The sequence below is a fragment of the Enoplosus armatus genome, chromosome 16 (assembly GCF_043641665.1).
Source record: "Enoplosus armatus isolate fEnoArm2 chromosome 16, fEnoArm2.hap1, whole genome shotgun sequence".
NCBI classification, from domain to species: Eukaryota; Metazoa; Chordata; class Actinopteri; order Centrarchiformes; family Enoplosidae; genus Enoplosus; species Enoplosus armatus.
The window spans coordinates 4,961,148-5,032,254 of record NC_092195.1 but is presented as its reverse complement, the minus strand read 5'-3'; the positions used below and the strand labels follow the sequence as shown (position 1 = coordinate 5,032,254).

Below are 71,107 nucleotides of genomic sequence, written 5' to 3'. Positions count from 1 at the left end.
CGTCAGGAGATAACGACATCATTAGCACACATTAACATGTCTTTGTTATCATTCCCTCGGTGTCCCAGAGTCCCCATGCGTGTGCATACTGTACGTGTGTGTGTACGTGTGTGTGAAGAGAAAAGAGCTGTGAATGGGGATGACGCCTGAATATGGGTTTTTCAACTATTTGAGTCTATCGCAGTCTGTCACAGAGGCGCCCGTGTGTGTGTGAGCCAACACATCCATTTACACATCAGCCAAGATATTCCACAACAAAAAGTACCTGCTAATTACGCTCATTATTATCTGGATGTTTGACACAAGCTTTTTGTTGTTGGATGACAACGTCGGAGCTACACTAATGCTGCAGGTGACGTTTGAGAGATCTAAAAAATAAATCTGAACCATAGTGGAAACATTTATTTTGCTGCATTTTTGTATTAGGGATTTTTCACTCACATTACCCAACAACAAACCAGGACCTAGACACAAAAGTCACACAGATTTGTAAGTACTTTGTAGGACCAAAACACTATAATGTGAAATTCAAAATATCTTCAGTTAAAAAAAAAGTTCATCTTAAAAAAAGTGCATTTACCACCCAGGATGCACGCGCAGCAGGGGGTCAGAAAACATGTAGTATGTCAGCATTTAGAAGAAACTTGCTGGAAACCGGTCAAAATACTGTTTCAAGGTACATTTGCATGCAGAACTCATCCTAGCGCTTCCAAAAGTGTTACAATATGACTGCATGTCAAAAGTATATGACTGTCAGCTCCAGCAAGCCAGCTATCGAACACGACACGTCCTCACTGAGTATAGCAGCAGTAACACTACAGTTAGTTAGAAATTAACTGTATGTGTCCAACAAAAACAAAAATGCATATATTAAATACTTGAAACACTTACACATTAAGGTCACAATTGTTACCTCTCTCTCTGGATATTAGCATGCATGAACATCCGGCTGTTTAAAGTCAAAACACACCAGACATTAGATGTATGCCAAATGCAGGCAAGATTTTTTTTCCCTCTGAAACATTTCAAGCATAACCACGTGATGCATTTTCCATTCGAAGCCATCAGTCTACACCTCTATGAGCCACACTGAAAATACACGCATGACAAACTGATCTGCAAACTTGCACTCTGAGCTTACACAAAGGTTTCCTTATTGGGGCATTGAACAATAAAACACTGAAACTACTGTCAGCATGATGGATTTATTATTGTAAATGTATTCCTCAAACTTGTGGTTGTGTGTGTTGTTTCTGTGTCTCTGAGAATGTTATAAATTAAAGTGAAACATTAGAAGCGCCTTCAGTTAACCTTGACCTTTTACTCTGTATCCAACGTGCCTCTGAGATCCCACTCTGCGGCGGCATGTTAACATTTCCAAAAATGGGTTGGACCCTCAGTGTTTTGCTCAAGGTCACCTGGGAAGATACACTGTCCATCCTGTCATCCAGTAGAAGGGCAATGCTCTCTCCCTGGACCATCCTGGCTCCAAAAAAATGATGAGGGTTAAATTCGGAATTATCCTCTTGCTGGAAACTATTTTCCCAGTCAGATCATATACTTTTACCTAGGGGTCCGGACATTCCCAGTGTCAGTATCTCTGTCCTCTCCTGGATGTGTAGGAACGACCATATATCAGATCCATCTGGGAGCTCTGAGGATGGGAATTGGATGCTGGTGATGTGAAGAATTCCCAGTGGACTGAAAGCCACCTATGTCAACAGCTGGTGTTCTGCACCTCATACTCATGCATTTGCATTTCACCTGAAGAGGGAAGAGTCAATAAACACAGATGGAACAGTTAAAATGTCATGGCTGTGGTTCAAATACATTGCAAATGAAAAACAGATGACCGTGTCCTAGAATTGACTAATTTTTTTTTTTTTTACCTAAGCTTAGTTTGTGAAATTCTCAGTTAAGATAAGAAAATGTATTAATAATTCAGTCAAAATGTACTTGATATTTCTTCACATTCACATGTTTTTATACACACACAGGGACACACATAAATCAGCCACTATCAATTTAATGTTGTCAATTAACTGCCTGTAAATTACGTTTTCTTTGGCCTGTTTAAGGAAACTCATGCAGACACTGGGAGAACATGCAAGCACCACACTAAGGCTCCAGCCAGCAGGTTCTGGATTCAAACCCACAACCCTTGCACATATTCAATGTGTGCACCAACACTTGGCTGAGGTGAAAAGGTTTCCATGTTGAAAATGAGAATGTGTGATAAAAGCAGATCCTGCTTCTGCACCTTCAACGGTAGACCTACAGAAAGTCTTAAACTTGTTAGGTGTAGATAACCGCAACACCCCCATTTAGACTTTCTTCATGTTTTAGAATTGCTGATATCAGTTATGTCATCTTGTCACGTATCTTTGAAGACGTTCGCGTAAAGTATGTTGATTGAAACTTGCACTGATCCACATTTTATTGTCAGAAATGTCACATTTTAATGGAAACACAGCGTACACACAATGTACGCAGCGAGCCTGCAGAAAGAAGGACTTCTATGACGGCTACATTTGTTCATCCCCTCTATCTCCTAATTCCTGTCCCTCTCCATGACCCATGAACGTTCCTCAAAAACCTCTGGCTGGGCCTTTTGGTGCCCATCCCAGGCCCAAAGGGGTGTGTGTGTCCAAGCTAAAGCCGCCTCTCCCTGCTTGACCTCGCTCTGCCTGCCTGCCTGCCTTCCCGGGCCTTAATCCTGATCAAGCATGTCTAGACCTCTCATTACCAGCACATAATCGTGGGGGGGGGAGCAGGGGAAGGACGGGGCGATGGGGCCGGAGGTAGCATAGGATGGATGGTGGGAGGAGAGGAAAGGATGCAGAGAAAGTGACCCTGACAGTGACCCTCACATTCATTCTACTGTTTACTTTCTGGGTAAACAGACAGACTATACAGGGAGTCAATCCACAGGACGGAAGAAGGATGGAGGGGGAGACATGAGGCAGGGGAGAGACAGACCAGACGTAAACAGGGGATTAGACAGAGAAAGGGAATCCTCAATGATATGTATCTTGAAAGTCTCAAAATTTAAAAAAAAACGCTACTAGGAATGGATCTTTCATGATTTCCTCGATATCAAAGTTTTGGGGAAATTATTTGGTTTCTTGCCAAGAGTTAGATGAGAAGATTGATACCGCTCTCATATTTGTCCTCTCCAAATGAAGCTAGAGCCTGGAGACGGTTAGTTTAGCTTAGCATAAAGACTGGAACCAGGGGGAAACAGCTAGCCTGGCTCTGTAACAAAAATTGCCGGCCCCTCTAAAGCTCACCAACATTGCACTTTATATCTCGTTTGTTTAATCCATAAAAAAGTGTAAAACACGACAAGCTGTGGTTTTATAGGGAATTTCGCGCCAAACTATTTCTTGGCAGGGAGCGGATTTAAACAAGCAAGTTATGACGTGTTAATTAGTGCGCTTTAGAGGCGCTGGTAACCTTAGTTCTAAAACTTCAAAAAAAAAATTAATTGATAGGAGTACTGCACTGATCAGCACTTTTTAAATGTTTTTTTTTTTTTTTTAAATGTATAATTGAAACACTGGAAAGTTATCGAGCCTCCACTGATTATATCACTTGGAAAAATGGACCAAATGAGGTTTTCGCCAGTGACAGTATAATCAAACAGACAGGGCCACATTGATAGAAAATTAAAATGAGGAAATGCCATTGATGTGACTGGATTTACCATCATGAGCTCAATCCCATTACCACAGATATACTCCGTCTCCGCTAAGCCACGGCTCCAGTCAAGCTGCTGAGTGTGACATGCTGAGATTACTGAACATGAGTACGGTATATGTGATGAGTTGCTAAACGCGTGAAACTAATGACATGACAGGCGTCACTGGCCAACCGCGGACAGAAACGACCTCACAGAAACCATAGAATAATACACCGCCTGTTCAAAAAAGCAAATATGTGCTGGGGCATGTGCCGTGCGCTTCAATAAATGAAGCGTGCTGAAACCCGAGGGAGGGAAGAAGATAGATAGATGTGTGTGTGTGTGTGTGTGTGTGTGTGTGTGTGTGTGTGTGTGTGTGTGTGTGTGTGCGCGCACATCTTGAAGGTGTTAGAGGTGTCGCACACACCGTGCTGTGCCATGGCACGTCTTTCAAGTTATCGAGTGTGGTAGGCTAATCCCATACAAAATTCACCACATGGCAGGATTTTCATCAAGTCTCTGTAAATGAATTTATCCTCCACACACACACACACACACACACACACACACACACACACACACACACACACACACAATCTTCTCTATATGATCAAAAGGAATGCCTAGAGTCTGCACCTGCATACAGTCCCACACTCAAACACACCCTGCATGCCCTATAAATACACATCGAGCAGCGTTAGTATGGGGGGGGGGACTGGAAGGCCTGCTTTGCTACATCTCTGAAACATTCATGTGGGCCTGCATTTGGTCTCATCCCAGTCTCTCTCTCGCTTCCTCTTCTTCTTCTGCTCTGTTTCCACCCCCTCACCCTCGTGTCCTTCGCCTTGCTTCTTCTTTCTTAATCTCCCACCCCTCCCGTTATCACTCTGCTTTCTTCCCACTTTCACAATTTGGATTCCTCTCTTTTAAACACACATTCTGCTCCTCACCTAGTTCCGCTCTCTGCAGCTTCCTAATTACATCTGCATTCATTTTACAATTCTGCTGCCGATACTTTCGCCATCTCCGGCAGCACTTGAGTGCTTTTCTGCAAATTCCTGGCCTGATTTACATACAGGGGGGGCTTAACAGTGGTGCTCTAATTGGCTGTCTGGTCTGTATTCAGTGTGCTAATTGCTTGTCTGTGAAAGTGTCCACACAAGGGTTGACCGACACCCCATGGGAGGGGTTTATTGCCTTGGCTGTCAATCACTGCAGCCCACCCAGAACGCCTCTGTAGTGATTGCAAAACCATTGTCAATAAAAACCCCAAATGAATGAATTGATATGATCTGTTGACATCGTATTTCAAGCATGGGTGTCACCTGGATAAAGAAGGAGCGGACCATGACCTTGTCTGAGTTCATATGTGAGTCTCATCATGACAGAAAGGCAAGATTTAACATATGACACCATCACTCGCATCAGGACTAGTACAGGGTGATATAAACTATAGAAACACTGATTGCATATACTGTTGATACGTTACATTGCTTGACGACGTCTTAAAAACGCAGTTCCAACGCAGAAACAAAGCTATTTCTAACCAATCATGTGGCAGTCTTTTAGGAACGGACAGCTTTACAAGCCAAAACAGGCTTGGTTGAGTTAGCTAATCATATCATTTTGGTATCAGAATTCGGATACATGTTTTTTGTGTAGGCACAGAGTGCGACAACTCACCAGTCACCACAACCTTATATATTAGGAACTGTTGTGGATGAACGAGGTAATAAGAAGTCAGTGGTGTGGCGACACTTTAAACCTAAGCTGACGTTAATTAAAGTGCACAGAAGAGAATGGTGGTGTATACTGTCAGCTACAGTAAGTCATCATCATCTCATAATGCATAGAAAAGCAAATACTTACTCTCTCACCAGCAATTAGACCCGTCCCCTAGGAATGAGTAGCGAGGCTCTCAGAGAAAACATTAATGTGTGGTTTATCCCAGTTAATTTATGACACATGCTGCTGCTTTTTAATGGCAAAAAGACATGTTGTTGATAAGTACTATTGAAAATGAGGGATTTTAATGTAGCGAACCCAAGATATGAGCTCCCTAGTTGTAAACATTTCACACATCCTGCAAATACATAAGGATTTAGACTGGCAGAACTGAAGATTATTGTTCATTTTTGCATAAATGATGAGGATTTCCTTTTCAGTCTCACACAATTCTTGGTGTTTTTTCAGGTTTGGAATCTTCCACTGTCTCCGAATCTCCTAATCTCAACAGAAATAGTGACTTGATTTATATCGCCATAAATATTGATATCAACTGATAAATTGTGGTAGCATTTTTTGCCATATCGCCAAGCCCTAAGCCAGATGTTCCCTCTAAGATAAAAGTAGGTGACCTACGCCTAATCATTTATCACATTGACCAAATAATGTCTTGCCCATTAGAAGTCATGATTCAACTTTGTACCCAGAAGATGAGCCTATTTCAGGTTTTGCAGTCATTTTGGCAAATGAGGTCAGAGTCAGGGACTGGACTGACTGCAACAAGGTTGATATCTCTCATGTTAGAATCAAAAGGCTCAATTAATCAGCCACCTTTCATGGGGGAAGTAAGATGAAAATTAGGTTTTACCTGTGCCTCCCTCCCTTGTGTTAATTTAGAACAACCCCTCCTGCTGGCATCATCCGAGTGTTAACCGTGTTCTGCAAACACTGCCTGTGACTCCAGGACTGTTTATCACTGAATCCTATAACAGCTGCATTGTGCGCCATGTGATAATGTGGCAGAATGAATGCTAAGAGGCATTCAGGCTGGTCTACTGTTTATCTTGCAGTCAAAAAAGCAAGTCATTAACATTCTCCTCATTGTTGTGTGCCGCTTCTCAGATGCCGGGCTGCATCTCAATCGGCTTTTCATTGAGACAGTCAGGGAGTCAATTAGCTTATCTAGCTATTGACAATATCTGCTTTGACGTTGTTGTTGTCATGCCCATGCAGGGCCGGCAAAGGGACTGTCCACATGAACTCACAGCAGTTCCTTTACACAGAGGCCCTATTTAGACCTGGCATTAACATACGCCTTGGTCCAGGTGTGAATGCACCCAAGATACATTGAGGACCCATTGAGATCCGACCGTTCAGACCACTTTCAGAGGTGATCTGGGCCGCGTATGGCCACATTCTTTTGGCCACATTGAAGGACCACCTACTCAACTGACGTCCTCTGCGTAAGCAGAAGTATGTACTCATTCACGTGCCAACAGCATCATATTAAAGTGCAAGAAGAAGTCACAACAATAAAATAATTAAATGAAGAATGTCATTTCCGGCAGGCTAGGCAGTACCTCCCACCGGTTAAAAACAACAACGCCTTTGGTCTTTGCAAACCAAAATGATTCAAGACACTCGAGAAGAATGTGTAGCACATTCTAATGCCAGGTGTGAACGGATGTACTTAGAGCGGTCCACTTGTGATCGGATCACCCAAGACACATGTTAATGCCAGGCGTAAACAGGGCCAGAGTCACATAGAGGCACGCCGGCCGCTGATAACACCAGGGCCATCTAAAAAGAGACACACACACACACACACACATGTGCACTGTGGTACATGAACACACGCGCTCCCCTCCTTAGAAGTTCCCCTGGGCTGTAATTGAGAGCAGGGAGGCCCCCAACTGATAAACAAGACCTATTGATTCAGTGTAATTTGACTCAGTGGGTGGTATAATGACATTATAGGACAGGGCCAGTGTGTGTGTATGTGTGTGTGTGCACAGGCACTTGCTATAGTGAATGATGACACATTATTCAGCTGTGCCAGGGGAATTTAGCTGATTGGAAAGTGATATAGAAGAGGGCGAGCAAGATAGACAGAAAGAGAGAGAGGGAGCAAGTGCCAGCATAGAGAGAGAGTGTGTGTGTGTGTGTGTGTGTGTGTGTGTGTGTGTGTGTGTTATAGATGAGGAGGTATCAGTGTGAAAGGAGAAGTAAATTGCGCTGCTCTTGTGTGTTTTTCCACGGGCACACAGCCATAAATACTGTCTATCTGTGTGAAGCTCACAGGCGATCAATGAGCCATCAGAATAATGTTTTACTTGATAATCAAAAGGAGGAAAGGCAAGAGAAAGAGCCTGTTCAATGGTGTGTGAGCAGATAAAGTCTCCAGCTGAATTCCAATCATTCCCCATTTCAATCCAGAGTTTGACTACGGATTTGGAAATGCTAATCAGCCATCTGTTGATTTCCGACAGCAGCTCACGGCCGTTCCTTCACTTCTGGTGGATGCAGTTCAAAAATTCTCTCTCGTTTGGAAAGTAAAAGCATTTGTTTGGTTTCACGTTGGCACTTTTTAGCCATTTGTATGAAGGACGCAGAGACGTTCTGGCGCAGATCTTAGCAGGCTCACACATACAACACAAAACGCTGTGGTGTTACGCTGATGATGATTTTCATGACCAATGCTGAAACTGCCAATAGCAGATGTTTATTGCTGATATTCAGTATCATTTATTGTGACAACTTTAATGCAACACAATTACAGTTCATCAGATTTTATTCTTGGCAGGATGGAAAAGCTTCTGCGGTAGTGTAAAGATAATGGCGCTCTAAAGTCCAGTTTAACAATAGTAATAAAACATAATTATGGTTACTTGTTTGGAATCCAATTTAGATATTGCACTGTGCTCAGTTCAGATTAAAAGCTTTCCATAAGCAATCCGTGACCAATGTTATGTCATATGAATTATCTTTATCGAATTAGATTCGTTCAGAGAGCAGATATTTAACAACACTCTGGATAAATGCTAACAGTGCTAAATGCTAGCGTCAGCATGCTGACATGCCCACAACAACAATGTTAAATGTTTAGCAGTTGTCATGTTCACCAAGTTCACTATCTTAGTTTAGTGAGTTAGCGTGCTGCCCTGCCTCTGTTGTCCACGTTTAACCCGAGGATGGTCCGGGGCTTATGGGAAATGCTGTTCATTGAAGTCTGCTAAAAACAGAAATATTGAATAAACAAAGATCAAAGATGCTTTTGTTAAAACAATGATTATAAACATATGGAGCGAGCCACACAAGATACTGTTGAGTAACGCCATGTTCCCAGGCTGGATCTTCAGTTATTTGGAACTGAACCTCGGCTCTCTATTGGACAAATTGGACCTGATGATGGCACCAGATTCACTTCATCCTCAGGGGATCATGGATTTCAGCGTCAAATCGTATGGCAATCCATTCAATAGTTTTCAAAACATTCGATTTAAAACCACAAATTTCAACTTCATGGTGGCGCTAGAGGAAAAGTCAGGGCCTCGCCAACGTCATTAGGATTCATCTTCTGGAGACCTGACCGACCAACATTGCCATCCCTGTACAGCCACGCTGCGAATGTAGCTAAAAAGTCAGTAATGCTCTGATGTACTGTGTTGGTTCACTGTTACACACACACACACACATCAGATGTGCATCCTTGCCACCGTGAGAGCCTTTAACCCCACAGTGGAGGGTAAGGAGATACCCTGCTGTCATTTTGACTTCCTCTGGCTTTTCTCTCCTCCAGTTGACAGACTGAGACCGCGGTAATTGGTGCCACGTATGATTCTGTCAACTTGGAGGACAGAGCGAGAAAGACAAAAGACAGACAGATATTTATTTCAGGGGGTTCCGATGGTGGTTCCAGTGAAACATTCCATTTTTGTGTGTGTGTGTGTGGGTGTGTTTTCCTTTACACTGAAAAAAAAATCCTGTTTCTTCCTGCTAATGTAAAAGTGTCTTCCACCACAGTGCAGAAAACCTTAAACATTGTCACTGTCATATTTATGCAAAGTATCCATTCCGACAGAATTGAGCAAAATCCTTGCTACCATTTGGTCTAGATTTCTCAAAAAGCCATTGTATTCCTAAAATTCAAAAAACCCCAAACCCAAAATGCTCAATTTGTTCAACTAAATACATGAATTAGTTTCCAGTTTCTCCCCTTACTCCTCTTTGCAGCACTGTCTCTCCTCCCCCAAAACCCAGACACACACATTTTTAATCAGTATGCCAAATAGAATATATACCATATCATATTTAAACACATGCGTTGATACATGTGCACAACCTAAACACACACACTCAAGCTTGGCTCAACCCCAGTCTTAGGCATTACAATATATCTAGCATCAATTCTGTCTATCACATGAGCAGCCATTTGCACAGAATTAGGTCAACACTTTTCCGCACAACACCCCTCCTTCTCTCTTTCCCTGTCTTTGCTGATTACCAACTCATTTGCCTTCCTGGTTATCAATTCTCTCTACTATAATTTATGTAATCATTAGCCTGTAGTGCAACACCCCCGCACCCGCCAAAAAATTGTCTGCTGTGCGGATATTGTGCCGAAGGTGAAGATCAAATTCTCGATGTCTTTTAGGCGCCATTTCAAAGGTGCACAATCTGCATTGAGACTTGAAAGCATTTCCAGTGAAAATGATCCACCAGGAATCATTTCGGGATTTGCCCAACATGTGATGTGTGTTTCTTTGATAAGGAATTTTCTGAAGCACGGTCTGCGATTGCTGATGCAGGATGGAGCTGCAGATGTTCTGATCTCGGCAGATGAATTATTCCACGCGGTGCGTCTAGTTTAACCGTCTGGCTCGTACTCAGTCTTTAATTCAACGGGAATGCGAGAGGCAGGCTGAGCCGCGCAGCCATCTTGCCGTCCCCCGGATCGCTCTCTCTTTTCAGTCTCATCCTTGGGCATGCAGCCTCCCTCCCCCCACCACTCCATGTGCCAGCCTAGAGGGTGTGCTGGGAGGGCAAAGTCGATGTGTGTGTGTGTGTGTGTGTGTGTTGATGCCAAGGGCAGCCTTGCTACTCTAGCTTTTCAGGCTGCCAGTATGCCACTGCCCTTTTCTTACAGGTCGACATTTTCCCTCCAATGCTGCCTCCCTCCATCACCCGTGCTTGACCTCATTACCTCACCGTCACGCAGACCACATGCTAAACAAATTCACCTCATTCTGAGAATGATACAGATTCTCCACATTCTTTGGGAAGGATGTGACCAGCCGGCGGTCTCTGCAGCCCCGGGCTGGGTTAGACTGGGGATGGTGTGGTTTGATGTCTCGGGTTTACATAGTGGACCATTATTCCCCCTAACCAGCTGACTGCCTTATCTTATGTAAGCAGCACCGTCGGCTAAAGCCCCATATGGCCGGCAGAGAACCTGTCTCACCTCCCTCTTCTGTTTATTCACACCAAATGAGATGATGAAATGTTTCATGGCACTAACAACTACCAATACAAACAAAGACCCTGTATTCACTGAGTCCTCAACACACTGTCTGGCCCATTTATTTATTTATTCTTTCAGAAAGGAGATGGCGTCCCACTGGTGTGTGTTTTCATTGTGGAAGGTCTCTAATGGTGATATTAAAGGGGCAGTGTCAAGCCACCCTGAAAGAGTGCACATCCAGCCAGCCTTCTCGCACCGACCTGTCACTAGCTCTCAGTCACACCACATCCTAATACTGAGCACTCTGTGTGTGTGTGTGTGTGTGTGTGTGTGTGTGTGTGTGTGTGTGTGTGATTCCTCTCCCTGGGGATATGTGTCATCTGGGTTTTTTTTGATGCATGTTTGTGTATAAAACATCATTTCAGAGACGCATCCATCACTGGCAGCGCTGATGTCCTTGGAAGGTTGTTGAGCTTTTAATTAGATCTGTATCTCCTTAACGTACAGTCTCTCAGATTGACTTAATTAGCCTACTATACTATGCAGAGCCTTGCTTAACGGTAAGGACAATCTCACTAGCGTGAACGATGGGCTGTTTGGTTCCTTTATAGTAATAATAACAATAAATGTGTCCCAATATGGCGTCACTGTTGTTTTAGAGGCTTTTCAACCATAATAAGGAAATAAATTACACAGAAAACATTGAATCCTGGGAGTTTGGGGCATTTGGATTGCAAAGACCAATGCCAAAAAACATTTGTATTGACATTAAAAGCATGAACTGATACATAGTTTTAATTTGCTTTCTTCCACACAGAGAGCAGTGGTCAGGGTATGCTGCAAATGTTACAGGAGAATCTGTCCTTTCCTTTTTAGTTGAGTTTAGCTCAGCATGGAGGAGAGGTAGTGGGAGACTCCGAAAGTAAATCAAAGGATGAAAACAAGGACACTCGTGCTGTTGTGCTTGGACACAAAAAGGGAACTGTCTTAAGGGAACCGGAGAGGAAACACGGCATCAGTGAGTCTGAGAGGAAGAGGATGGTGAAGAAGAAAGAGAGATGACAGAATGAAATACCGGCCTCTCCAGCAGGCCTACAGTTCAACCATTGAACTGCCAACTTTAATTTCAAGTGAAACTCAAACAGTAGAATTTAGATTTCACATTTCTTTCTGCAGCAGGCAGACAGACACTTCACTTTCGGAAACACCGACGTGACGACATTACTGTAGCTTTTTAGAAAAACAGCTTCACACTTTATGCATGTCTAAACCTTAGCTCCAGGGCCGGCCTACGCTACATGTCACTTTTAGGCTCTTCCAAATGACTTGAAATCATCACCTGATGATCATCCTCGGATGGCCTGACGCTCTCCCTCACAGTGTCGAGACAAAAGGGTGTACTCTGAAAACCCATTAGGCGCTCTGTCCCACAAAAAAAACGCATTTGACAGATTTAGAAACCCAGTGGGGGCAAAAGTTGTGAAAGCGGGTGTGTGTGTGTGTGTGTTTCCTGTGCGGGCACTGCACTGCTTCCTCCATTCCATGACCTTTACCAGCAGACAGTCAGAGATATTAGCAGAAGTGTGTGGTCTCTGTGCTTAATTCAGCAGCACATATTGAAAAGTTTAACAGTGGAAATGCACATGCAACCAAATCTTTGTTCAAAGAAAAGTCCTTGGCGAGATGTAAAGGAGCAGTCCGGGGCTTATTAATTGATTTGCATGTGGACGTGCATTCATCACTCTGTGTGTGTGTGTGTGTTTGCCAGGCCAGGCAGAGCCACTGGCAATGCAGCTGCAACATTAGTGGGTCAGTGTGCCATCAAGCCATTCATCAGCACTTCTCCCTCTCCTCTCTCTCTGCCTCCAATCTCCCCTCTGACTCACCACCCCGTCCATCCCCCTCTACCTACCTCTCACTCCCTCTGTTTTGGAGTTCTGAATGAATTCCCTGTGATTGACGATGCCAAATGAGGTGCGTAAATGGAGTCAGCTAACAAGGTGCATGCATTACAATCAGTGCAAATGTCAGCGGATTCCCAGCAAGGACTTGACACATGGAAATGTGGAGGTGGCGGCAAAAGCTCAGCATCACGCGGAATGATCGTACAATTCGAGATTCTTGAGACTCAAAACAGTGAAAACGTTGATTTACCTATGATTTAATATTAAGATATTAGGGGTGTGCAAGTAGCAGCTCAACAGGATAATGGACGTCATCTCAACCTTCATTTTGATGCTACAGCATTCTCTACACTGTTTCAACATGCAGCGTTCAACAATATTCCAATATTTGCTGGGATCTGGAGCACTTTGACTTTCATTAAAAATGAATAAGGTCAATTGTTCTGAGTGGGTGAACATGTGCAGGAAACCTATTATGTAATTCAACCAAACAAAGTGAAAGTGGGTAGTAGATAGGAATGTAGTGGGTGAAATGTTTTTGTGGTGTTGATAACCAATACACTTTCTGTTAAAGGGGAACTCCACCACACATCATAGTGCGTTTACAGGTCTTAGGGAGTATTACTGCATGTGAAAAAAGTTGCATAAGATCCAGAGGGAGCTGCTTGAACTCTGATAAACTGCCTCAAGTGATGTCATGTGAGTCAGCTTCCGTTGCGTCTGAAGAATACAAGTTTGAAAATGTACTACTACTAGCACAACACACCTGAACCTTCATCCGGACTGTTGACAGTCCCGTTGCATTGTGGGTAACGTGGGCACCAGGTTTTGACGATGAATACGTGAGAATGAAAAGGACGATATCGCTGGTTGTGCTGCATCGCTAGTTACATGAGAAACCAAATCAAACACATATTGTTTCAGCGTAGTGTGCGTGAGATGGTCACGTGTCTTGTTAAGGGGGTACTCCAGCAAATGAGTCTTTTTAACTTTAATAAAGTTGGGGGACTCACAAGAGACAGACTGAAACAAGAATGGTCGTTTTACTGGCCGATGGACCAAGATATCCTCAATTTTAATCTATTGTACGGGTCAAGTTCCCATGAATTTCCCATAATGCAACTAGTGCGCATCTTTCAATATGATGATGACATCATAATGGTTATTTTGTCAAACTCTGGAAAGCTCCGTCCAGAACCTCAACTTTATACAATATACGACTTTATACAATATACAATATGTACGCTGACTGAGTAGTACTCTTTGTGAGGCAAACTGAATTACTTGAGTAAAATGGATGGAGTGTGCCTTTAATGTGACTTCAGCTGAGCCTCCGTATTGAATACCCAGCTCGTGTCGTACAGTCCCTAAAAAAATTCACATTTGCACGGTCCCAGACAAACCAAGCCTAAGACTCTCATATTTCTGTTCAAAATAGCATGCAAAACCCTGATCTTCTCTCTTTCCTGGTCCTCCCATTCCCCTACTTTCCTCTGACATCCTCTTCATCTCTCCTTCTCAGGATGGATGAAGGAACGCGAAGGAGAGAGGAGGAGGGAGGAGAGGAAAAGGGAGGGGGTGGATGTGTTGTTCAGTTCTGCTGAATGTGCTCACATGTATGAAAGAAGAAGCATTTATTTTAGGACTCTCGCGTGGGTGTACACAGAAACACACACACACACACACACACACACACACACACTCACACACACACACTGGGGAAGTGAGAGCTCATAAGCCCAGAGATAGGCCTGACCTACCTTTATATCAATCTTGTTTTGAAAGCTGCTGGAAGGATTCTTTCCTCTCTAGCTCAAAGACTTTTCCATGTACCTGAATTCTCCAAATGCATTACACATTACCCAACACACACACACACACACACACACACACACACACACACACACACACACACACACACACAGAGAAACAGGAAAATGGGGCAAACAAAGAAAAAAGATATGAACAACAAGAGGTGAGAGGAAGAGAGAAAAAGAAAGAGACGGAAAATAAAAAGCACGGCGTTCACCTCTCAGCGGCACATCGCACAATAAGCGTTCACGTTGTTGTGTCATATTGTGTCAGCATTGCCACAACGTTATTATCATGTAGAAACTGTTGTCATGGTAATAAGGTCACTGGCATGCTCACATGTCAAAAGGGATTTATACTGGGCTGACACCGTTTCCAGTGCTGCATGTGCCAGGCGTGTGTGTGTGTGTGTGTGTGTGTGTACAGTATGTTAGACAAAGACAGACTGTGAGGCTGAGTCTGATCATTTCATTGCGAGGCTGAAATTCCACACAACTGTGCTTTATTTCCTGGAAATGTGGGCCTATTCAAAATCAAGGCTTATAGTAATACTCTGTAAAAAAATAAAAAAATAAAAATACTGGACATTTTCACATTGCTTAGAAAATACCTAAGCCAGGCAGCACATCTTCTTTCTTCTACAGTATTTACACTGTGACACATGCACACTTTCTCTAGGGGAATACCCACAGGGATTCCCCTACTCTGACCATAAATCAATGAGCGATGGAGAAAGGAGAAGTGGACAGAAAGTGAAACGAAAATGTTATGTGTGCTTGGGAGTTTTATCCATTGGTCTAAATGGGCCAGCAGTAGTATTTAGGTTGTACATGGAAAGTCCCAAACACTTCTTATTGACTTTTTGGTCTTATTGAATCCCAACCCCAGAAGAATTAGGAAAACAAAGTCTTGTAGCACCAAGTCAAACTGCTTGTTAATGTGACCTACTTAGCTGGTATTAAGACTGGTGTACCACAACACTCCACCTCCATATTTCCTTTCGTCATTGTTGTTTGCCCCCCAACTCTGACCCCTGTTGACCCCCGGTGGCTGAAAGCTCAAAGTTATGATTTTTATTTTCCTGCTCTGTGTTTGTCCGGCGCGGACATCTGTCAGCTCAAACGCTGCGCCATATGCCATCTATTGTCCCTCCACAAGGTCTGGGAATCAGTACTTACACGAGTGAGCGAGCATTTAAGAGATATTGACCACGGCTAGGCTGGCTTTAATTAAAATGGCTGATTATAATCCAGGGCAGGGACTGTATGCTTTCCAGAAATTTTGACTTAATCATCCAAACATGAAACCGCTTTTTGTTTATGGTGGCGTCGTCCAGAAATAGTAAAAGGAAGAAGCCGCTCATGAACTTTCAGCACACTCTCTTCAGCGATCAGCTCAGTTTCCACTGTTTCAATACCCATAATCCTTTGTCCCCTCAGTGTCTTTCCTTCTCTGTCTTTACCCACCAAGTGCTGCCTCTTCTCTGCCCCTCCAGCTGGACTTGTGATGCTCATCCATAGAGTGATGAAGCGCAGAACAATGGAGCCTTTGGGAGACGGAGCTCACCCACAGCCCAACATCCAGGAATACATACACAAAGCTTCATTGACTGCAGCCAGACACAACGAGAGTGAGGGGGTGGGGTTACATACATAGCTTAAAAGAAGTAGGTATGTGGTGGGCTGACATGAAAATAAATTACAAATGCCACGGGATAAAAGACACGGGGCAAGTGAGAGTGACCCAGAGATGATGCATTCCTACACCGTTCAGGGTAAAAGCTGTATGACGAGCCTCAGGCGACGACCTCCAGTCATGCGATCAAAGGGTGGTAGTAGGCCAAGGGTCAAAGGGGCAGGGACAACTTGGAGTATCCCCCGAGGCGGAGCAGTTTAGCATGATATGACTAGGTGACAGCAAGCAATGGAGAAAGTTCAAGGCTATGATTGGCTCAGTTAGACTTCCAGTGAGTTCCAGACAATCCTAGAAACTAATGATATCTGCTCTTTGAAGCTTCAGTGGGGTTTTGGAAACCGTGAACCCTCAACTGAATTGATTTGCAGAATACAATGTGTCCATCATTTAAGTCTGGACCATCAATGCTAAATCACTCTATGTTATGTCAAATTGATAAAAATGAAAGCTGTGGTCTTTTAAAGTCCTGTCATGGAAACTAAACAGCCTTTGTGAACATGACATCATACTTTCAGTTTCCCCACCTTGGTGTTTTCCATGACACTGCTGCCTGATTGGAAAGCACCTGCACATCCTGACACCCGGCCCCGAGAGAGTTAGGTGACTTCCTCAGAGGAAGGTAAAATGTCATTGACTGTTTACCTACCTCAAAAAACTCTAAATACATTAATTGTGTTGTCAAGTCAGCTTCATGTCAGTTCAGCCTGTTCTTTTATCCTGCTACTGATTTTTAACTGCAATCGCATCCTCAGCCCTGATTCTTCCTTGCCGCCCCGATTGGTCAGTCAGTGATCATCTAACAATGTTTTTTTTAGAAGCCACCAACAGGAATTGACCATACAATATGATCAGATTCCACACAGGCAGACATGAGTATTATGAGAATCCATGATCATTATTCTTGATCGTTTGGAGTCAAGAGTAAAAGAGGCAATGGGATAGTGTTGTCACATCTGACATGACAAAAAGTGCTGTTCAATTACCTTTTTTTTTAGGGAACTTAAATCATATTTCAAGGAAGAACACAAATACCAAAAACTATAAAATGTTATGTCAATGATGTTAGATCGAATAATCCGTTTGTGTCAGTTACATTAGTATCATCAGGTATTTCCCACTCATTCTAAACTACATGAATACTATTAACTCTTAAAGACACATATCTTTCCATGTATGCATATATAAATGACGCTTGGCCCCTAGAACTGTTGTGTTACAGTAACTTCCTGTTCATACAGTTGAATGCTTTTGATAGGACAGCACTACAGATGTGTCCTAGAAACCGATTCACACATTAGACTGACATTCCTTAAGTTTTAATGGTGCAACCTGATTTGCTAAATGACTGGTTTGAAACTAGCTAGTCTTTTCTAAGAAACTTAGTCTCCTCCCAGTCCCTCATGGTGGTTTGTATATGTGGTTGAGGGGGGGTTTTAACGGTTGTTTGATGACCCTTTATCACATCCCCTGGCCACATCTGATGCTATCATTCAGCTATCAGCGCGTCATTCTGTTGCCAGTCACATCCAAACAATGATTGCAATGATGCCTCTACCTCTGGCTGTCGTCTTTCTCCCCCACCGTCCTTTTCTTCTGAGGCCTCAGCTCTATCGTACAGATCAGACCCCCCCCCACACACACACCTTTCCTTCTCTCTCCTCTCCTCTCTGCATTCCAACCCTCGGCACATCTATATGAACTCTGTCACAGCTGATGCCCTCCTTGCTTTGTGTGTGTGCATAGTGTGTGTCTGTGTGTGTGTGTGTGAAGGATTGCTCCTCTGTGCCTTTCACCCCCTGACGCTCCCTGGTCCCATGACAATGCTTCCCTTATATGCACATAACACACAGATGCACATGTGCAAACACACGCAGACGCACATTACACAGAGCAAAGTGTCAAGTGCAGTGATGAGGAGATGATGAGCCTCGTCACTGCCCTCAATTCTGTCGTCATTACCATCACTCAGGGGCTGGGGCACTTTTCATGTGAGAAGAAGAAAGGAGCACTTGATGTAGTTCCATCTGTAAAAGTTAACCATGATGGCATCTCTTTCGCCGCCTCCCCCAGGGCTGGGTTACCTCAGGCAGGCTGAAGAAGCCCATTCACAGGAGAAGATGGCTGGAGGAGACGGGAGTGCCTGCGTGCCAGGCATTCCACAGTACACAGTGGACACATTATTATGACATTTGTGAGGCCAGCTAGATAGATACAGCGTGATACGTGTGTGAGAAAAGGTTGTCCTCTCAGCGTGGCTGCTATGAAGCGAGCGCCGCGAGGGCAGACCACAGAGAGAAGGAGAGTAGCGAAGGCTCTGATGTATTGTGATACATTCAAGATCGAACAACAGTAGAGTTTATGCGCACTGCATTGCTGTTTTATCACATTTGGATGCATATAAAAATCCAGTCTGCTAACGAAACCACTTGCAACTCCCCATAATACTCCTGTTAACGTCAGTGAAGTGCTGCCTCTGAAACAAGGAATTACAGACATTTCAATCAGCCTATATTCTTCACCATAACATAATCATCATAATCATCATCATCCAATCAGCAGGGTTTTTTTTTAAAAAACACATTTTACACTCTACTTTTCTTCAGCGTCCACATGAGAAATATGCACATATCCAACACAATTCAAGAAATGTCACCAAGGTATACAATTTGGCCAGACGTATGTGGACGTAATAGTTTTGGCAAAAGACAGCAGTGTGCATTCATCTTTGTGGCAACAGTTTGGGGAAGGCCCTTTGTGGTTTCAACCTAATGATGCTCCTGTGCACAATCCAGCGAGGTCCATAAAGAAAAGATTGTCTAAGTTTGGTGTGGGAAGACTTTTCAGAAGAGTGGAGGCTGTTCTAGCAGCATATTAAAGGAACAGTTAGATATTTTGGGATATAAGCATATTCAAGAGTCAGCCGAGAAGATTGATACCGCTCTCAAGTCTGCCCATTAAATATGAAGCTACAGCCACAAGCTACAAGTTCATGTATTTACAACATACGTTACCATATTAATAAAACTAGTGCAGTGCCTGTTCGAAACGGGCCGATTGCTTCAAGACTTTGCTACGGTGCAACTTCCTTGGGTCCTCAGCAATACACGTGTACACAAGTGTGAAGTCGATTGGATGAAGGCTGTCGAGATAATCGAAGGACAGACAGACAGAGACTTCTTCCATTTTAGTCAGATGTTTGCATGGACTGTACATAACTGTCTTAAATGCATCATACACACATTTGTTATGATTATATAATGTGGCTAGTATGCAAGAGTAACTTCTGTGCTTTTGCACTGATTCAGATTTTCTTGATTCTTGATGTGAAGTGGAGAGCGGGTGGATTTAGCATGAAGACGGGCTGCTGACACGCATTCCAATGTTCCCAAGTCTTGCGAAATCAATTAGGCTGTTTGGTCGCAGTGAAGATCATTTGTGACACTGAACACTGAAGTCTTTTGCTCCGATAACCGATTCTTTGCAGCGTTAACAGCTGTCGCGAGGAATGTGTGTGGGAGAAAATGATCAGGTGGAATGTGCATGATCATGACACTGACATATTTTGCTCCTGGTATGTTGTTGACGAGCGGAAGTGAACAACACATTTAGTCATGGAGCCATTAGGAGGCAGCGTGACACGTTATCAGTCCCAATGCTGATCCTGTTCCCCTGTCAGATCAACAAGAAGTGTGTCCCGGTGTCCACAGCAAGAGGACAACATCGAACAATAGATTAAACCCTAATTAACCATTGTATGACAAAAGTGGGCCCATTTTACTATTCCACACGTCCTACTGGCGGGGACAGAGAGGGGATGGATGTGCCTGGAGACAGGGGGAAAGTAGACGCAAGAAACTCTTAAGTATCACATTTTAAAATCCACATTTTCTGTCTCTTCCTACTGAACTTTTCACCTCCTCATTTTGTCACAGTCCCTGTCCTGCGTCATGTCACCTGTCACATATTTTGCACTTATTCCTGAGAGACCGTGACCATGATCTCATGACCATCGTAATTCACTTATATCAAATCATTGCCATACAAACTGGTTAGCTACAGCTAATAAAAATTGGTTGCATGTCTTCAGTTTCTGGAGATTTTCAAGTATTGGCAGAGCATCTATAAGATCAACATTTTGGAATTTCAGCGTTTGCTAGATGAAAAAAGACAGGGGAAACACCTACATGTTACTGAGTGCTTGTGTCATTAACTACACATTGTCTTGTCTTGTCATGTCATAACAGGACCCTCAATCATGGCTGTAGAAACATATGGAAACTTCTGGAAACAGCGGTTGTAATAGACTTTACTGAAACTCTGACTAAGTGCTGAATCAGATTGTGACTCGAGATGATACTGAAACCAAAAGAGACACGCTCAGACTTCCCTGCTTGCTTAAGAAATACTTAAAAGTGAAACCGTAGCAATGGAGTGCATTACTTTATGCCATGAACTGAGACATTTAGGCTAGACTAAACTAGAGCGGTTACGCGATTACTCGATCAACAGAAAATGTATCTGCAACATTTTTAAGGCAGGAAAAAAAAGGTTTTCTTCGTCTTCAATGATAGTAAATTGAATCGTTTTTGGCTTGGGGCTGTTGGTTGGCCAAAACAAGTAATTTGAATACTCAAATATACCTGAATACTTGAGCTCTTTTTTTCTAAACAGGCACTATTTTCTGATATCATTTTATGGACGGAATTAATCGATGATTCGAGAAAATAACCTGATAGTTAGCCCTATAGTTGCAGCCCTACAGTGGAAACTACTGCCATTCATTCACAAGGTGTCATTCAATCCGGATGCTGTGAAAGCAAACTGCTACAGTGAATAGAGTTACCAGAGTTAATAAACTATGTTTTAAAACTCATTAATTCATTCTTATCTTATGTTTGCACCAACCTCTATGAGTACTAATACTCAGAGTGTAGTGGGGCAACCCAGGTCCTTGTCTTGGCACTTGCACACATACTTACATACATTTGCAAACATGCAAATGATGTAATAATTAACTATTAATATATATTATTATATCATATTAAATATTATTAGATATTCCTCATCTTTGACTGACTATTTTCATAAGAACGGAAGTAAATGAAACACTGACACAAGGAGAGAAAAGGATTTCATGGAGAAATATTCATATATTCAATTCATATTTTACCCTGATGTCATGTTATTTTGTTTTTTTACTTTCATGCCTATAAAACACTGAATTCAGTTTAACTAAATTGGTTTCATTGCTGGGGGTCCTCTGGGGGGGCGGGGACAATTAAGGAGTCAGGGGTGATTGGCCAGAGCTGGCTAGACTTGCCCTTAGACTGCACGGTGATTGGTCAGACCTCGGCAGGTCCCGCCCACGGGTGGTGCCTTGAACCTGCTGTATGTTGAAGCGTTGCGTTCAACCAGTGTTGAGTTTAGAGGGTCTCTCTCTACCGGGGTGACAAGTCCGAGCACAGGAGCAACCGAGGGGAAGTAGCTGCCGTCTGAAGAAAAAAAACCCCACACTTTTCGTCCTTTCACCGCTGGATACGTAACTCGCCCTGGGGTTGGATTAACTTAAAGCCACCACTTTTTTAGTTTTTCTTTTTAATTTCCTTTAGAAAACACAACAACTCACCGAAGACAATGGGATCCCAGGCATCCAAGGGAGATGTGGCCGCGGAGGCAAACGCTGCCGCCGCTGATGCTGCAGCTGTCAAAACCAACGGACAGGTAATTACACTCGGCCGGGTCGCCATTACTCTTTTTTTTTCTCAATGGAGGAGATAAGTGGACATTAATAAAAGTTTAATGTCTCACACGAAAACGTTAGTTCAACAAATTTACGACGCTGAATAGATAAAACTTCAATGTGAAGACATTTTGGGCCAGTCAGGTGGGGCTTTTAGCATCTCTGTCTCCTGCTGGTGGGGCTGGTCAGAGAGCACCCCAAAACTAAAACAAAAAACGAGCTAGCGTGTTGTTGTTATTTTTCTCGTCTGACAAGTTGTGTTTAAAGCAAGTATGTGTTTATTTGTGACGGAGGTCTAACCCAAAATCCGCACAACGTGTTTGACAGTGGCAGGCTTAAAGGGGGAGGGGAGGGGGGGCAGCTTGTGCGCACGTAGGCAGTCTACTACTCCTCCCTTTTTAAAATACAAGCCTGGCTGTCGTCTGGACACCTATTCTGCAAGTTGGGACTCTCCAAAATTTGATATAAGTGAGACGAGTCACATTTAGGCATACATATGATAATTAAGACCATTATTGGATCACTATGAATGTAAATTCATCTTACTCATTAATTACACTTGTCACACAGTGACAAAAAATAGACTTTACGTTCGTATCAAATGTATTAATCGAGCAATTAAAGTGTTAGGCTAGTTATTTGTGTGAATAACATCAATTGGAAGTGTTTTCATTCTTCCATCGATGAGCTCCAGTCTTTGTTGAGCCGATGTCTGTCTGGTACCTTAGGCGGTCTGTGAGGCGCTACCGCCGCCTATCGGCTGATTAGACTACTGCAAGGCGTCGCCTCCGAGCCGGGCAACACGGTGGTTAATTGATGAGCACGACGATGCTCTGAAAAGAAAGGAGAAACGCTCGCCTCAAAGCGGCCCCCTTTGTATATTATGAATGTGTAGAGAGGCTTTTTCTAATGTAAACGTGATTTTCTGTGTCAGAAGGTGAAGCTTTAGGAACAAACGACTTATTTTGTGATAACCTTTTTTCAGGAGAATGGACATGTGAAAACCAATGGTGATGTCTCCACAAAGCCTGATGGGGATGCTGCTGCCACCAACGGCTCAGCTGAGGCGGCCAAGGAGCCTGAAGCCGCTGCAGGAGGCGACGCTATCGAGCCGGCGCCTGCTGCAGATGGAGAGGCAGCCAAACCTGAAGGAGAGGCTGCTGCCAAGGAGACCCCCAAAAAGAAGAAGAAGAAGTTCTCCCTGAAGAAGTCCTTCAACTTCAAACTGAATCTGAAGAAGAGCAAGAAGAGCGAGGCAGTCAAGGAGGAAGCGGCTGCAGCCGCCACTGCCACCGCCGCCACCCCCGCGGAGGAGAAGCCCGCCGAGAACGGAGCTGCCGCTCCTGCAGAGGAGAAGAAGGAGGAGGAGGTGAAGGAGGAGGCTGCCGCTGCGGCCGAGGCCCCAAAGGCAGAGGAGGGGCCGGCCAAAGAGGAGGCCCCCAAGGAGGAGGCCAAGGAGGCAGCTGCTCCGGCCCCCGAGGCCACGAAACCAACAGAGGAGAGCAGCTCGACCCCCGCTCCCTCTGAAAAGAAAGAGTGATTGTACCTTTAGCTCACAATGAACTGGGTGAACTGTTTTTCAAGAGAGAGAGAGAAAATTTAAGAGTATATATATATATTTATATATATATGTGTATATGTATACATATGTATATGGATATATGTATATGTAAATATATACACATGTATGTGAGAGACTCCTTTGACGTGCCACTTTTCGTCATGATAACAAGACGACAGACTAGATTCACTAGATCACTTCCCTGGTTACTGCTCGACATCTGGACCCGGACTGAGTTTTAGGCTGTGGGTTGGTCGCTGTGCGGAAAATGGATTTTAATGGCTAGAGCGCGAGCTAATGACACCATGAAGTATAGACGGTTGGGGGATGGATGGAGAAGGATGGAGTCAAAGCATCTTTTCCCTAAAAATCTGCAGATGAAGATGCCTCCTCGCTGAAGGAATGAAGCTAGATAAGATACTAGGACACCACCACCACTTGAAATGACTGTTGAATAGAGAAAAAAAAATGAAATCAGAAAATTAAGAGACTCGCCAACTTTTTACATTCCTATATTTTAACCCAAATTTGAAGTATTTTGTGGTGTATTATAGAGAACCATCTTAAAGATTCAGAGAAGCTATTACTTGTTTGCTTAAAGAAAAAAAAAAAATAGACAACTTTGATTTTTACCTTACTATGAAAAAAAAGAACACTTAAGCTTGCTATGTTCACTGTTGCGGTTTGATATGAAGCAGAGTTGTTTATCTGTCGTGTGTGAGCCTGAATCTGCTTTGTCTCTGTAAATACATTGGATTGATTTCTGTTCTTTATTTTGCTAATGTTGACAGATGTTACTGGTTTTATTGTAAAGTTGATAATGGTAAATAAATGTTGGTTACCTGCCCTTTTATGTGTCTTTATGGTTATTGTCATCATGCATTACATTTGTTTCTACCAAGTAATATACTTTAATGAGAGGGTCTGGAGGTTTTTTATAACACTGAAGTGTCAATTAACACCCATTGGCAAGTCTAATAGCAGCACAGTAAGGATTAGGGATACACAATTTTAATTCAACCAATTATTGTAGCCATTGAAACTGAAGAGACAACATTAAATAGCTGACGCTTGGTTGACTCTGACATTTCACACTGTTTCGGTGTCTGCATACTAGACAAATGAAAGTATAAACAAAAACCAAAAACTTGAATGAGAGCAGCTACACCATTTGCCTCAAAATCCAATTTAAAGCAATATATAATAATAAATAGACCCAGTAGCTTATGGTGCCAAATGTTAGCGACCTTTAGCTAGGTTTTACTGTGTAACTGACATTACAGAAGTCCGTATTCTACTTACTGGTATTGGTGCTGTTGCACTACATTTCACTATATTTACCATAATCTCCTAATTGTTACCTGTGGCTACAGTGGCTGTTAATCAGCACACGTTAGATAGTTTTACTTTAATATGCCCCGCCATTTTCACAAGGAAACATCAACCTTTTTCAACAGATGTGACCAGGGGTGCCAACATATAATACGGGATCGTCGTGGAATTTGCAGCAAAGAATGACAGATAAGGTGCCTGTCACTCAACGTCATCGTTGTCCTGGTTACGGTTAAGTCCATGATCTGATAATGTAATTTGATGCAACTTTACTCATATTGACTCTTTATTTCCTTTACATTCATGTTGAGAGCAGCAGAGGACTTTGGAATTGATGCATAAAAAGCACAAATTTGGGCATAAATAATCACCAGAATGCAGGAAGTTAACCCTGTACAGCCTGAACCATGAAATAATTGCCAGAAAATTCAAATTTTTTGAAATTGGAGTGTTTATTGAACCTTCTGACAAATTAAAAAAAAAAGAAATTAAATATCAATTTGCATATATGAGTTTTAATTTGTATAATTTTTGTACAAAAACATATAAAACATTTTTAACCCATTAAACTTTGAGTTTCAATGCCATCCTTTCTCACATCAGGGGGCACACTAGAGGTTGGCCTTTTGCGGGGGGGGGGGGGTTAGGGTGCTTCTGGAGAGGATAGTGGTCTGCCACACTTGATTTTGCCCTTTCCTGCACTTGTGAGAGAGGTGCCAACAGCAGCTTGAAACCTTCGCAGGGGGCATGGGTTTCTGCCTGGGCTTCAATTTCTTCTGGTGCACTGCATGTGTCTGATTGTATACATCAGGTTTTTCAGGAATAAAAAATATCACACTGATGATGCAGAGGTCTCAAAAACTCATGTATCAAATATGAAACACTTGGCGTTACAGGGTTAAGTATCTGACACTCAAAATCTCATGTAGGAGGACCCCCAGACCTGGCAAGGCTTATTTCTCCTCATTGAAGGTGGCAACCCTAGATGTGACATTGGCAAATAATTAATTTACAGTACCTGGTAATGGGGGTGACAAGGTTTATTAGTGCTATTTCAGTTTTATATCAGTTGCAACCCATAAATGAATAGGCCAAACTAATAGATAGGAGTTTAGATGTCAAATTATTCCATGTGGCAATCCCTCAACTCATCACATGGGTCATTCTGTGACACGCCCACATGTTTTTAGCTGATTGGCTTGGAGATGATTAACACCACCACCACCACGTTAACTCCAATGACCCCTGGCCCTCTATTAGTCTTCTGCCCACCCCGGCCTTCCTCCTCCCTCACATCTACAGTATTCCTTAGATTTGAAGGAGGCGAGTGGCCTCCTGAACACGGCTAACTGAACACAGCAGTCCTGCTCTGGGCGAATTGACCCAGTTCACATGCTGATATGATGGGTTGAGATCTGAGCTACATTTGGACCCAGCCATCAAACTATTGTGAATTATTGAAACAGCTGTGCTCTGTGCATCTGCATTGATACAGCTCTGTGCCTCTTGAAGCTGTAGATTTAATTCATAACAAGTGTCCAAGCGAAATCACAACTCATACCTGAACTGTGTAAATCTCCCACGTCTTCACACCGTACACTGGCTGCAGGCGCAGTCAGCTGTAAATTATGAATGGCCGCTCCACAAGGAGTTAACCTTTCCTCCTGTGTTTTGTTTGTTCTATATATCGTTGTTTTGTTTGCACAGCTCTATACTATACATGAGATTCTGTGAGTGATCAGTTCATTGGTGCAGCAATGACAGCGTCTGTAGAGATTTGAAAGTTGCAGTCAAACACAAGTGAGCTTACACTGACACCTGGTGGCCATTACATAGAATGCCATGAAGCTGGTCACCTATTGTCTGCTCTCCCAATCTGTTCCAGTACTTTTCAAGAGGCTGGAGTGATTGCTAAGACTTCATCAGTATGCAAGATGTTAATTTTACTTGCTTTCTCAAAGTGTATTCAAAAGTTATTTATGTCATCATCTCAAATCATCCTAAGCTATATAATCAGAATCAGAAATACTTTATTGATCCCGGGGGGAAATTACACATAATTACATATAAGGTGTAAATCATTGCAGGAACCAATAGCATTATGTGTAGCAATGTCAGATTTCTCTTCAATCAAGGCCTGACACATGCTGCCTTGCTGTTATAGATAATATACACCTTAGTGTGCATCATCTAAGAAGAAAGTTACCCATCAGTCGTCAGCATGGCATGTTAAGTGTGATGGAAAGCTGGAGATACAATGGCCTAGGCCTATTGCGTTTAATTTACGAAAATGTGTTTTCTCATGATCTCGTATTAATTATGTCATTATCTTGGGAAAAGGGTTAGCTTTAAGCTAACTCTGGCACCTAACAATAAAATCAAATCAAATAAAGAAAGTAATCTGTTGTCAGGATGGACCTGCAAGTTCCACAACCTGGGGAAGTGGGGTCATCTATATTGAAGAACTGCTTTTATACCCATGTCCTGATTTATCCCTAGACCAACTTGAGTGTCCTCCTTGAGCACAATCAAATGGGCATGACACTGAACCCTAGTGACTTATGACCTCCCATCAGAGGGGGCAAGATAAAAGAAATTGCTCATGTGTGTCATCAGCTGATTGTCTGATTAATAATTGCTGGACATTGCAATTTACCTACATTTATTTTATTAGCTGGCTATGTTCTTTTTCACCTCTGCATCACTGAATTGCACACAAAACACATGTGCTGGGTGCTCTTGCACCAGTCTAGACACTGTCTGGTTGTGGCTGCAACCTCGGCGGTCCTTGGTTTGTAATACCAGCGCCTCCCAGTCGGGCGGTTGAGCATCTGTGATTGGTTGACGGGAGCTCAGTGCGAGTTCCCTGGTGCAAGAGAGGAACCGTGGGCAAGAAACAGTGGGGTAATTGGTGTAAAATGGCGCTGTCTCAAGGAACAAAGAAAAAAGTTTGCTATTACTATGACGGTAAGTATCCAACGTGTGCACCTCCGTTCCTCAGTGATTGAAGTGGCGTTGCAGGCGTGCAGATGTTTAGGAAAATATACATGTATTTCCTACATGGAAGTGCCGTACGACCAAGCTAGCTAGCCGGTGTAGCGTGCTAACGTTAGCTCTCTCGATTGGCTAACTAGCCTGTTTTAGCGACATTCTTAGCTGTTAGCTTGGAGCAGCATGCATATCATTCGGTGTTCATCTCACTTTCAAGTCATCTAAATTACCAGAGAATTTTCCTTAAATTATTAAAACATTTCGTTGGATTGTGATTTGTGCATGTGAGCTAACGTGGTCATTCTGGGAACATAGAGGAGCCATGAAGCTAACCGGCGTTTATCACATCACTGTCCCCCCAACTAGATACCAACTTCCGAGGAGTGGGGACCAATGCACCGCTTGCCATTTTGATTATTTAGGGGAAACTTTTAGTGCAAATAAGTTATACTGTATTTCCGTTTTCTGTTATGCATAATCACTTTAAGAAAATGCCACATATGTTAGTGTAGAAAAAAAGTTGAATGACTTGGTTGCGTAAACTCTTGTATTAAATGTGATTATTGTTGGGCGCTCCACTGTCATTTCTTATTTTTGTATTCTGTAGTAAATCCGTAGTAAATAACTAAAGCTATGTTTATTTCCCAGATGTTAATATCGGGTCATGTCATGTGTAACCTATAGAATTGCATCAAAAATAGCAGAATGTGTCAAAATGCCGCAACTAAAACTGCCAGGCAGGTTGGCTGTAGGCTGTAAAGAGGGCACATTTTTGAATGGAGTTTGGCATGAAGCTGTGTTCACTTTGGAGAGCCAAAATGCATCGTCGTTTCAAGCAAATTGTGTAACATAAACTTGTCTGGATAATCTTTTCTTTCCAAGGGGATGTGGGGAACTACTACTACGGCCAGGGCCATCCCATGAAACCCCACAGGATCCGCATGACACACAACCTCCTTCTCAACTATGGACTGTACAGGAAGATGGAGATCTATGTGAGTTATATCACTCCGCTCCAACTCTCAGATCCATACATACTTTGTGTGTGTCACGATGCTTCCTCAAGAGAAAATGAAACCATTACCTTTTAAAGCTAGAGTCTTAAGCCGCTCCACCGGACTGTGATCGTTGTGTTCAACAGTTTACAAAAGAACCTCCTAATTGACAAAGGTGATGGACAGGGTGGTGTGAGGGAATTATGATTAGGGATGTAATGGTACACACAGCCTGCTGAGGTCTGTGTGTGACATGTTTCCGTTGTTATGTGGCCCAGTGTGTATTAATTGTAGATAGACTTCGATTACCAATCCAAGACTGTGAGCATAACATGTAAACTGTGGTCTTAAAGTGTCAGCGGTCACTTTCTTCCCCATCGCCGTTCCGTCTTGTTTGCAGAGACCACACAAAGCCAGTGGCGAAGAGATGACAAAATACCACAGTGATGACTACATTAAGTTCCTGAGGTCCATCCGACCGGACAACATGTCGGAGTATAGCAAACAGATGCAGAGATGTGAGTGTCGGCTTTTCTTCCAGTGGATGCTGAAGTATTGTTGCTCTATTATTCGGACACACGTTACGTCTTTTTGTCTTGTTCTTCTTCTCACAGTCAATGTCGGAGAGGACTGTCCAGTGTTTGATGGTCTGTTTGAGTTTTGCCAGCTCTCAACAGGAGGATCTGTCGGTATGTTATTCCAACCGCACTTCCCATACTCCTTCTGGTGCACCAGCTTCATACAGGAGTGACATTTAGGACTGTGTGTGGCTGGGAACTGGGAAGAAATCTCCAGTATAGGCCTCAATTTGTAATGGCCTAAAAAGGGGTTTTGAAAAAGCAAGTTAAACAAGAATCATTTCAACAATTTTTAACCAAATTATCTTCACTGCACATTTATAAATGTTCAAACAAATAACCTCAGTTGGATCGACAAAGACCATTAAGCTCATACTGTATTCTTTAGCTGGGGCGTTGAAGCTGAACAAGCAGCAGACAGACATCGCCATCAACTGGGCCGGCGGACTCCACCACGCAAAGAAGTCCGAGGCCTCTGGTTTCTGCTACGTCAACGACATCGTCCTGGCCATCCTCGAGCTGCTCAAGTAAGCCGCTGCCTTGTTTTTGTATTTAAGCGATTCCTGCCTTTCCACCCATCTGTCAGGTTTTAGTTCGTTTGGGCCCCCGAAGAAATCTGGCACGTACGTCTTCGATATGGATTAGGTGGATTACATCTCCACCTGCCACAGAGCTTAATGTCTGATGCACACAGTCAAACACTAGGTTGCTGCCTTTATCATTTTCTTCCAGTGTTTTAAAGTGCCTTGTTGTGCTCACTCTCATCCATCAATAGTACCTTTTTCAAAGCAGTTTGTCAAGTGTCTGTCTGAGCTTTTGGCCTGTTTGATTTGCATGGGCATTTATTTAGTTTTAGATAGCCTCTTTAAGATGTCATTAACTGAATTGTCTCTCCTCTCTAGGTACCACCAGAGGGTGTTATACATAGACATTGACATCCACCACGGTGATGGAGTGGAGGAGGCCTTCTACACCACAGACAGGGTCATGACTGTCTCTTTCCACAAGTACGGGGAATACTTCCCTGGCACTGGAGACCTGAGGGTTAGTTTGTTCGCTCTCATTTTCCCTCCAAGATCATCAGCGTGTCTCGCGCGCATGTGGGCAGTGATTGTATGATCTCTCCAATGTGTGCAGGACATCGGAGCCGGGAAGGGCAAGTACTATGCAGTAAACTACCCGCTTAGAGACGGCATTGATGATGAGTCCTATGAAGCCATCTTCAAACCTGTAAGTGTGCTTTTATTTAGACACTAACTTATCACCACAATCAGACTCTTTCTCTGAGCACGTGTGTGTGTGTGTGTGTTAGATCATGGCTAAAGTCATGGAGATGTACCAGCCAAGTGCTGTGGTACTGCAGTGTGGAGCTGATTCTCTCTCTGGAGACAGACTGGGCTGCTTCAACCTCACCATCAAAGGTACGAACACAATTCACTCTCCCAAGACGCTACTCAGAAGTGCTTTTCTAGATATGCTTTTGAGAAATTCATATGTGTGTGTTCTTCTAGGCCACGCCAAATGTGTCGAATACATCAAAAGTTTCAACCTGCCCCTGCTGATGCTGGGTGGCGGAGGCTACACCATTCGCAACGTGGCCCGTTGCTGGACCTACGAAACCGCCGTGGCCTTGGACTGCTCCATCCCCAACGAGCTGCCCTACAATGATTACTTTGAGTACTTTGGGCCCGACTTCAAGCTGCACATCAGCCCGTCCAACATGACCAACCAGAACACCAACGAATACCTGGAGAAGATCAAGCAGCGTCTGTTTGAAAACCTCCGTATGCTACCTCACGCCCCTGGTGTCCAGATGCAGGCCATCCCCGAGGACGCCCCCCACCCTGACAGCGGGGACGAGGACGAGGAGGACCCCGACAAACGCGTCTCTAGTAAGAGACTCCTACAGGCATAGATGTAGACAGGAGTTTGAAGGACGGGGGTGGGGGGGGGGGGGGGAGTTCCAGTCTGTGTTTGCTGTTAAAAGCATATTAAGGAAGTGTGCCTTTTGTCGACGGTGTGCGTTCTGTGTTTCAGTCCGGGCCCACGACAAGAGGATAGCCTGTGAGGAGGAGTTCTCCGACTCTGAGGATGAGGCGGAGGGGCAGGGTGGAGGCCGCAGGAACGCAGCCAACCACAAGAAGGCGAAACGAGTGAAGAAGGAGGAAGAGAAGGAAGGAGAGGAAAAGAAAGGTGAGACTTATTCACAAGGCCAGTTGGTGTTTGTGGACACAACATTGCAATCATCACTCTTGTTGTTTTTGCCTCCTAGAAGTGAAAGAGGAGGAGAAGGAGGAAGAGAAGATGGACACATCGGGGTAAGACAATTAAAATGACCACCAGGTGTAATTTTCTGAGTAAATAGTGTGGTAGTGTTTTGTTAGATTCATTCAGAGCTTTGTAATGTTATAGCAGTATTTAGATTTTTGGCACAAAACTTGACCTCAAGTTATTCAACGGTATGAGCCACTTTTGTACAAATGTTTGGCTAAGTAACCAGATTTCAGGAACTGACTTCATAGTGTCAGATGAGTTGATTTTGGGAAATAAAAATCTATAGTATTTGGTTTTACTAGCCATAAACAAAATGGAGAAAACGATGTCTGCTGCCTTTTTTTTTTCAGCGTAGTGGTAAATTATAAACTACACAGATTGTAGGTGTCATCTTCTTTTGGTCAATCCTCAACTATATTAGTCCGCAACACAAAAACGTACAATTCAACTTTGAAAGAGAGAGAGCGATAAGATGGTTACCACGGAGAGTGCATCAGGAATGGTCAAAGGATCACTGTGCTCGTGTAAAACCCTCATGGTCAAAGCTGTTGTAATAACAAGTAAAGAGAAGAGACACTTGTGTTTCTTAAATGCGTCCACTGTTTGTGTTTCAGACCAAAAGAGGAGGTGAAGATGACTTGAAGCCTGGCATGAGGAGAAATGGATGGTTGTACTGTTGTTCTTGAGCCCCACTGAATCCTATGTGCTCCTGCTGCGGCGATAGGACCCTTTTTGTATTCCTGTTTTATTATGTGTTCTTATGGGCAAACCTGGCTCATCCTGTATTATTCATTTGTTTCCGAGCACAGTGAAGCACCAGTTGAGTGGGCGTCGCGCAGCCACAGCCGCCTATCTCGACCATCAATTCAGCAGGAATTTCCCTTTTCCGCACTGTATGCTGAGCGTAAACCCCACCCGACTGGAGCTCCACATAGTATAAAACAAATGCTATACATCTTTCTCAGCTGTTGAGAGAACCAGGTCTGCTTTAATGTGAAGAAAACCACCGAAGTTATTACTGTTCGTATCATGGCGTTTCAGAGTTGAACAAGTTTGTGGGGCTCGCGCTAAAATACCTGCAGACGTAGATTATTTATAAATGCGTAAAAGCTCCTCTGTCAGTTTTTAAACATCTATTTATGGTGCTGTTAGAATAACCAGCATTTGGCAAACTGTTGTTTGGCTTGCTGTGTTAATTTATCAGTGAATGCATGTTTAGCATGTACACGTTACTCCCTTTGCCCAGACAGGCCCAGATCTCTGCTCACTAAGTTATTTGAAATTACGAATACAGTCAGTCCCTTTAGCCCATGTTCCTATCTGGTCAGTGTTTCTTCCCATATTTTTCTTATTGCATTGTATGTGTCAGTATGAGTGCATGTGAACCTCTCCGGGGGCTTATGTTGGGAAGTGAATGACTCGTTTTAGATATTTTGTACCATTATACATAAAAGGTGGAGCGAGCTGGTAAAACGGCCCCCCCACATGTGGTTGTTTGGAGTTCTATCCTTGTGAAATGTGCATTATCATAACTTTGTTATAAAAAAAATAAAGAAAACTGATCCACATTTCTCTTTCATATTCCATTTGTGTAATTGTTCCTCTGTGGAATTTGGTGTTTTCAGAGGGTTAGTTTGGGGTGTTGCATTATACTTTTTACATTTAAAATGGAGTGGACAGAATATCAAACAACTTGCAGTACACCACGACAACAATTGTGAATGAGTAGGAGTTGCACAGATCACACAGACATGACTTGAATAAGTAATTTTATGGTGACTTGTGGTGGAATGGCTTACAGCAGAAAATAGATCAATAACTCAAATTCTACTCGTGTAGAATGACATTAAATAAACTCGGGAATCAGGGAGTGTGGGTTTTTAAGTCCAGCCACAATAGCGTTACAAATCCAGGGTACAAAATTGCGTCTGATCCCACCAAGACAGTTTCCAAGTGATGTTAGAAAAATGACTTTAAAAAAACACCACACTCTATTCACTGAGATGCAATCTCCACCTCTGACCTCTTTCCCTTTATTTGAAGTAATCTGTGACTTTGACCTGTACCCCTGACTTCAGATCAGTTCAGATGAAGAGAGGGAGGCGAGGTGGTAAAACTGTAAATGCACTTCAGTCCGTAGTTCCTTCTTCCTGACTGGACTGAGTGCGATGTTAGTTGAAGCTGGGGGGGGGGGTCGAGGAGCCGGACTGTTTATGCCTCCAGTTCAAAGTCAAAGTACTGCGGGTCAAAGTAATGAATCCTTACGTATCCGTCTTCTCCTCCACTGCTGTAGCTGTACCCAAGAACCACAGTGCAAGAAACATGTCAGCAGTGATACAGACAAAGGAGTTTTGACCAGACTACATTACATTTTAAGGCAGTGTATTTCCAAGCATAGTCAGCACATACCTCTTGCCATCAGGGTGGAATGCCACACAGTTGATGGGGCCGAAATGACCTTTGACCCTGCCAAACTCCTCTTCATAGGCAGCATGGAAAAACCTGAGATAGAGAAGACAGGCAGGTTACTGCTTGAACACTTAAACAAATCTTGACTTTTATATACAAAAGTGATGTTATTGCATGTTTTCCCCACATGATTTGGTATAAAATAAGTGAACACCAAGTGGTTCCTGCATAGTATAAATCTGAACTGTGCACAGCATAATGACAATAAGGCTAAAGGATTGGCTTTAAGCATTACGTTTAACTTAATGTGAGGAGGAGGTTATCTTTCTTGACCTTTAATCAAGCAGCCATATTTTTACTCACCTGGCCTCAAACTTGCCGATTCTGGTGGAGGTAGTGGTGACCTCCATAGCCTCCTGACCGCCTCCCATCACCACCTGAATCACACACACAAGTGTCAAAGGTCAGTGATGACATATAGCTTGCCTTTGAAAAAGCGCTATGTGGCAAACAAATTGGTACATGGTGACAGGATTACTTCGAGTCTTCACTTACATGATCCATAATGGGGGAGATGGCAGCCGAGTTGACAGGTCTCTCGGTCTTGAAAGTCTTGATGTGATCCAGAGAAGTGCAGTCAAACAGCTGAGAGGAAACACAGAGGACACCCAACACTCACTAACAAAGTATAATATCAAACAGCAGGCAAGTCAAGATAAAAATCACATAACCAACACATGGATTATTTATACATTCCAAATATTTACAAGCTGTGTGGTTATAGGCTGTGTAAAATGGTCAGGAGAGTAGACAGGGGTCTTACCTTGGCACTGTTGTCCTTGGAGGCAGTGATGAACATAGTGAGATCCACTGATGTCTGGATGTCATTGATCTGCTTGGTGTGCTCCTTGGCCTTCTTCAGGATATCTCCAGACTGTCCATAAATAACACAGTCACAACATTCAACTTTAAAGAAGCAAAGCTATTAGATCTCACATTCATATGCGTCATATTCTTAGTCACTGCAACATATTCAGACATATTGGCTGGCATTCTAAGAAGGTATTTTTGTTTTTGGCTCCATTACCAACAACAGATTTGTTTACTAGTATTAAGCCCTGCAGCCAGTGCCACATGAACACAGTTTATTACATTCCCATATGTTCCCAGACAAACGGTGTGTGTCCAACCTTGGCGCTGAACTGGTTGATCTCTCCGTTTTCGTGGCCGGCAATGACAAACTCTCCCAGAGGTCCCCACACAGCACTGGTAATCTTGTGGTCACTGCAAGGTATTGACAGGTAGGGCTGGTTGTCCTCTGCAGACAGAGATTCACTCATTATACCACCGAGAGGAGCCATAATTATATATATTCTCAGACAGTGTACCTGTCAAAAGGTTAATACATTTTGGCTCAGTTTTGTGTGAAGGCCAACAGAACATCATCAGATAGCTCAGAAAGTGTTCAGAGGAAGATGATGTCCTAATTGTAAATGACTATTCATACAGTGACTGCAGAGGAATATTGCAGTCTTTACTTTACTTCAAATCTTTTTTGAAATGCCAATCAATTTACATATATTTGCTTCAATAAACATCAAACTATCTCTCCTAATGTTCTACAACAGAGCCACATTTGAGTTACTACTTAATAGCAACTAACAACAAGAAGGGGAATATGTGCAATCATGGATTTATACTATGTGGTTTGACACGTTTAATAAAGATGATATCAAATTCATACAATGCATATTTAACAATCTAATGAATGCTGGCAAAAGCTGGATGTGGCCGGCATGTTTCTTCCGTCTTGTCAACAATTTGCTGGTAAACGAATGAAAGTGGCAGCAGAATAAAAGAAGCCTGTGTGCATTGTATGGTATGTACCAATCTGCTGTGGATCCCTCAGGTCAAAGAAGTTCAGGTAGCACTGGTAACCCATCTGCTTGTCTGTGGAGAACATGATGATGTTGCCGCTGAAGTCGAAGCCGCACGTTCTGACGGCAGAGTTGGTGTTGAGCAATGCCAGCTGTTTACCTGCGCAGCACAGGGGGAACAGAGGCACGGGGGTTAGTGGATGTAGCATAGAGAATCTCAAACTACAGCTTGAACTGGAGAATTTACACTTTCTGATCAATCTGATTGAGATCTGTACGTAGAAAAAGTCTCATAACTCACTGACTGGGGGAATTGTGAAACACAGAACACACACTTCACTCTCAAACTCAAGATTGTTTTTACCTACCGGTCTCACAGTCCCACAGTCGACAGCTGTTGTCTGCAGATCCTGTCAATACGTTTTTAGTGTCCCCTGAGAGATGAGAATGTTAAGGAGCCCAACATGCATGACACCAGCTAGCAGGCACTTTATTGCATGAATACAAAATTATATATCATATTTGTTTGAGATCACTCTGTATTTCTTGAAAAAGGATACAGTCACAGTCAACACACCACACAGCCCCTGTGTGTCCATTGTAGGTGCCAAGCCTCTCGCCATTGACAGAGTACCACACATTGGTTACCTACAGTGGGAAACATGACAACGGATGTATCAAACAAGTTAAAAACAAAGGAACTTGCATGTGGAATAATCGGAAAACGACAGGAGCCAGAGCATGTCTTAATTACTATCAACTCACCGTGTCTTTAGCTACAGAGAAGAGCAGGTCTCCTTCTCTGTTGTACTTGATTTGAGTGATGGACCTCTCATGGCCCTGGAGCAGGATGGGTTTCTGTGTAAAGAGGTATACATCATCATCATCATCATCTGGCCAGTCTTACCGACTTAGAAAAGACCTCCAGCTGTCCACCAGAGGTAACAATACATGCCTTAAAATGAGCAGGACACTTAATTAACGTGAAGTGTCATGTCGTTCTTTAAAAAGGAAACATATTGGGGCTGTGGTCCGTGATGACAAACCAGCTGTCCATGTTATGTTTACTTGTTTATCTTTCCATAAGGTACACCTGTTCAGTTCTACCAGCTGTCAGGGGCCGGTGAATAATCTTGCATCACTCATATCATGCAGCTAACAGAAGCTAACATTTATGTTAACGTTGGCTAATTTGAAAGCTAAGCTAACATTCGGCAGGGTAGATATGCTAGCTAGACTGGAGCTAACAGTCTCAAAAAGACAGTGAGCATTGTTCTGGGTAATATATAACTCGCAGCAGGCGGTCACTAAGGAAAATACTAACCATTTTTCTCCGGTAAGTGTAGCCACTCGGTCCAGTATATTCACTGCGACTCCCGTAAAGAGAGAAAAGATGAACACTCGTGTTTAAGGCGCCGGAGCTGCGGCGGAAAAGGAATGTGATGTACTTCCGGTGTCAAACGGCAAAATGGCGATAGCGCCCTCTAACGGTAATACTCCACTCTCGCATGTAGTATACAAATAGTTATAATACTATGTATTTTCCTAATGTAATTACGTTTTTAATGGGATTTAAAATGAAAATCTATAAACAATGATTCAATTCTGTGCTATGTATTTTACAACCAAGTAAAAATGACTGACTGCATTTCTTTGGTCAGTCTTCTAACAGGGTTTTATGGTCTGATGTGCGCAAATCTGAGAATCCCTGAGAGACTATAAACAGAATGAGCGGTGCTACAGGTTCTTGCATTTGGATTCATCTTTCTTATGTCAAAACATGCTTTTACACATTTAGTCTTTTCAAAATAAGCCAAAAAGGTCAATCAAGCAACAACTCAAATATACACTGTTACATCTTTTATTTAACAAGAAACAAAATATACAGGGCCAGATAAAAGTACTGCAAAAGACAAAAAAAAAGGAAACATCTTTGGTTCCTTCTCATGGTCAATGAACCCCCACATCCACCACAGGACCAGAGATACAATGAATCAGTCCTGTGAGACGATGGAAGAAATTAGGTTTGCATTTCTATTCAAATAGAAAATGACAGATTCTATAAGTTGACACCAATGCTACATATTAAGTAGTACATGAGAATGTCTGAAGAGAAATGGACATGTTTGGGAGTCAAACTACAATTCAGAAGTCCAATGACATTTTCTTTCTTTTTCCCTCCTTATTCGCTCTCAGCTCAGTCCCTGCACCTTTTAAAAGCATCGGGGTGATGCACAATATTACGTTCAATGTCAAACAACAGTTGAGAGGCAATTAACAGGGTTCAAACTTAAGCAAAAATAGAGTTCTGCTGTGAGATATGTTGTCTGTTAATACAATACATCCATGCAGGACTGTGGATATAATGAATATACATTCTCAGCTAAGTGCTTGTCAGTTCAGACTGCCACAGAATAAAACCAGGAGGCAAGCGTTGCATAGAGGTCCTTGAACATTCTATAGTTAAAACCTGATTACAAGCTACTGCAATTACCAGGGCTGGGAGGAGACAATCATACACACACACACACACACACACACACACACACACACACACACACACACACACACACACACACACACACACACACACACACACACACACACACACACACACACACAAAGATGGAGTAATACAAGTTTCAAGTGGTCATCAAGGTTATAAGCAGACTGGAAAATATGTAAAACAAATGAAGCAACGGAACCCAGAAAGGTCAGGAATGAAAAGTTGGTCAAAAAAGTAACTCCTTAACACATTTTCTAAATTAATAAAAAAATAAACTGATTTGTTTTTATAGTGGTGCTCTGTAAGATACATACATTTCAATATCAGAGATTTTGCTTCAAACAATAAATACAGACCACTAAATCTAAAATTAAAATTAAGTAGCGTAACGCAAACAAGAAAACAAAAACATTTCCCTAAAATGTTTTCATTAACTTAAAACGCTGGTGAACCAGACTTGTCAAGTGTTCTTAACATCTGAGCTATGTAAAAATAAGTCGGAATGAGACATTTCCTTCAATAATTCTATATTATTTTGATGTTAAGAATTGGATGAACTAAAGAAATGATTTGTATGACATCTCTGTTATGACTTCATCTGAAAGAAAAACATTAAGTTACTGTACGTGGCCTTCAGGATACTGCAAGCCAACCACGCCGACAGTCAAGATGCAAATGAGACAGACTGAGTGGCCACACGCACACGCACACGCACACGCACACACACACACACACACACACATACAGATGACTCCTCTTGCCATATACCTGTTTGTCGTGTGTCATCCCAAGCAGCACTGTTACTTATCTTGCCAAGCAGTTCTGTGTTTGATGCAAGTCCAAAAGGCAATGTGTAGTGAAACAGCCCAACACACAGGCTGCATTCACATGCACACTAATAATGAGGCCATTACAGACGGCTGCAGCTAGCACATAAACAGGGTTGTTTTAGTTAAGAGCAAAGTTGGTCACTTATCTTTAATTACCGTGATATGTATACACCTCGGGTCTGATTTGGTTCAGTGCACGCCATGAGAAGAAGCCACGTTTCTATACCCAAACAGCAGCATGTGGTTAGTCACCAACAATGGGGTCATTTTGTACGACTAATAAATGAAATTATTTATCAACTTGAAAAACAAACACCATTTTGTGACGCTAATAAAATGCTTCCTGTAGGCTGCTTGTGGAAATGAACCAGGCTAATAAATGAATCATTAAAATCAGATTATTGGGAAATGAGGTTTTTGCTAACCGCGTAAATGATTTAATTAAACTAGTACCTGAATCAGGTTAGTCACAGTAATTGAATTTAAGGTGTGCATGTAAATGTACTGACAGATGAGGCACAATCTTCTCATCCCCTTTATAAAGCCTGCAGAGCATGCTGGGAGGACACACATTAACCTTGCTATCTGATCTGCTTCTGGACCAGTGTTTAACATCCGCTTCATCCAGCAGAGGAGTAGTGGCTTGCGGGCTGGTGGCTTGATGCTGGAGGGGAAAGAGGGGACTGTGAGCAGCATTGCTTCATTCCTGTGCAGCGATGGGCTGAGCCGTTGCCCCCTCTAGTAGGGCGTCTGTGTCCAGTTCCGGGTCACAGCGACAGGACTGGGAGCAGGGGGCGGTGTCTGGGACAGGGTGGCTGCTGGGCTCCAGCAAACAGTCTGTAGGTGGCGGAGAGGGGGAGTCGGTCCCTGGGTCGGAGCTGGCAGCTCCTGCGGTGCCACCGTGCGGATCACTGAGGTTCTGGACCTTCTTGTTGAGCTCGTTGCGTTCCACTTTTAGTGCCCGCCGCAGCTTCTCCAGCCGCTGGACTTTACCCTGAAGTGCCTCAAAGTCACGGTCCCGCACAGACTTCTGTAGACAAAACACACACACACACACAACATGATGCAAATGTCAGTCTCTATGCTTTAGTGTTGTAGTTATCTGCACTGACACAAGACTATAAACATGTTATAATATTATCACATTTCCATCCGTTTTATTGGACCAACTTCATGTAAATAATTTGCTCGTTTTTAAGTTATTATTACACAACACAAGAATCAATATTGCACAGAAAATTGTGACATTAAGCACAGCTCTGCCAAAAGAACCAACTAATTTGTTTTTAGTGAGGCGTGTGCAGAAGATTCATTGTAATTATCAAAGTATTTTAATAACAAATAGAAAAGCTTACGGACTGTTCATTCAAGTAAATGATTATAATAGCAGCCAAATTAAGTCTTTTCTGCAAAACAGTTTCTGCTGCTGTATAATTACAGATATAAGCACTACAAACATCACACCATCAATTTTGGTAAAGTAAATGGCTTCATTTGACCAGAATAACTATATACTGCATTCTAGCCATCTGAAGCTGCAAAAAGCTGCTTTACCTCCTCTGACATCTCCAGAAGAGCCTTGTTACTGCTCTCCCACCTGGACCGATACATGGCCGTCTCCTTCTCCAGCTTTTTGATCTTTTTAGTCATCTGTAACACAAAGGAAACAAGAAAGTCACATCCAGCTAAAAGCTAAATACAATTCCTCCTGTCTATGTTACACCCTCAGTAGCACAGACACCCCACCTTCTCCATCTCCTGTTTGAATGTGGTGAAGACCTCGTTGCTCTTGGACAAAGTGGTCTGAAACTCTTCAAACTTCTCCGTGTACAGCGACAGCTGGAACACAACACAACCCAGGTTTCATCATGCAAAGACACTTGACGCAACAAAATAAAGTCAATCACAGTCGAGCTGTAAAGGTGAGGAGTAAAGACTGATGGGAAACCTGCTGTTTGAGGTGAACTTCCTGCTGCTTCATCAGCTCACACATCCTTTGAGACTCCACTGCTTCTTTCAGCAGCTGAGGAAACAAGACAAAGACAAATAATTGTAACATTTATGTATAACAACAGGGCCACAGACAATGTAAATGTATGAGTGGCTGATAATTACAAATTCTTTCTCTCTATCGTGGCGCTCCTCCGACTCCTTCAGCAGCTCCTGGGCCTGGTGCAGCTTGGCGTCCACCAGCTGTTGCTGCAGGTCTTTGTGTTTTACCACTTTGTCTATGTGCTGGTGGGGGTTTCACAAGGTCAGAGAAATACAAATGTCTGTTACACATCCTGTAAAAATGTGGTAAATTGACATGACTGTGAGTTTTAAGATGCTCCATGTGCAATTTGAAAATGAACTCACACACTGCACTTAAAACATGCAGTTGTGGGAAAAATCACCCACCTCTTCTCGTAGTTTGTACTGTTCATAGAGCTTCTTCAGTTTCTCAGCCAGCTCTGTGTTCTCTTGTCGAAGACTGGCGTTCCTCTCGTTGTGCTGCTCCATCTGAGCCTGGATGTCGTTCAGCGTCACCTGGAAATGGGAGGTCACCTCCTTCCTTTTCTCCTCCTCCAGGCGCGTTCTTTGCACCCCTTCCTCCTGCAGAGGGAAATAAGCGGAACATATAACACAATATAACATGCGTGAAAGGAACGTTCAGGTTGTGTTGCCTGCCTCCACCCTGGAAAGGTGGCTCACCTCAGAACCACAACCAAAAAGGAGATTGATTCTGGCCAGTAATTGACAGCAAGACATTGCACTCCTCTTGTAATGGACATCCACAGATTACAGTTTGGTAAACATCTGTCCCAAATCAATTCATTTTAAAAACTTCAAATTCTTCTACATATACTGTGTTATAACTGTATTCTCCACTGAAGAGCTGAAGAGACCCAAAACCACATTTGAATAAACTGATAAATATACAGAAGCTGGGCCTTAGAGGAAGCTATGGTTGCAGGAAGTAATTTGTCAAATGATATCTATATTCATGATATTGGGGCCTGTTCTGTACCTTGAGTGTGCGGTTGTGTCTCTGCAGCTCCCTGCAGAGGCTCTCCAGCTTGCTGCGAGCCAGGATGGCCTTGCTGTGTTCGTTCCTCAGGTTGTCTTTCTCCTGAACCAGCTGGTTCTGCTTCTTCTGCAGCACTCGCATCTGCTTCTGGGTGTTACGGTGCTCCTCCAGCTGTCACAAACACACAAAATGCGTCCATTTCCACTGTCAAACTGGGATTAGACTTATATTGGCAGCTGATATTGGCCGGTGAACCATACGTAGTCTCCTCCTTCGATGTGATGCTGTTTGTTGATGCCTGTGTTAAGGTTAAAATATATCTGTCTGGGGTCATAAATGCTCATCAAGGCTATCTTTTTTATATTAAAACAATACTAATGTCATATGTAGTAAAGTGCTTTGTTTTCTAATAAGCTGTTCAACAAATCTGCCTTACATTATATAATTTGCAACATGACTACAGCACATGGATACATGATGCTGAAACAACATGTCATTCAGCTGCCGTGCCTTCTACCTTCAGCCAATAACGACACTGCAGACCAGTCTTCATCTATCAGTTCTGACACACATCAGCTTTCTCAAGCTCACACACATCCAAACAATGGATGTACAAACGTACACAGTCAATATAAAAACTTCCTACAGTGTACACAGAGCCAGTAAATCATCTAAGGTCATTAGTGCTGCAAAATGCGACACAACACCCTAACATGTATTGAGATCATAGGACATAGTTCTGCATTGCACCACGCTGTGTCTGTTTGACAAAGATCGCTGTATCACCTCAAACTACACTCCTTGTTTGCATAGAAGTCCCACTGACCTACCCTCATCATAACTCAGAACTCGGGCGATAAGTCTGGAAAAGGCCTTTTTTCTTTTTTTAACCAGAATTCTCTATTTTTAAGTCAGAAGCCACACTAGACACATTCATCCACATCGAGTTTATTTAGGTCACCCATTTTGTGATTCAAGGCTTATTTATGCATCTTTACAACATTTGGCAGCATTGAGTGTCTGCTCCCTAGGCTGTTTTTCTATTTTCACTCTGTCTGTATTCTCCCTGTTATTTTGGAAAGATTAATCAACAGAAAGTCATTTTCTGATTTAGAGCAGAGTGCAAAGAAATTCCTTATAATTGATATGCAAACTAGAAATGTTTCATAGTCGATTTAAAAAAAGATTAAGATCAAGCGTGGCTCCACAGGCTAGACTTTAGAATAAAATCAAATCACACTTGCAGGAAACACTCACCAGTTCAGCATACTTCTTACAGAGGCCTCCAAGCTTTTCCTCTGGGGTGCTCAGTGTGTTCAGAGTCTGCATGAGCAGAGTGATCTCTTTGCCTGCATGAACAAACAAAGACACGACAGAATCAGAGAGCCTGTTAGAAAACTGAATGGAACTAGTTATTAGTTTCTTTGGATAACCAGCCCCTAAACTGAACTGTTTAAAAGATGCCATACTTTTCATGTTGGTTTTTGTATCTGTATAAAGCAACATCTACAACTACACAGTGCGATAGTATCACCAATCCATAAAAATGAACACTGTCCCTCTTGGGCGAGCAGTGTGCAATGTGAAGTTTCCAGACTATTTTCAGCAAAATGGAAACAAAGTCTCTCCAGAGAAGTTACTCCTTACCCAGACCCTTGACTTTCTTCTTCTCCTGAGTCTTCTTCTGATCCTTCTCCACCCCGGTGTTCGCTCCATTGACTTTGCTCTTCTCTGGCTTGCCGTCCTCCCTCTCATTGGTCAGGCCGTTGAGCTCTGGGCTGTGTGACTGGCCATTGGGCAGAGTGCTGGCGTCGTCTGAAATGCTTTCCCGACAGTAGGTGCTGAGGATGTCCTCCAGCTGCCGGCTCAGCTCCTCGGCCATGTCACACTGAGACAGTGCTGCCTCAGCAACTAGACACAGTGGAGGGGGGAAAAAACATTAAAAAGAAGGACATTATTTTTGTGACTTCCTGGACTCTAGAGAAAGGTGTGAACTACTCCTGGCAATACATCCTGCATTTCTAGCTCCTGATTATAACTTGGTGTTAGGGTTTTTTTCTCCATACAAAACATGGTAATGACATGGCAAAAGGCAGGTTTCACCTCTTAAAACACCCACGATTGTCAATATGCATTCTTGACTTCATCACTGACTCAAGCTTCAGATATGTTGGACTTGTGTTACTAAAATCATGACATGCTTTGCAGATGGTCAACAATAAATGCAGTCTTTACTGTTTAACCTTTTAAAGTATAACATATACTGATCTTTAGGCAAAGATGTTCTACACATGTACATGTGGTTGCTAGCACCACATTTAAATGGCACGTTTTTAAGTAGGATCTGGTATACAGTTTTCAATCTGTAATAGTCCAAGACACTTAAACACTGATATCAGTCATTCAGATGATGATCTATAACAAAATATAACACAGACCTGTCGACAACATACAATTTACTTTGTAAATAATTCACTTTACCTTCACTTCCCGCCTCGTCACCTTGTGGAGGTGTGTCTGTTTGTGGAGTCTGTGGTTCAGACTCTTTGGAGCTGTTGCTGTCCAAGCTGTCTTTTGCAGCTGCAGGTGACTCCATCCCTCCTGCTGTAGGTGGAGTATCTTCGCTGCCCTGGGTGGCAGACTCTTCCGTGTCTTGTTTTTTCATCTCCGGTGTCTGTTACAAGTAGAAAAACCTGTAATACTTTACACCCTGGCAATGACACCAAGGTACAATTTCATTTTCAGTCAAATATGGAAAGGCATAAACTACGAAATCAGGTTTAGCTGTAAGGAGACAGCCTCACCCAAAACAATCACTAAAGTGGCCTTTATTTGACACTTAGATCTGTCGTCCTCCGCGCATAACGTTGGTATTAGCAACGGACGAGCCAGTTTTGACATAGTGAAACGTTATAGCTTAAGATAACCACTGCTTTGTGAGTTTGGTGAAAGCTGGACTGAAGACTGGAAGTTAATAAGATGCAAGATATCTTGATTCTTTGTATAGAATCGTTGAACCTAAGCTAACTTATAAGTTATAGAAATGTGTAACACCCTTCTGAAAGTTTAGTTAGCTACAGTTAGTAACGTACAGTTGACCTAACGTTACTCGTTACAAAAACACCAAGTTTCGTGTACATAGGTTAAAAATGCTATGTTTTATATTGGCATGTGGACTTACAAATGTCACAGCAAATTTTAGCTACAATTCCTATCAGTGCGCCAAGTCCTCACTAGCTTTCGCTTTACCAGTTGCTATCTAGCTTTCACATTACGTTAGCTAGCACATGCTAACGCTCGCTAGCCGCCAGATGCAGCTGAATTAGCTTGCACGACTACCAGTTAGCCAATGTTAGCTCGTGTTTACAGGGCAAAAACATCCAAAAACGTAAGCAGACTGTATATATATACTTGTTTCTTGATTATATCCCACCTTCTCAGATATTGGGGATTTGTTTACCTTCAGACTCAAGGAGGAAGTAGCTAATGTGCCTGTGAACTGCAGGTTTCCTCAACAGCGTGAGACAGAAAAAAGACTTCCGGTCATAACTTTGGATTCTTCATCTTCCTTGTAGTTTTTAACGGTGGTTTACATCCCACCTTGATACTTTGCCGCCACCTACAGGAATAATACATTACTACATGTGTGTTTTAATGTCAGCATTAACTTTACATTACATTAACAGCATACATAGCTTAAAATCTACAAAAGATCCACTGTCTTAGATTAAATAAATGAAAAAAATGTTAATTGATTTTTAAGCAATTTAATATAGTCTTTGTGAATTTTCACAACAATAAGGAAGTATTTCAATGGAGATTTATTCTGACAGATTTGACAAGAGGGTCTTACTTCTAAATGTCCCTCTTCCAGCTCTTTTCCTTTCTCCCTCTCACTTGTTCAGGCTGAAGGAAGATCGATTTTAATCACTTGCTACTAAAAGGGGTTAAATGAGAAATTAAATTGGATCAAATAGAACATTTGGAAAAGACATGCAATGCAGATTGCTTTTGGCAATTTATGGACTGTGATGTTTAGTCATGCACCAAACGCAATGTGCAGCATTTCTAATCTCATGTTGACATTTGCTCCCATGAAATGAGAGAATAAAAAAAAAATAGCATGTAGCTATTTGAGCTTTAAATTGGGAAATGTATCCCTTAAAATGTAACATATCATGGGGTTAATTCATTTCACATTACTGTAGGTCTGACATTTTAGACAATGATATGTGGCTGGATTTTTTCAAGCCAAATGGAAACAAGTGAAATGTTCAGGTAAAGACACTGATTTCTAGTCAGTTCAGGGCTGTATATATTGTAGGACAGTAACATTGGTTCACATAGCGTTCCAGTGATGAAAGAAGACACATTTGCATTAAAGGGTTGCAACATAACTTTATTTGTTTTGTACAGTATTTCCACTGAACAATTTTTTAATTCAATAAACCTTCTTTACATTTTGAATATTGTTGCTGTTTCCTGTATGCATCTTTTTTTTCATGTTCATGTTTGTGTGTCATGTTCAGTTGAAGTGTATAAGTTTCTCGTCACTCATTCATACCGTCGGTAAAGTCAAGTCAAGTCACAGTTTAAGATGGGTAATTTTGAGCAAAGGAAAAAAATCATGAACAAGAATAGAGAAAATAAATACATGTAAAAGAAATGAGGACCAGAGCAGAGAATACATCAGGACTGGTCAGTGATGGCATATGAAAAGTATTTTACAAACATGTAGCATTGTAAACATTTGTAGCGTAGACAACATTACTTGACCAAGCCAAGCATGGCTTTAGATTTTGATATCGACATGAACAGCTTCTAGGACGGAAGACAAGTCAGATTTGAGATATTTAGTGATGTCTGTTCATCCCCCCATAGATAACAAGGTTCCTGATCATGCAGCCTGACTAGGACAAACTTTTACTCTAAACACAATTATCCAAAAATATAGCCCAGAATATCCTGATCAGGAAAAAGATCAAGAAAAGCAGAAAAGGCTTGTATCCTCACCTCCTATTTTATCGTCTTTTTTTTCCTCTTCCTGTGACATGTTCTAATGAGGCTTTTTTTCTCCACTTCTCAGAAGTGATTAGAATTGCATCTGAATCCCTGTCAATGTATCAGAACATACATATAGTTTAACTTATAATACTTTTTAATGTAAATCACTGCACAATTTCTGAATCCCAGATTTTGTCTTAGAAAAATGTCAAGTAGTTGCCTCTGTTAGCTCCGCCCAGTGGAAGGAGTGTCACCTGCGAGGGCAGTTTGTAGGTGGATCTTTGCCTCTGGGGTGCCTGATTTTGGACAATATTTATTGCAGTCTTCTGGATTATTTTGCAGATTTTCTGCCTGCACAGTACTTGAACTTCAGAAAAAAAACGAGAAGAGAGGGACTGAGCTATTGCAGCTTCTAATGAAAAGAAGCAAGTGGCCTGAAAACAATCTCTCAGTCATACTGACTGGGTCAACACAAGCCAATTACATAAACTACTGAAAACAAAACATCCAGTCAATTATCTGAACCAGCCTTCAGGATGACAAAACTTTGGTAAACTATGACAAAAAGGTTAGTACCTGCAATTGTCTGCTGTGATAGTCGCTTATGTTTCCTCAATTTGCATCATGTGCCACGTCTAAGTACTACAATATTTCTATCAGCGCAAAGAGGGAGTGGCTACAGGCCAGGACCTCAAGAAAATGCTAAATATCATACTCTGTGTCCGCCACATGAAATCAATTCTTTGATTCCAAAACATTTGCAGCTTAGCAACGCACAGTGAAAACCGTTAGAAGACTGTAATAGTGGGGACCATCACACCAAGTAGCTTGAAAGACCAGTTCTATGCAATTAATCAAGTAATTTCCTTCCCAGACAATTACACCGCCTTAACTGAATTCCTTCTTCTTCTTCTTTTTTTTTTTTCTTTAGGTGCCCACAGTAAAGAATGCCACTTCTCCAAAGAAACAATGGCAAATAATGTAACTTTAAAGATAAGGAAAATAGAGCAGCAATGTTCTGCACAAAACGTGTGCACATTCAAGTAAATAAAATATATAAAGAAAAATCATCTATAAGTCAAAGACAGATACATAAGAACCTCCAGTCTTTGTTGGTCGGATTGGCACTTTTGTGAATAGGAGTGCATTTTCATTTTTCAGAAATATAAATATTTTTCCTGGTTGATGCACGGATTCTTTTTTTCTTTTTTTAAACATTGCAATTCTGGCATTATTTGTAGGCCAAGCACAGAATTGGCCATGGAAATTGAAGACTTCAGTTATAAATGCTGCTCTATACATCTGTCATGTAGAGGTTAAGTTCTTGATGCTCAATTATTCATGATTTGAACTCTTATGTCTTCTAGGAGCACCCCTGTTCTGTGGATTACATCTCAAACTCATGAAGCAAAAATAGTCAATTAATGCTTAAACCCTGGCACGTAATGACGGCCCCTTACACTAGAATATCCTGCACTGACAAAGGAAGTTCAAGTCTTACGGAAAACTGCAACACTGAAACAAACCAAATGGAAAAGGTCCTATCATATAAAAAATGTTGGTAAACACACTTTGATGAAGTGTATTCCCAAGTACGCACACTATTCGACAGACTGATCCATCATCTTTTTCTTGTGAGTAACATAATTGTGTTCACGGTTCCATGATTCCATATTAGGGCAGTCAGTAATCCACAGAACAGGGGCTCCCAGACTCTGATGGGGACACAGTCATAGAGTCAACCTCTTCCTCACACAGTGCCTGTCAGTCAAACATCACACCACCACAGTTCTGCTCCATCCACAAAGCCCAAACCCTGATCCAAGATCAGCTTCTGTCACAGGCGGAGCCGATCCGAGGTCAGGCTTTACAAGGCTAATTCAAACCAACTTAAGTCATGTGGCTAGAAACAACAAAAAAAAGTCTCCATAAGTCCTACGTGTGCTCACTTTTCAAGTCAAGAAATATCTCTTTTCACTGTCTCAATTAAAACAGAAAACGGTCCTAATTAAAACTGAGGCCAGCATTTCTCTAAATAAAGAAAATATACTAAGTGCTCTAAAACAAAAAACAAAAAACAGCCAAAATGGCAATTTACACACTTGGAGAAAAGCAAAATTTAAAAAATAAAATGAAAGAGGAACTACTTTTTTCATTCCAAAGACTATGGAGACTGTTTTACTTGCTACTAGCCACTCATCTGTGTGAGGTGTGTGTACAGTGTCTGCTGGTGTTGTATGCAAGTGTGCATGAAGTGTGCGCAAATATATAAATATATATATAATGCAAATACATCAAAATTCAAATATATATTTATACTTGAATTTTTTGTTGCAGTTAGGCTTGTCACTTGTCTGAGATATATCCCTAGCCAAACTCTGGTTGTTTTTAGACCCGTGGGGGGGGGGCAAAGAAGCGGCGTAGACTTCCCTAGCCAGGCAGAGGACAGGCTATTTACACCAATACATAATCACAATGGACCCATGCTAAATCATTAACAGTTGTCATTCCAATTCCTCAAAAATATAGTGATATAGAATGCCATAGATTATATATCAACTCTACCACTATACAACAACACTACCACCGCCACTACACTATCACTGCTAACATCACCAAACCAATTATATGTGGCCCACCTCCTGCTTTTTTAACTCCTAACGCTGAGCGGCGTACAGCAATGTCTCACAGTATTTCTGTTCTCCATCTCTCTGTGCCAACTGTCCGTGTTTGGCCAGGGATACTCAGTGACTGTAGGCAGGGTAATATAACACCATGCAAAAACCCTACCACATACATCTGGGGAGGAGAGGGGGGGGGGGGGCACAGGGCCTAGCTAAACAGCAGCAACCCGTTTACACTGGGCTTCAACAAAATCAGAAAATCCAAACTAGAAATGTTTTGTCTCATGAAATTCCCCCCCAAGTGGTATTTCGCCCTACTTTAAACGTCTACAATCCCTCGAATTCATTTCAATATAAAAAGTTTGGTTTGCTGCTGCCGGCTCTTTCCCCCCCTAAACCCCCAGCTACGCCTTGTTTAATGGTTAGATCACTTCATAATTCAAATGTATTGTTATTAATAACACAGCACACGACGAACATTGGATCTCTAACTATACCACCCTCGAAAACCTGGATTTTTTTTTTCTAGATCTTTAAACATATCCTCTAAAATCCCAATCCCATTTAGAGCCAAAAGTTCAGACAGTTTTCTAAATATTTAAACTTCTTTCCACCTCTTCCCTCCCTCCCTCCCCCCTGGGGAAAAATATATCACACTTCTTGGCTTGGGCATCAGACTCAGGGCAGTAGAAAGCCCTGGACTTTGGGTGGACATTTGTGCCTCTGAGCCCCCGTACAGATAAGTTCCATCAGCTGATATGCAGAGACCAGCCCTAAGCCAATAAGGAAAAAGAAGAAAAATCACAAGCACTGAAAAAAGGAGCAGATAAATAAGGGTTGGGGGGAATTAACTCAAAAAAGGGACCATGTTACAAGCTTTTTTTCCTTTGAATTGCATTAAGTCAAACTGACATCAAGAGCTGGGCACATTTCACCTCATGTACCCCCAGTTTGTGGACTCTGCATGGGGACGCATGGATAATCTTGAAAATACGAATGTCTCGTTGGAAAAGAAACTGAAGTGTATGTAAAGATATTAACCAACAAAGCATCGTCCCAGCCAATGAGAGACTCTAAGAGCCATCGCATGGCAGGACGATGCCTGTGTGTGCGTTTTAAGCCAGGGCAGACTCGCACTTTGGGCTATGAGCTGATCACTTCCTCTTCTAAGTGGGAAGGGAAGTTTGTGTGGCTCTCGCTCTCCACTGAGCCAGGTAGCACAAGAGTCTGCCCCGAAAGAAGCCAGTCCACTGGTTGAGGAGAATGAAGAAAGGGGGGAAATTTTAGGATGAAGAGCGGGGAAGTTCTAGCTTTCCTCCAAAAGGGTGGGTGTGTGTGTGGTGATGGCAGAGGTGGGGGTGGGGGGGTAGTGGCAGATCTGGAAGAGGGCAAAAAGTATGACTCAGGCTTCTAAGGGCCCTCCATGAGTTGGGGAGGTATGGAGGGGGTAAAATGGTGTATTTAGAGGAGGGACTTATAGCTGGAAGCCCTCCATGGGGGCCTCCTGCTGGGGGAAAAGGAACTGCTGGTTGGCCTGGTCCACCTGAGGGGCTAGGCTGCTGTCCTCGTCCTCCACCCCGAAGTAGTGCTCGATAAGGTCAAAGGCCTTCTGGTAGATCTCTTGGTTGTCGTGGCTCTGGAGGAACTCTATCTTGTCAAGACCTGGGGGGGGGGGTAATGTTAAATTAATGTATTTTGGCAAAATCATCAGCCAGAAATAATTACAAATAAATAATTAGATGGAGCCAGTCACTGCTGTGTAGGACTGGGTATCAAACCTCAATACTTTATGAGTACGCACCGGAATGTGTCTGTCACATGAAGTATGTAAAATGATCAAGTATCAAAAGTTGGCTATTGCTTGATGAGAGTCTTACTCATTTACTTAAGCTGTGAAAAAATGTATTATTTTGGCATGTACCAAAATTCAAATGCACCAATATAATACCCAGCCCTACTGTTGTCCAATATGAAACAAAAACTCACATGAGAATAAATGATCGTTTTCATTTCATGTCAGCTATTATCAGCTTCGTTTCCAATGATGTTGTATGATATACAGTATATCATAAGGACCTTTAGCATGCATGCGTTTGTGTGGACACCATGTACAGTACCATAGGCTTCTTCAATGAGGCTGCAGTAAGGATTGACTCCAGTGCCGTTGTTCTCCTGCTTGGCCTCCTGCTCGCCCAGCCTCAGGATGTTCTCCAGCCCGTTGAGAGCTACCTGAACGATCTTCGAGTCCATCACCGTCAGCAGATCACACAGGGGCTTAATGCAGCCCAGGTTCACCAGATATCTATATGCAAAACAGACACACACAAACACATCAGAGGATTTCAAACTGTGACATAGAACTGAAGTGGAGGCATGGAGGGAGAGATGAGAGGCAAAGATACTGCGTGAGGTGAAAGGGACAGGTGCATGCCATGGGTACATGCTAACAGACCATTTGGCATACTTTCAGTGGTGCCCCTTTGCCAACATGTAAACTAATCTAGGCTAAAAGAAATGGCACTTAAATTGTAGCTAACAGCTAAGTAACTGCCTCCATGGCAACATTACTGTATACTTCCTGTTTACATCCCCAAAGTCCCCAAATAATGGGAACTGTAGTTCCAAAACCTAAAGCATGATTAACACATTAGGACGAAGAAGGATAATTGGACTAACAAATTCTATTCTATCAGTTCCCAAAGTGCTTTACAGATTGGTCTCATTCACCCATTCACACACCAATGGTGACCGAGCTGCCATGCTGCCCCTGCTTTAAAGATGAACAGATAGTAGGAAGGGCTTCTCACACCGTGACAGTAGATTATATTATACCACACAGCTTTACTTGAGTACCAATTTGTTTGCTTTAATTGATCTGATGAATTTGATTCATTGTAATTAATCTAAGCTAATAATTCTTCAAGGTTCATGCCTATTAACGCCTGAACTTTCAGCACCATGGCACCTCCGTGTGCATAATATTGAGCATATACTATTCCAATTTCTCCATGGGGTCTTAAAGAAATACAGGCAAAATAAATCAGAAGGGAATCTCGTCCAGAACATTCTTGTTAATAGTAGCGGAGGGATATTGTAGTACACTGTAGTGTATTTACCTGATCTGTTCTGGTGTTCCTCCAGAGGTGGCGTTAGTGATGGCCCAGGCCGCCTCTTTCCTGGTCCTGAACTCTGCTTTCTGTAGAATGTCGATCAACACTGGGAAGATGTTGGCATCAATTACTGTCTGTGGGGCAGAACAAGATATGAAATCAGGGGCATGTTTCAAAAAGCAGCGTCAACATAGTTATGACATCTTTACCTACCTGACCCCGGTGATCAGGCATGTGGACCTGCAAGGACTGTGATGAATGGATCTCTAAGTGTCCATTTCAGAAACTGATCTCAAATCAAACGCTATGTGGCCTTTATTCTTCTTTTCTTTTTTTAGACCGAGATAAGATGATTAAAGATAAGATGAAAGCACTGATTTGCAACAGGCAAAAGCAGCATGATTCAGAGTTTTGGAAAAATGAACAGAATATAAAGGAACACAACTTGAACATAAAATGAACAAACACTTAAGGACACAGACTGAAGAACACTAGCTGTGATTATATAAAGGTCACCAATTCTGGAGTGCTGACATTTCAACACATTATGTTTAATCTGCAGTAAAGTAGGTATCATAGATACAATTACTAATATTACAATGCCATTCATTTTGACATTTATGCCATTACAAAACAATATAGCACCTAAGTAAAAATGTCTGCTGCAATGGCTGAGGGGATTACTGGAGGAAAATGTCATATAGCGGTGTACCACGAATAATTACAAATTGATGTTTGTACAATGGGATGTAAAATGTCACTATGTGAACAGCCTTTCTTAGCATCTGTTAATTTACTAGTTGCAAGAAAGGGTAGAGTAAGTAATGAGCAAAAAAACAATGTCTCTGCACAACCATGGCAACTGTGGGTTAACCAGAAAGAAGCATCATGTAGAACACAATAAAGAATAATAAAGGTTGTTTTAAGTATCAGAAAGGACAGGGGCAATGCGTCTACCAATTTATTCACTTCTCATGAGTTAACTTGGTATTCTGCAGGTTGGTCCCCATGTTAATCAGAAGCTTTCTGTGTGGGTCACCTGTATTTGTGCTCGGTTTCCTGCTGTGATGTTTGAGATGGTCCAGCATGCCTCCTTGCGAATGGACTCTTTAGCACTGCTGAGAAGGTGCAGCAGACAGGGCAGGGCTGAGCAGTTCAACACCACCTACACACAGCATCAGAGGGGGTAAAAGCATTACAAGCCCTTTATAAAACAGGTTCACGATTATCAAGAACTACAACTAACAATGTATTTATCCTACAAACAAATATTGTCTATGCAGGCAGAGCCAAATATAGCTTATGCGTCTGTGCTTGTGCTATACTACTTTATTGTCCTCCAAAAACTATAGTCTAATAGAAGAGCCCTACAATAACTGCTCCCTTCATTGAGGTTATAATGTTCAATTTTGTTGAAACTGTTTCAGAGAGGGGTTGATTCATCTGTATGATCAATTTGAAGGCTGCAGTTTGTGTTGCTGTTGGATTGTAATGCATTATACTGACAGATGTTTCTATTATTTTGTCAACCCCATTTATATCAATGAGGGTAAGGCTAAATAACAGAAACAGCAAGCTAGGTGTACCTAATAAACTGGCAACAGAGCATATCCCACTTAATGCAATGGTACTGCTCTTTCATGCGTTTTTGTCTTGTGGGCCTGTTCTCTGCAACAGATAAAGAACTATGAAACAAACTTAAGTTTATAAGTTGAATATACTCTCACCTGTGTTTGGATGTCGTCCCCAGTGACAATGTTTCCTACTGCTCTCAAGGCAGGGGAGGCCACCTTATAGTCAGTGTGCCTGCAGAGAGGGAGGTTTAATAGAGAGAGAATTGTAAGTATTTCCAGGCCATACATGCTGTGACAAAGACAACAGGGAGTGTGGCTGGACCTACATGAGTAGCTCTACGAGGCGCCTGCAGACGCCAGAGTCGATGACAGCCTGGATCTTGTCATTGGGGCCGTCTGAGAGGTAGGACAGGGCCCAGCAGGCGTCTGCCAGCAAGTCTGGGTCACTGCTAAATAAAAGCCTGGACAGCACCGGCAGACAGGGTGACACCTAGACAGCACAGACATAATGCATATTTATGGTGAGAAACAACATTTTTCAGCACTTCTGTACAATGAAGACTGGCAAAATGTCTGCATGTACATACTGTTCAAGAATTTATGTGCTGATTATTAGAGTGTAGGGTTGCAGTATTAAAATATACACAAGTGTGATATTTATAGTTAGTTTAAAACATCCTTCACATACTGCAGCTCTGACCTTATGTGGATGAATAAATACAGGTAACCCAACTGTATTGTGTTTAACCTGACTGCACAGTGCAGCTTATTGAATTACTCCAATAAAGTTATAATACTTCTCCTGCGCCGCAACATTATATCTGCAGGGTAAATAATGTTGCAACCACTAACCATGTTCTGCAAATATATCTGTATCTTCTATGGTTAATCAATGATGACTATCAAACTTCAGTTGTAGGATTTATATGAATGGCAAAGACAGCGAGTTAACTCCTGACAAATACAGGATTTATCCTGCACCTGATTGTGTGTCCAAGCAGTATTAAGCATTATGCATGCTTTACACAGCCACACATTAAAAAGTAGCAAGCCTGATCTCAAATGATCACAGTGATTTTGTAGTTTATTCATGAGGCGAAGTGATACCTTTTCAAAAGCTGGTGGAGGGTTTTTTCCTCTACAGAGATTAGACAGAGCCCACACTGCATTCCTAGTCATGGTCAATCTAGTGGATTTGGTCAGAAGCCTGAAATGACAAAGAAAAGCAAAACTCAGTACATGAGATAGTATCAGAAATATGGTATTATAGGCAGGAAAGCCAGAGACCTGAATAAGTATTCCCTCTACAGAGGCAAAGAGGATGGGCTTACATTAATAGTGGTGGAAGGATGTTGCAGTTCAGCACATAGTCCCTGCACACCGCACTGTCCCCCGCAATATTCCCCAAAGCCCACACAGCCTGCAGAAGAAAATAACACACCAAACCGTTGTTACCTATGGACATTAGTATGACACTAGGCAAGACAAAAAGACACAACAATGGTCAAGATGAACACAATCTATTATGCAAATTGTTTATTATTACCTGCTCTTGGACATCCTCAAAGTCAGAGTTAAGTAGTTCTATGAAGATTGGCACTGCTCCAGCCTCAATCACCGTCTTTGTCTGCATGGATGTGCCTGATGCTATGTTGGTCAGTGCCCAAGCTGCTTCAAACTGCAAGGGTACAAAATGTGATGGAAAAAAAACACATCATTTTAAACATCTTTTACCAAGGAGCCATGACATGTTTTTATTATGAGTGTTCCTTAGTGGAACATCGGGTCACCTCAACAAATGATCATAAGTGAGATGAGAGTTTACGCCTCACTGCTTTGTGCAGAAGCAAGAATGATAGCCAATCAGGAACTTGTTTAAGGCAGAGCTATTGTCTTGCTTTAACTTGCTTATCATCAGATAGAGTGTATAGTGGCTTGCAGCAACAAAATCTAACACAGTTTGTGTATTTACCCGAATGGAGTGCATATGACATAATTTGAAAATTTTATCGCCATTTGTCAGTTGACAGATATTAAATGTACATCTCCTGTGCACGGAACATGTACTGTGCAAGTGAGTGTTTTACAAACTGACCTGTAGTGTGCAGTTGACACTCTTCTTCAAGAACTCCACAAACCTCTCCACTACTCCAGGCGTGTTTATAACTTCATCAATTGGTGGGTTGGGCTCTGACATGAACAGATGTAAAACTGGATGTAATTATTTTTGTTTGTTCTGTGGTGACCTCATGACTGGCACCACAGTAATGCAGAGTCACAATAAGAAAACAATAGATACCTTTGGAAAGTAGTTTTCTGAACTTTTGTGTTGTGGCGAGCTGAAGCTCTGGGTCCTCTGAGAAAAGCATCTCAACCATGTCTCGGGTAATGACTCCTTCCTACAACAATACATGCACAAGCACTCTAAACACTCGGTCCACTAATCACAGACTCTGGAAAACAGGTTAGACAACAATATCTACCAAATCAGAAATGTAACGTGAATGAAATCTGTCTTTCTTAGGAAAATAGACACTCACTGTTACTGGAGAGCTGAGGTAGGAGTCCACCAGAGGACTCTCGAACATAGCTTCCTCTTCATTGAGAATGTCCACGTTCCTCCTCTTGAAAAGCTGTGACACAGAGACACAGTCAAGTCAGACTACATACTGATATAATGTCAGCTAAGGAGATGAAGGATCTGCTGATTGGCACGGACAGCTTTGGTGTAATACCTGTTGTTCTCGTTTCTGTTTCCTGAGTTGGATGCCCTCCTCCTCTCTCCTGCGCCTCATCTCCTCCGGGTTCAGTGCTTTGTTCTTGTAGCGGTTCATCCTGTAGTTATCTTTGGCCGGACTGGCTGACGGCTCTTATGGGCCACAGACACAGGTAAACATCACGATCAAGACAGTAGGAAAAGTTGAGTGTCATTTTCTTCATCCAAGTTAAACTTCATCAGTAAGTGAACATGTGACACACAAAGTTTGCTTTTGTTTCCCCTTGACATCTCTAATAATAGGTCATGATGATGAAACAGCATGTACACAGGTCTATATATAAAAAGGCCTTGTATACACAAGCTCATAGGAGCATGGACAACACAGCCTAAAAATACACACACACACACATACACACACATACACACACACACACACACAGCTAAGCTGTTCATCAACCAGTCAGCTGGCGGACAGAACAAATGTATTTATTCAGTAGAGTTAAATCGCAGAGTTAGCATAAATTGGTGCCCACACAGGACAAACTGCCCATTCTCAGCATTTGTGCAGTCATGCCACCAGAACAGGGCACTGGGCAGATCCCTGAGTCACCCGGGGCTACAGGGGAGAGACAGAGAGGTGGGGACAACATTGAAACCTGCCACCAGCGCAGGATGGTGCCAACCTTCTGTGCCAAAAGCCCCCCCCCCCCATCGTAACAGCGGGGGTTTACGAGGTTAAATATCGGAACAAGTGGCGCAAATTGAGGTCATGTTATGGTTTGGAGGCATTAGCACAACCAGCCTCATTCAAAAGCCTATGCATGTGTGTAATGTGTGCAGATGGTAAAGCCACAGGCGTGGACGGCACTCGAGCACAGGTTGTGGCTGGATGCTGTCATTTCTGTACTACATTAGTTAGATCAGCTGCTGTATGAGACCTACACTGAATGTTTACTGTTTGCCGTTTGAGCAGGATGGCACAGAAATAGCCCTGCTGAGAGCACATACCTACACTGGCATTTCAGAGGAGACCCTACCTACAGCAAGGAATGTCTAGAGGAAAGAAAGCAGAATGGTGGGTTGTGTTTACGTGTTTTTTGACGCAAATCAGGAAAATAAACAATCATGTTCCTATTTACACCTAGCAATATCTATCTATAAATCTGAAACTGTCTGCATGTCTATATAGTATAATTTCTTGTGTGCATGATCTTGGTGAACCAATCTGACCCCCCTAATTGAGTCTGATTATGTGAAGTCTCTGGAGCCTGAGGAAGGGAGGAACAGGACTCCTGTTAGAGTAATAAAATATTTCTGTGTGTAATGTTTCCATTTGACATGAACAGTGATGCAGCAGATGGTTTTGACGTTTTGTATATTGAAGACTGTCCCTGGCCTTCTTTCATTCGTTCTTTGCGCAACTTGCGGTAATGTTACTGTAAATTACAAATGAAAGACACAAAACAAAAACAAGCATAATCCTGTGCGGGAATAGTCTGGAAAACATGGGGACCCCTGGTGTCACATGTAGGCGCTGGTTTAAGAGTGAGCTGTCAGACATGCCAATCCTATAGCTCACTGATGTTAGCAAGCTGTCAAAAATGTTCCATGTTCTTCTTTCGCATGGAATTTGCTAGCTGATTTCCACTTTCTCTTCAAACTATCCAAAAGATTGATAAAACAAACACCACAGTGTAATCCTTTGGGTTTGAAAAGCAAGGCTGAATGACAGAGCTAACACAGCTAAGCTAACGTTAGCGCTAGCCACTGCGCGCACACAAATCTGTGCTTAATAACTACGACTATTAAATTGTGTCATCTTATAAGTGATGGCTTATACCATTTTCTGAGTCGGTGGAAGTCTCTTGCCAAGTTACATATCGACATAGCCACCAAACAGCACACAACAAACAGCTACATAACGTTTGAAATCTCCACTAAACAGCACTAGCATTTGCACCTCAACAGCTTGCTAACGTAAACGCTATCCACACCTGTATTGTAGAGAAACACGGGGGTCGGAGAGACTGGCAAATGTTACTTTACAATTGCCACCAAGCAAGCCAATATGTTGACATAACTGACAATAACTTTAGACTTAAGCTATACGCGTGTCTTCCACCTGAGTAAAGACGGTACCCGCGCGGTGCTAATGTAGTTAGCTTTTAGCCAAGTTTCCTTAAGTTGGCTAACAAATGGCACTGGTTGTTTACTTGGGTTGGAATTATGTAAGTACACTTTTATGACATTTAATAATATATTACACACTGTTCTAAGACGAGACAGCTTGGTGACAGTTTAATATAACCTACAGCAAGTGAACTAGCGTAAAATAGCAACTCATCTTGCGCTACTACGTCGTTAATCAGCTACCTAGCTAATGAGTTAGCTAACTAGCTGAACAACAGTGACAGGATGAGGACTTCATAGTCATTAACGTTACTCCCGATGACACAGCCAAATCTTCCACCATCTGAACGCACATCTGAACTCTCGATTTGCCGAACAGCTTACCCATTGTGTCCTGTGTGGTTTGAGTGTAGCAAGTCGTGAAGATATAAATCAATTTTAAATCCGTTCTCTCTTCTAGCTTTCCAGAATTTGCTCCTGTAAGCAATATGTCTGCCGGAGACGGAAACGTGAAAATATAACGCCGACTTCCTGCCAGCAGAGGACGCACCAGCCTCACAAAACACTCTCTCCTCAGGTTTAGCCATCTTCAGTATGGGAGACAATATAGCCCCCATACAATACCAACCATATACGCTCATAATCAGTTTAGGACTGGATTTATTTAATTCTCAAATGGATAGATTGGTCAAAATTGCTTGGCTGAACCATTCATTCATTCATTCATTCATCACTAAAGGGCCATACCAGTTAATAGGGGAGGGCAAGGGGACACATGATTTTACACTGCAGCCTTCTTCCAAAGTCAGTTTCCCCCCTCCTCTCTCCATTTTGCACACCCTCTGGCATGGTTCAGATACCTATCTGTCTTGGATCTGCATGTCTCCCTCCGGTTTTGAAATGCTGTGTGTGTGAACAGCCATGGTGCCCCAGTGTCTTTCCTCAAAGTGAATGTGACAGGGTAATACAGGTGGAGGTGCATCTGTGGTCAATTTGCTGGGAGCAGGTAGTGGTAAATTACTGCACTATATTGTGATGCAGCATTGTCCTCTGACATGGGCCCCCGAGGGGGCCTGGGGAGATGCACCTGAAAAAAACTTTAGGGGGCAATGTTGTACAAATAAAATGGAAATAATAGGGCATTCACTGCTGTCAGGCTGGCTCTTTCTCCTGTTGGAAAGGGTGTGGGAGGTCAAGTCAACTGTAGCACAACTGAGATACTTTCCCATGATTACAATTTCTTAGCAGACAAGAACAAATATTGTTCATAGATCCATGCTCTCACAAAGTGGCCATGGGATCTAGATCAAGCTTCACTCAGCTGAGCCACGAGGGCTGAAAATTCACAGCCTTCAGCAGGTGTGCTGGAGCAGAGATGAATCAAAAGACACTGCTTGCTGGATAGCAGCTCTCCACTGGTATCAAACAACACAAACACACAGGACCAATTTGTGCCACGGAGGCAGCATTCAAATGCTCTAGTCCGCAGGGCTGTAGCTGGGGCTCATTGAGTCTGATTTCACAGGGCCTCCTTTGTGAGTTCTTTACCTTTCTCATTTCTAGGCCTGCTGAAGCACATCATACAGCGGTCTACACTCTGCAGAGAAGCAAAGGCTATCCATTAGTCAATGCCACAGAGTATAGACTGCCTCTGTAATGGAATCATAACAGCCGAGCAAGGCATATAACCGAGGGGTTTTAAACTGAAGTAGACAGGGCATGGTCACTTCTGCTGCAGTCTCCCACTCACCATCAGCTCCTAATGCAGATATAATAAACACTACAATCAAACAGCTGTAAATTAAAAAGAAGAAAAGATCTAAACAAACAAACAGGAAGGCCTCTCCTGCTGACCTCATTAGTGGTCATTGCTCGTCCAGGCTGAGTCAGCAATATTGAAAAACCGCACTGCATTTTCAACAAGCAAATTAACAATGCTGCTACAGCACCATGGGAGCAACAACTAGATGTTGATTAAGTGCAATTTCATCAAAATGAGTTTTTAGTTGTTGAAAGGACATAGCATCTGTTAATCATATTTCTTCTTTTTTGGGCCATCCTTTGTCCACATTTTGCTGCATTTAAAAGAGCTTTCTTTCCCACGGATCTACACGTCTCTGTATGCTGAATGCTTTTTTGACTATTGACATAAATCCTTTTCATTTGTTGGGAAAGGTTTTATTGTCAAATGTCTGCCCCGTTTTGCATCATGCTCCTGGCAGTCTATCCGTGATAAAACATCAAGCAGGACTCAGATCTCTGCAGGTGGATACCGCAACAAAAATTGCTTTGCACATTCAGTCTTCCCAGACAAAAATAAACATTAGAGGCTAACAGCATCAAGGAGCATGTTTGCAAAGTAAAAACTCAATTATGAAGCGTCAAAAGCAGTTTAGTTTTGATTGTGCTTATTTGATTGCGCAAATATACCCACTTTAAACTGCTCCTTAATTCAATTACACCCAATATGATAATAAGGCTGGTTTGCTGTAATGCGAGAGTGTGGTTGGGCCGCCTGTGGGAGGGAGAACATCTGCAGGGCTCTTTGCTGAACGCTTTGTGTGAGAGTAATAAAGGGTGAGAGAGATAACGCCATGGGGAGGATAGTGTGGTGGAGAGAGCAGTGTGTCAGTGCGTGTGGGGCGTGAATGGAAAAGAGGAGATATGTCTTCATAATATAGTGTTGAAAATCCATTCAGCGTTGTCCATTTCTTACTTCTTTATCTGACGACTGGGGCCCCTCTCTCTCTCTCCGTCTCTCCGTCTCCCTTTGGCTTTCTGACATCTACCAGGTGGCGTGGCCGATAAGTAAGATGCTGAGTAGGTGATTTTTAGAATATTCTTGTGGACCAGTCAATCATCCCTTGTGTGTGAGAGGGAGATTTGTGGGAGCCATTTGAATACTAATGTGTAACTTTCACCTCACAGGATAAAAAGACTCCTGAGAGACAAGTCTGTAGCCACGGTTTGAAAGCAGTGGCTGAAAATGACATTGTCATTGAGCAAATATGGTGGGATCTCACTCTTTACCTGGGGTGTCATTGTGTGGCAATCTGTCTTCAACTACAAAGGGGGGGGGGGGCGCTGCATATGAAAAATAATTCCAAAATTGGCAATTTCACACTTAAGGTCAATTCACTGGGCAACTGGCCAGGCATGTGGCGTAGACAAGGTTGAACTTCTCTCTCAAGATCTATTATTTAATTCACAACTATTTCCATCACTTTTTGTGCTGAGTGCCACACCACAATGAACTTTCAGGAGAGACTGTCCAAACGTGTGCACGTATATATCCCCATTTTCATTCATCACCTCTTAATGAGGTCTTTTTTTGCCCCACCTTTGAGAAAAGACCATTTGGAAAAGGTACAAACACATTAAACTTGTCCCTTTGATCAGACGATACTTGGTACAAACTAGTTCATTTCAAGCACACTGAACCAGACAGTTATTTTGTCAGGCTTCTGATTAGACGCTGTATGTGTCTGTATTTCTGTGTTTGTGTCTTTTTGTTAGATGCATTGTTTGTCAGTGTCTTTTGGAGTTTCTTTTTGTTTCTGTTTTCACTTCCTTTTCACTTACCTCTAAATTATGTTTTTTTTATTCTTCTATACATGTTATTTGTTGCTTTACATATTTTATTGTAAGCACTTTGCCTGTAATGAAATGTGCCACATACTGTATAACATTGCATGTTACAGTACATTTACTAATTCTGTTTACTTTAGTGTTCCCATTTTATGCTACTTTATCATTTTGCTGCATCCAGAGAAAAATATTGTACTTTTCCCTCCACAACATTTAAAACATATGATATTCGTCTAAATGATTTGTTATAAACTACCTAACATGAATTACAACTGGCACCACCAACTACATCTACAGCTACTATGCACGAAAGTATCAGTTACACTCACATGTAATATATTATACTTTATGTAAATCTTTCTGAAAATGAGTAATGAATCTAGGGACCCAAAGCAGGTATACACACAAGGATGTGCCAACCAACTTTTTCTCTTCCAATACAAATTCCAACACCTCAGCTCAGGGTTGAGGGTACCTACGGATACGAAGCACCGATTCAATACCAGTGCTCTCTTTTCCTTAAATTTAAATCTGTATACCTCATTGTGTATAATTCCTAATACAGACCCCAAGTAATAGTCTTTGGGGACCCAAAGTTCCTACCCATAACCATCCTCCTGTGCACCCCTTGGTTACTGGATGGCTCATCAGCCGGAGACAAATGATCCTGTGAAATGGAACAGCAATGCCACAGCGTGGGCTGAGGTAGCAGCAGTAATGCACCAGTCCAATGCCAAAGAGTGAGAGAGAGGTAGACACGGGGGGCGGGGGGTGTTACAGTCTTGCATCAGAAAACACTTAGGGACGCCAGCAGAGCAGATGAAGCAAAGAGATCAATAAGGCACAATTATTGTACACACACTGTAATTGATGAACACGTGGTTTGGGAGGACTTCCTCTCGACTCTCTAACCCTTACAAGCCAATTTCAGCCCAATCGAACCAGCTCAATAACCCCTATTAACTCAAAGGTCTTTTATTTACCTGCGACACGCCTCTCCATCGGCATTGGAGAACGTTTGTATCTTTATTTTTAGGCTCTCTATAAGTAACACACGGCAGCAAAGCGCTCTAAAGTCCTTGACTATCAAGGGAGATTCCACCGTGTCTTCTCCTTTTCTATTTACAATACAGCACATTCAGCTCCGCTGCCGTGCATAATCCCTGAAATACCGAGTCTCTCGACTCAACTTCTTGTCATGCTTCCTCTGCAGAAAATGTAACACAGAAATAAAAATAGTCCTCAAATTATTCAGCTTCGACTCCGGCTGGGATACTTTAATTAAAGCCGTTTGATGTTTGCTCTTGAGCATTTTCACTTGGGCTACGGCCGGCTCTGATGTAAGAATAGGACAGGAGTGACCATAAAGGTGATGTGTATGGCTGTGGATGTGCCAGAGCACCTAACTACCTCTCTACAGGGCTTTCACAGCCTCCCTGCGGCGGCCATAAATCCACCCTGTGATTGGAGAGAGGAGGTAATGAGGGGCCTGGTGCACTATGCAGCCACACACACACTCGCAGACATTTCTCCGTAAATAACACCACCACTGACCCTGACAGCGATCTGATCATCTTGGTCTGCTACAATCACCTTCCTCCAGTAAATCTATCTAATTAACTCTGCAGCTGAAACCGAAGAGTCTCTCCTCCAGTCAATCAGAGGTCTCTGCAGCCTAATAGTTTCTGACAAGACACAAAATGAGCTGAATAAAATTAAAAGTCTTTTTCACTTGGTGCTCTTGCTTTTCTCTACAGTATTAATTGTTGTTTTCAAAAGTGCTGGACATGTAGAATTGATGGCCACTGAAAAACAATTTAGTTCAAGGCGGACGAATGGCTTTTAAGTTAACTTCAAAAAAGCGAGGCCTGACAGCATGTCACTTAACTGGATGTATTCCTGTACTGTGCAAAAAAACGCTGCCCTGCCTTTTGCTTGTTTTTCAAGCGCGCTATTATTGATGTAACAGGCAGATTGAGTGGAAAATGGGGGGAAAAAAAACAGTGCGGTGTGATGGTAAGTGGATTAGCAAATTGCCTCGTGCCCTTTCACAGGCCTGAAAAGTGCCTTTCTTGTTCTTTCCTTTTGACTCGTACCAAACCAAGCCCAACCTCGGCTGACCTTCCGCGTGTAGCGTCTGAGCAATTGAATGAGAACCTGGATTAAGTTAATTGGCTGTTTCTATATACTCCGAAAGATGCTGGTAATTAATCAGAGAGAACAAAAGCCACTGCATCACCACCTAATTATGGGTGAGCACTTGGCAGGCTCGACACACAGGATCCTCATCGGTGCGTTTCGTCTTTTATCTGCAGCACGTTTGTGTGTGTGTGTGTGTGTGTGTGTGTGTGTGTGTGTATAACGCGAGCGTTTGTTACCTGCAGTTCCGCCTCATTACATTCTCAACAATGGGTTTTGATTACAGCGAGCAAAACATTGCTGCAACATGTGTCAGATATTTGGAATCATTTCACAAAATCTAATTAGCTAATGATTATGGCATGTCAGCGCAAAGTGTGAGCGGGCTTTTAATGTATTAACAACTCGAGCTTTAAAAGCTGACTTTTGTACATCAGTTATTGGGAAATGCAGATTAGTTGAAGGGCAAGATTTATCTCTTCACACATGCCGGTCTGTTATGCGAAAGATCAAATACAATTAATAAAGTATTCAATCATTAGGAAAACTTAATTAATGTATCACAAGCTCAGACTTTTGTTTTGAGAGTAAACAGACAAAACACGACCAAGAGTCGACCGCCATGCTAGCAGCTCTGTTAGGCTGTACTTGGGCACAGCGGTGCTTTGGGCTAAACACTGATGCCAGCATGCTAACATGCCCCCCATGACGACGCTAACACGCTGATGTTTAACAGATATGTCCACCATTTTAGGCCAAGGGAAATATTTACATGGCACAATTCATACACTTCAAGCTATTTCAAAGTGCTTTACATGCATTTAAAAAGATATGGAGAAAAAAAAGAATGGAAAAGAATATGTAAACATGTCTTAGTCGATTGTTAACATGTGCTAAACAGCTGAGGTTGGTGAGAACGTCGGTAGTCTTGCAGGTATTTGGTCATAAAAAAAAAAAGTTGACAAACAAACAAACAAACAAATTAATAATTTGACCTGATGATGGCGCTGTATGATTAGTTCACCAAATTTTTATCAGGGGGACTTTAAAAACTACAAATGTCAACCTCTTGGTGGATACATCTGTACCAGATTTCACGGCAGCACTTACAATAGTTGTTGAGATAAGTTACATCTCAACATCTGTTTCCAGATTCCATCTGCAGCTGTTACAAATGTCACCATGTTATAAACCAAATGTTAAAATGTGTCCACACAGACTACTTGAGACCATTTTATTAGACCATGGTTGATTCAGTCAGAGACACTCACGTCAAGGCATGGACCATTTGTAGCAAATGGTTATACAGTTATAGATTTGGCGGAAAGAGCTCTGCTGTTTGAGGGAGCTCTCACTGAATCCGAGAGCAAACCCCTCGAAATAAACACATACGTGAACATTAAATCAACAGTTATACCACATAAGGAGGAGGTGGCGGTCGTGGAGGGAGCGGCAGCAAAACGCTGCTTTTCAGCCTGGTGTTAAGTTACTCTCTAACATCAAGTGGATCTGGATGAAAATCTGATTTTTAAATGCAATATGGATTTGTTTTGTTTGATGACTGGTTGACAGTTCGATGTTTTTGTGTTTGCACTTCTTGCAAAGACAATTAAAACCACACATGCCGATGTGTAAGATGATCAAACATGCGCCAATCATTTCCTTTGGCTGTCTGAGGAAATACAACCTCCCTAAGGTTCACACCTACAATACACCGCTCCTGTGATTTTCCCGCTGTCTGCAAAAAGACGTTTTGTTAAAAGAGAAACACGGATGCAAACCATTTGAAAAACAGATCAAACTCCTGTAACGCCAGCTATCAGCGCACTGAAGTGGTTTTGTGTTCCTCTAAAATCCACTGAGTCATCCCCAGATGAGAACACTTGCGCCCTGGTTTTGAATAATGGTTATGTCAATGCACAAAAAAACACCACTTGATCCAAAGTTTGCAATAAGTAGGGGCCAGCACTATTTCATTTGCAAGATTATTGAATTAATCATCTCAACTTGTCGACCCCTGTTATGATTCTGAAGATGAAAATCATCTTTTAGACGTCCCTTGGTGGGATAAATAACAGCATTCCTTTTTATAAGCAACTTTCTGTCTTATCTATGAACCAGATTGCTCCACAATCAATTAATTAATCATTCTACCATCAGAGACTTCACTTCGATGTCTGATGTTGTTGTCAGCTTTTATTTAATTATTTTATTTGGCAGGTCTTTTCTATCTTCTAGACGATAGCAGACAAAGTCATCTTAAAAGTGAAGTATATTTTCCCTCTCTTTTCATTCTTTCTGCCCGGCCCGTCTGTGCCTGTGGCATCAGCCTTTTATTAAGGGATGTAATATCCACCATACCATAGGGCAAATACTCTGCAGGGCTTCTCCCTCTCGTTCCCCCCCCTCTGATTCCCTTTTTCTTTTTGCACACACACACATTCCCACACACGCACAGCATGGCAGGAGCTCCATCTTAAAGAAATGAGGGGAGCTGGGGAGCAATTAGATTCAGCTAGAGACTTTTTTTTAATGTGAATTCCCCTCCAATGCAGTGCCGCTTCCCTCTGGAGAAATCTCAAAGTCAAATATAGGATCTTTGATCATTTACAGCCATATGGCATGGCGAGGCATGGACCAACATGGTCCGCACATAAGCGTGTGACGATGTCTGCAAGGTCAAACAATGCAAAACTAATTCAAATGGCATACCTCCCTAGGTAGAGATTCAACCAAAAAGTCTGCAGTGAGGTGTTACTCCAAGGTTGTCTCCTGAAATATTTGCAAAATGAACTTGGTTGGAAATTAGTGGAGTCATTAAATTGAGAAATGCTTTGAGCCTTGAGACCTTTGAGAGAAGAAGTCAGTGAGTTGGTCTGAACTAGAGAGGTTCTAACTTCCTTCCTTCCATTGTAGTAATGGGTAGGGTCTGTAATCAAGGCCTAAAGAAGTCAGTCGTTTGAAGTTAGGTCGACGTACTTTCCTGAATGAGTCAGGAAAGAGGCAGGTGTCGAGGAGGAGGTGGGGGTAAGGAAGGGGCAGAGGACAGACATGGTTGGAGTCCTCTGACACTGAGAGTGCCGGGTTATTGTTGAGAATGTGGAAAATGAGAGATGTTTTCACAAAAACGAATGCACTGGAAATAAGTGGAATTATTTCTGACATGTCGCACATGCCAGATTCATCTCAGTGTAAAAACACTCAATCGAAAAATAAATGACATGTCAAGATAAAATAACAGTGCAAACAAATACGAAAGTCAGTCTTGACAGTCAAAATGAGCGTTTATAACAGAAACATAAGAACAGCTCGGAAATAATGACAAAGATCTATTTAATGTATGCATCCTTTAGAAAATCACTCTCAAGCATTCCTTTGAAAATGACTCCCCTGTCTTTACCTGTCACTGTCACTCTGTAAACAACTCTCTCAACAGATGTCAACAAGTGTTTCTCTTCATCTACTCTGGGGAAACCATAAGACATGTTTACATGTTTCACTGTCAGCCAAGGATGGAAGTAACAAATAGCAATTACTGTCCTTCTAAACCAGCGTTGTTTTTGTTCAGGCTATGTTCACGTTTCTTTCTGTATTTTTTTATACTATTTTACTTTTGCTTAAAGGGGCACTTCAGCAATTTAGTATTGCACTTCCATAAGGTAGAGGAACTTAAAACAATGGACAACACTGAAGCAACAGAGGCCTAGAAATGCTGACTTTTGCTCTCTTGTACGGGCCAAGCTCCAGAATGACTAGATCCTACATTACCCATAATGCAATACTAGCACCTTTTCATCAGACCCTCCCATAACTTTCAAAAACCATGCTCCTAGTTTGCGACAGAGGACGAGGTCACCTTTCTCAGACTTCAAGACATTATTCAACTTCACACGCTGAGCGGGCCTTTCCCCTGATTCCATCCTTATGAGTTTATAAGCTAAGCTAACCATCCCCGCCTCCAACTTAATATTTAATCGACAGATATGAGAGGTGTATCAGTCTTCTCATCTTTCAGCAGGAAAGCAAATAAGTGTATTTCCCAAAATGTCAAATTATTTTAACTGACCTTGACAAAAATGTGTAAAGTGTAACTCGAATACTTTGCGACATTTTGAAAAGCAGCCATTTCAGACTCAAATGAAGCCATCTATGAGCACTCCGAGAAAAGATGGACGCTGGAAAATGATGTGTCGATCAATTATAAAATCACCTACCTTGAGCATTATTAATGTAAGTACACTGTACGTGTTAAGAAACTCATCCATCATACTGTCATATCATTGCTTATGTGGTTGGTTATCTCCTCTGTTGTCAGTCTAGCTTTGATGCATGGAGTGGAAAAAGATTCATGTGGGGACGTGATTGAGTAACAGATGAACATGACAAAAGTCTGAAAAAAACTGTCCCAATCAGTTTGGATTGCACTGGGAAGATCATGAGGAACAATGTGTCCTCTTTAAAACAACTGAACTCGAATGTTCTCAGTGTTCCCCTCCAGTTTTCTTCCTCCAGTAGCTTCAAAGCTGCATAAAACTTTGTTTCCCACTTTGCTCCATGTATTTTCTGTCTGCTTGTTCCTGCGCTTCACTGAAGTCATGTATGCTTTAAAATGGATACAGCTTTTCTTTTGCGGCCCCATTATATTCAAAAAGGAGATTTCTCTTGTCTTGTGCTCCATTTTAGAGCCACAGCATTTCCACTGAATTAGGCCAGTACATTTCTGAATATGATTATAATTTAAAACGCATTTCTGTGGGTTTGAACAAAGCCCGGCCACATAATATCCATGTGTAATGCACTGCTCACAAAAGGCTCTCTGGGATTCAGAGGTTAGGAACTTGCTATCTGCTGCTTGAAGCAGGTTTTAAATCAAGTATGTTGTAAATTGCAGTGAAGTTGAAGTAGTACTTGATGTTGCATTACTCTTTCTTCCGTGGAAACCTGCCCTTTTATTTCAGAATCACAATCAGAAACTGTTTATTGCCAAGTAACATGGTGGTCTGATGGTGCTACATCGTTTTTAATATATAACATATAATCTGACAGACAACAAGCATGTAAAAATGTAAAGGTAAAAGACTAAGATAAGATAAATACAAACAGCGCAGTGACCAAAAGAAAGTGTCCAGGTAAAGTGTCCAGTAGGGTGCGTGCGTTAATGTAACGCAGGGGGGACAGGGGCGGTGCACGCTAATATAACATTAACGCACACCACGTACATTTCTGTAAGAATGTTGCCTTTAAATACTCCAGGCCTGTGTTTATCCCTCAACACAGAGGCGTTCTTATTCCAGGAAAGCGTCATCAAGGCCTGCCCTGGTGCATTTATGGAATTGCTGACTTGGTGTGTTTTCGAGCACAGAGAGAGGTAGCAAGCTATTAGGAAAATACTCTGTCTCTTTGCTCCACGGAGACTTAAACTGAATTTACGATCTGCCGAGCCTGCCTCGGAGCTACGCTGCTCGCCCCTCGGAGAGTGGAGAAGAAGGGAAAGAAGAGTGAGCTGAGAGACAGAACCATCCTAATCCTTAACAAGGGAAGTTGAGCTAAACTTTTTTTTTTTTACCGGGAGTGCTTTTGTTTATGTGTGTGTCGGATCCTCTGCCCTGTCTGGTTCCCCGGCGGTGCTGCTGTGGCCGCATTAGCGAGACTGTCAGACCCAGACTGCATAGCTGCGACCTGGATAAACCAGCGCAGGAAGGAATCTCACCTCTAGTTAGTCTCAGGCGGTTAGGTGACAGAGAACAACTGCTGCTGCTGCTGCTGCCTCCCAGTCAGTGCAAAGATATAGTCTGGTCCAAGTGGGGTGCTGAGCCACCACACACACTGCCAGGGGT

The 71,107-nt window shown here is 42.4% G+C and overlaps 5 protein-coding genes across 7 annotated transcripts; 2 read left to right on the top strand and 3 right to left on the bottom strand.

Moving 5' to 3' along the window:
• Positions 1–21,716: 21,716 nt before the first annotated feature.
• Positions 21,717–24,419, top strand: marcksl1b (MARCKS-like 1b). Of its 2 annotated transcripts, none has more exons than XM_070921829.1 (2): positions 21,717–22,000; positions 23,008–24,419. In XM_070921829.1, exons 1-2 carry the CDS (start codon positions 21,914–21,916, stop codon positions 23,557–23,559), a joined length of 639 nt encoding a protein of 212 aa, XP_070777930.1. In that variant the 5' UTR covers positions 21,717–21,913; the 3' UTR covers positions 23,560–24,419. The 2 variants fall into 2 exon arrangements, with proteins under 2 accessions (XP_070777930.1, XP_070777929.1); XM_070921828.1 differs by having other exon boundaries at positions 23,005–24,419.
• A 3,365-nt stretch (positions 24,420–27,784) lies between these two features.
• Positions 27,785–33,318, top strand: hdac1 (histone deacetylase 1). 2 transcript variants are annotated; one of them, XM_070921146.1, is made up of 12 exons: positions 27,785–27,879; positions 28,786–28,898; positions 29,299–29,416; positions 29,513–29,587; positions 29,865–30,003; positions 30,379–30,520; positions 30,614–30,706; positions 30,789–30,897; positions 30,988–31,368; positions 31,514–31,669; positions 31,749–31,794; positions 32,365–33,318. In XM_070921146.1, the coding sequence occupies exons 1-12, from the start codon at positions 27,831–27,833 to the stop codon at positions 32,390–32,392; spliced, it is 1,449 nt and encodes a 482-aa protein (XP_070777247.1). In that variant the 5' UTR covers positions 27,785–27,830; the 3' UTR covers positions 32,393–33,318. The 2 variants fall into 2 exon arrangements, with proteins under 2 accessions (XP_070777247.1, XP_070777248.1); XM_070921147.1 differs by having other exon boundaries at positions 31,514–31,687; positions 31,752–31,794.
• A 184-nt stretch (positions 33,319–33,502) lies between these two features.
• Positions 33,503–37,455, bottom strand: eif3i (eukaryotic translation initiation factor 3, subunit I). Its single transcript, XM_070921148.1, has 11 exons — positions 37,361–37,455; positions 36,802–36,894; positions 36,597–36,684; positions 36,405–36,470; positions 36,047–36,196; positions 35,350–35,477; positions 34,983–35,093; positions 34,715–34,804; positions 34,523–34,596; positions 34,160–34,252; positions 33,503–34,043 (listed from the first exon to the last, which is right to left on the bottom strand). The coding sequence occupies exons 1-11, from the start codon at positions 37,361–37,363 to the stop codon at positions 33,962–33,964; spliced, it is 978 nt and encodes a 325-aa protein (XP_070777249.1). The 5' UTR covers positions 37,364–37,455; the 3' UTR covers positions 33,503–33,961.
• A 1,541-nt stretch (positions 37,456–38,996) lies between these two features.
• On the bottom strand, positions 38,997–45,881 carry txlna (taxilin alpha). The gene is made up of 11 exons (XM_070921614.1): positions 45,843–45,881; positions 44,864–45,056; positions 44,030–44,293; positions 43,640–43,731; positions 42,383–42,553; positions 41,773–41,967; positions 41,488–41,607; positions 41,321–41,395; positions 41,119–41,211; positions 40,927–41,022; positions 38,997–40,402 (listed from the first exon to the last, which is right to left on the bottom strand). Exons 2-11 carry the CDS (start codon positions 45,045–45,047, stop codon positions 40,073–40,075), a joined length of 1,620 nt encoding a protein of 539 aa, XP_070777715.1. The 5' UTR covers positions 45,048–45,056; positions 45,843–45,881; the 3' UTR covers positions 38,997–40,072.
• A 5,458-nt stretch (positions 45,882–51,339) lies between these two features.
• kpna6 (karyopherin alpha 6 (importin alpha 7)) lies at positions 51,340–57,544 on the bottom strand. The gene is made up of 13 exons (XM_070922300.1): positions 57,430–57,544; positions 57,229–57,327; positions 56,994–57,093; positions 56,790–56,884; positions 56,241–56,372; positions 56,026–56,114; positions 55,802–55,901; positions 55,021–55,184; positions 54,848–54,926; positions 54,160–54,285; positions 53,127–53,254; positions 52,128–52,312; positions 51,340–51,672 (listed from the first exon to the last, which is right to left on the bottom strand). The coding sequence occupies exons 1-13, from the start codon at positions 57,526–57,528 to the stop codon at positions 51,485–51,487; spliced, it is 1,584 nt and encodes a 527-aa protein (XP_070778401.1). The 5' UTR covers positions 57,529–57,544; the 3' UTR covers positions 51,340–51,484.
• Between the last annotated feature and the right edge of the window lie 13,563 nt (positions 57,545–71,107).

Coding starts and splice junctions, on each gene's coding strand:
- hdac1 (XM_070921147.1), top strand. CDS start 27,831: ATGGCGCTGTCTCAAGGAACAAAGAAAAAAGTTTGCTATTACTATGAC. Junction 30,707..30,788: donor ATGAAGCCATCTTCAAACCT/GTAAGTGTGCTT, acceptor TGTGTGTGTTAG/ATCATGGCTAAAGTCATGGA. Junction 30,898..30,987: donor CTTCAACCTCACCATCAAAG/GTACGAACACAA, acceptor GTGTTCTTCTAG/GCCACGCCAAATGTGTCGAA.
- marcksl1b (XM_070921828.1), top strand. CDS start 21,914: ATGGGATCCCAGGCATCCAAGGGAGATGTGGCCGCGGAGGCAAACGCT. Junction 22,001..23,004: donor CTGTCAAAACCAACGGACAG/GTAATTACACTC, acceptor ACCTTTTTTCAG/GAGAATGGACATGTGAAAAC.
- eif3i (XM_070921148.1), bottom strand. Junction 35,094..35,349: donor TCAACCAGTTCAGCGCCAAG/GTTGGACACACA, acceptor ATTTATGGACAG/TCTGGAGATATCCTGAAGAA. Junction 34,805..34,982: donor CCAAGGACAACAGTGCCAAG/GTAAGACCCCTG, acceptor GTTTCCTCTCAG/CTGTTTGACTGCACTTCTCT.
- kpna6 (XM_070922300.1), bottom strand. CDS start 57,528: ATGAACCGCTACAAGAACAAAGCACTGAACCCGGAGGAGATGAGGCGC. Junction 54,286..54,847: donor GGGACGACATCCAAACACAG/GTGAGAGTATAT, acceptor TGCTGTGTGTAG/GTGGTGTTGAACTGCTCAGC. Junction 53,255..54,159: donor GAAACCGAGCACAAATACAG/GTGACCCACACA, acceptor TCTGCCCCACAG/ACAGTAATTGATGCCAACAT.
- txlna (XM_070921614.1), bottom strand. CDS start 45,047: ATGAAAAAACAAGACACGGAAGAGTCTGCCACCCAGGGCAGCGAAGAT. Junction 43,732..44,029: donor GAAGAAAGTCAAGGGTCTGG/GTAAGGAGTAAC, acceptor TTGTTCATGCAG/GCAAAGAGATCACTCTGCTC. Junction 41,968..42,382: donor GACACAACCGCACACTCAAG/GTACAGAACAGG, acceptor TTCCCTCTGCAG/GAGGAAGGGGTGCAAAGAAC.